This window comes from Pelobates fuscus, chromosome 12 (genome assembly GCF_036172605.1).
Source record: "Pelobates fuscus isolate aPelFus1 chromosome 12, aPelFus1.pri, whole genome shotgun sequence".
Lineage (NCBI taxonomy): Eukaryota > Metazoa > Chordata > Amphibia > Anura > Pelobatidae > Pelobates > Pelobates fuscus.
The window spans coordinates 14,807,239-14,879,327 of record NC_086328.1 but is presented as its reverse complement, the minus strand read 5'-3'; positions in this window follow the sequence as shown (position 1 = coordinate 14,879,327).

Below are 72,089 nucleotides of genomic sequence, written 5' to 3'. Positions count from 1 at the left end.
GAAAATAAATGAATACATTTAAAGTCACATCGGTGCTCTGTTCTTAGACAGTTGTACAGAAAATGCTTAATTTTATAAGAATTTCATCCCTTATCTTTTACACACGTCGTCATGTCAATCAGTGCTTACTTACATCATTACCGGTAAGAGACTAAGGCCTTTACTAAGAGACGTGCTCCGATGGAAACTAGACAGCCTTCCAACGGAATGCCGCCGATGTATAGAATTAGACGTTAATAGTGAGACATGACAATGGCGGCTGTCAGGCAATTTCTTAATTTAAGGAAGTGGCAGGTGATGTCTTACGCATAACACATACTGTCATCCACAACAAAGTGTGAAAATGTGTGGTAATGGCAAAATTATCTGTGATAATACGTCCATGGCATCTAGAGTCCTAGAGTGCTAAATAGATTGACATATACTAAAAAAACTATTACATCTGTGACATTTTAATTATAGACCTGTTAATAGCAGCCTTGATGCTGAAGGCCTCGGTACCAGCAGTCGGTACCCTCTTCCTCCCTTCCCCCATTCTACAAAAGTTAAAAATGGGATAAACCCACAGTTAGCACTTGCCAAGGCTGTCAGTTTGGCTCTATCTCCAGGCCACAAGCAATGGAACAAGGAAAAACACACAATCTGGGATGTCATTGTTATTAAGAATACCCCATCTTACGAACAAGCTCTGGGTGAGGGTTTTTTGCCTCCCAAGTGCCTCCCAAGTGTCCCTATTTAGGAGGGAAAATCTCTAATTTGTGTTCAAATCTCTCGGACCCACTTTTCTATCCTAATGTCCCTCTTTTCCAGGAGCTCCATATTGTTGGTGTGTCTGAGTGTATAACAGAGCTCCACAGCAATAATACTCCCAGTAATGTGTCTGAGTGTATAACAGAGCTCCACAGCAATAATACTCCCAGTAATGTGTCTGAGTGTATAACAGAGCTCCACAGCAATAATAATCCCAGTAATGTGTCTGAGTGTATAACAGAGCTCCACAGCAATAATACTCCCAGTAATATGTCTGAATGTATAACAGAGCTCCACAGCAATAATACTCCCAGTAATGTGTCTTTGTGTATAACAGAGCCCCACAGCTATAATACTCCTAGTAATGTGTCTGAGTGTATAACAGAGCTCCACAGCAATAATACTCCCAGTAATATGTCTGAATGTATAACAGAGCTCCACAGCAATAATACTCCCAGTAATGTGTCTGAGTGTATAACAGAGCTCTACGGCAATAATACTCCCAGTAATGTGTCTGGGTGTATAACAGAGCCCCACAGCTATAATACTCCTAGTAATGTGTCTGAGTGTATAACAGAGCCCCACAGCTATAATACTCCCAGTAATGTGTCTGAGCGTATAACAGAGCGCCACAGCAATAATACTCCCAGTAATGTGTCTGAGTGTATAACAGAGCTCCACAGCAATAATACTCCCAGTAATGTGTCTGGGTGTATAACAGAGCTCCACAGCAATAATACTCCCAGTAATGTGTATGGGTGTATAACAGAGCTCCACAGCAATAATACTCCCAGTAATGTGTCTGAGTGTATAACAGAGCTCCACAGCAATAATACTCCCAGTAATGTGTCTGAGTGTATAACAGAGCTCCACAGCAATAATACTCCCAGTAATGTGTCTGAGTGTATAACAGAGCTCTACGGCAATAATACTCCCAGTAATGTGTCTGGGTGTATAACAGAGCCCCACAGCTATAATACTCCTAGTAATGTGTCTGAGTGTATAACAGAGCCCCACAGCTATAATACTCCCAGTAATGTGTCTGAGCGTATAACAGAGCGCCACAGCAATAATACTCCCAGTAATGTGTCTGAGTGTATAACAGAGCTCCACAGCAATAATACTCCCAGTAATGTGTCTGGGTGTATAACAGAGCTCCACAGCAATAATACTCCCAGTAATGTGTATGGGTGTATAACAGAGCTCCACAGCAATAATACTCCCAGTAATGTGTCTGAGTGTATAAGAGAGCCCCACAGCAATAATACTCCCAGTAATGTGTCTGAGTGTATAACAGAGCTCCACAGCAATAATACTCCCAGTAATGTGACTTTAAACTACAATAAATGTGTTTAGAAATCAGTCTGTGTAAATAAGATACATTTTTTAAACTTACAGTTTAATTGTATAAATTGTTATTAGTAAGTAAAAAATAAAAAATTCACAGAAAGGCCCTGCCCCTGGCCATCCCCCACTCACACCCCTAAAATGAAAGTGTCCCTCTGTGACCATTTAAAATGGAGGGAAGTATGCTTTGGTCACATACAGCAGCACTGTCTGCACAGTGAAAAATACCATAGTGTAATGTAGAGTGGGGCCCAATAAAGTACTGAATAGAGGAAGGTGGTAGGTACAAGTGTAACGGCTTTTGGAGATGAGTCAAGGTAAGTCCACTAGGGAAAGTGTTGCCATATATGTAAAGGGAACAGGGGGTAAACGATCCAGGGTCAATCCAAGTGAAAAGCTACTTGTATAGTGAACAAACAATAAGATTAATTTCTTTATGGAAATTAAGAAGCGATGCAAGTACAACATAAGTGATCCGCCTGCATCGGTTTTAAATGTACACAATGGTTTCGTGAAACGTAAAATGTGTTAAATAATACTCTGTCTCTAAAACTTGTTACATTCCATATTGCATGCAGTGGACCAAAAACGATTTCTGCAAAGATTGAAATATACATATATCGAACGTTCCATTACTTCCCAAAACCAGGCTGTGGGAATGTTAATGCTGCTTTTTGTCAGAGGATAATTGTAAATGTAAAACTTTCCATTTGCAGTTTCATTTCTCTTTTTTGTTTTACAGCGACACCATGCTCAAATGTATCATGGAACCCATTTCAAAAACAGAAATAGATCACCATGGATAAGGCCAGTGAGATAGCTCAGTGGGCTAATGAATCATCTATTCAACCCCTGGTGGTCGTAGATTACATTCAGGTTAAAGGAATACCCCAAGCACCATAACCACTATAGTCCTCTGTAGTGGTAATGGTGCCAGAAATGCCTCCCAGTGTAAGTCTACTGCTGGTCTGATGGGTGCTTCCTCCTTGCAGGCTCATGGCTCTATCAGCCAGGGACCTAAGCCCCGCAGCTGGTGGAAACCATGCTATAAGAGGTTTTAAAGGAGAGCTGGGGTTGCCTTTGCAATTACAGGGCTAAAGTATACAAAACACGTCAGGATACTGCATGGTATGAAAGCCAGAATGAACCAGAAAACGCTGGAAGGGTTAATGTGCCGTAAATCATCTGCAGTAATCGTGTTCTAAGAAATGTGAGAATTACAATGTGCTTTCTTGACAATTCTTAGAATGTCAAATTCCAAATCTTGTCCCCAATCAATTCCAAATAAATGTGCACTCTGAGTAACTGCAGCACTCCCTGCACCAGGTCAGCTCCTCAGCAGCAGGATATGTTCAAATTCTGGCCTTTACCTTGCTAGGTGCAGTTAAAATAAATGGGTCGTATTACCTGACCTCCCCTGGTTCCCTAATCAGATGGTTATTTAAACCCCAGCTCATATCCGGCCTCTGACCAGAGCACTGAGATTCACTTCCTTGTTGGCCTCCAGTCCTGCTTCTGAATGGCTTCCAGAACTGGACTATAGAGTAATGGGAAAAAGGTTGCCCTGTATGATGAATCACTTATTTGTTTTTTTTAGGTTGGGTGGATGGCTGGATACATGTGTGTTATGTACCTGGGGAAGAGATGGTGGCAAAGGCCACTTTTAGCACCCTGCCACACTGCAAACATTGTTCACTGATGGTTTGAAGAACATGACAAAGAGTTTAAGGTGTTGCTTTGGCCTCAAAATTCCCCAGATCTCACTTCGATTGAGCATCCGATCAATGGAGGCCCACCTCGCAACTTGCAGGACTTAAAGCATCTGCTGATAATGTCTTGGTGCCAGAAATCACAGGACATGTTCAGAGGTATCGTGGAGTCCATGCTTTGACACAAAAGAGCTGGTTTGGCAGTACGAGGTGGTTTTAATGTTGTGGCTGATCAGTGTATATTGTCTTGACTTAGTTTCCATATCCAGTATGGTTGTGTCTTTTATCCGATTATCCTGCAGCTCTATTTGATTTGACCTGATAATATATCTTGTGTTTGCTTCCTATTCCTTAGCTCCTTCAGTACTTTATGCAGAACTCAACATTGACTCCTGCAGCACAGAGCCATCAGTGTCTAATGCCAAAATAAGACAACAACAAATGAGAAGCACAAAAGACCCAAATTTGAAAAAAACACCAACTAAAACAATCCCCCAAAACAAAGACAACAATAAAATAAGTGCAAACTTAGTCACAGAAATGAGTCTAATAAATTGATAAATGTTGTGACCTACCTGATATATTATTAAATGGACACTATTTCATCTCAATTAAGTGGTCTGGTTGCCATTCCCCTGTTAGTTTGGTTCTGTGAAGAAAACCAATGCAGTTATCGGAGAAATCAACATTTTCCCCCACAGACAGCCACTAGATGGAGCTTCCTGGGTTTTAGTGGAGGAAAACTCTGCTATCCGACGTTGGACGTCCTCACGCTTGGCATGAGGATGTGTAACGTCATCTATGTTCGATGCACTTAGCTCAATGTGAGTGTGCCTGCACTGAACTCTATTACTGCGGAAGCCCACATAGGAAACCATTGAGCTGTGCATGCACATTAGGTTCCCAACGCTTTTCTTTAAAACCTGTGATGATATTACAAGAGGAGAGTTAAGCAGTGCCAGGGGTACTCGGCACTAGAAAAAAAAAAGTTAGTAAAAAAATATTTTTTTAAACCTTAATATGCCGAATGCTATAGTGTTACATTAATTGAATGAACATCCCTGTAGCTCTCACTAATTTCGGACATGTGTGTCCTAGTTATGCCTGAGATTAGGGACCCTAAAATGCACTAAGGGGACTTCTGCATAATTCTATCATCACTGTCCGCGTAGTATGGCATTTGAAATAAAGTCAAATTATGTCATAAAGACATACACAAACGCGCACACACAATTCACAATATGTTTCCTAAAGTCATTAGCAAAGGAAAAACAGCAAATGAAATGTCAATACGAAAATAAATAAATAAAAAAGCTAGACTTGAGCAGAATCAATCTATTTTTCTGAGCCCAGAAACTTTACGAAAAAATAAATAAAAAAGGTTTATACGTTTGGACACAGAGTCACAGACACAGTGAGCAAAAAGAAAAATGGAAACCGCACGGTGAAGTTGGGATTGATTTGCTTCATTAGCTTGGATTACAAGTTTAACTTACAAACCAGAGGTCAAAATTTCTCATTAACAAGGGGGGTATGGAATGCTGCAGGGCTCAGTTCAAGAGGAGACCCACTCTTATTACTAACTACACATTTCAATCTGTCTTTGATGTTCTCCCTTTAGCTTCCTTTCTTGTATTTTTTTGGCAGAGGAGTTGATTTTAATTGTAGCTATAGAACATAGCTGGGACTGCCTCTGAGTCAAGCTCCAACATCTGCAGGGAGAGTAGTTCTAGTGATATTGGGCACAGTCCATAGCCTTGGGCTGATTTTAATGGCTCCCCTTTCTACACAAGGCTCAGATTGTGTACCACGTGAGCCTCGTTAATTTAGCTGCAGGAGAGGGCATCCGTTTTCCTATGACTTTCTGATCTATAATCTTAAACCGAGAGACCAAGAGAAATGAACAGAGGTTTGAACACTAGGTATAACCAATAAATGAGCCGTCTTTAAAATGCTAAATGAAAGAATGATGCTCAATGTCAAATTGGCTCGTTCTAAGAGAAGTTTGTCTTTATTGTTGGAGGACTTTATTTTCATTTGTCAGGCAGAGAGAGAATGCGTGTCTCAGAGCCTCTCTCCGTCTCCCTAGGCAATGCTGCGTGTTAAAAGAGAACACTACAAAGAGATATTAAACATTTACATCTTGTAGCACAAATCACTGGCTTTAACAATTGGAAAACTCACAGCAAATGTCATGGAACTAAAATGTTTACAAACACGTATTTGAGGGAGAAAATGCATGTAGCATCTGGTGATGTAAAGAGGTTAGAAATGCGAGACTGTATCTGTGTGTTGTTTTGCAAGGACTGCACACAGAAATATGTAAATATAGCAGACAGCATTTAGAACAAACAGGATAACCGCGTGAAACGCATCAGGCAAGACATAGCTAGCAAAATTAGAGAATTTAAAACTCCCATGAAATAGATAGAATTGGTTCTATGGCCCTTTGAGTTGTAGTGCCCACTATAATTGGCATATGTTACCGTCACATTAATACCAGATCCCTTGTTTGGACCACCGCACTGTACAGTCAAGACTTTTAGCCCAGGAGCAAATAAATACCAGATGAAACCCCCTCAGTGGCATTCAGAGTAGAATGCGGACATTGAGCTAAACCCTGCAGAGCAGGGATCTCAAATTCATCTTCCCTGTGGGTTAATGGCCAAGTACTTCTCTCATGGGGGGTAAAAATTCCAAATACAAACGTTTTCAAAAACGAAACTTAGCTATATACAGTACTAATGCATCAGCATCTTACTCACTAGGAACTATGGACTAAGGTCCTAATAAGGGCAGGCTCAGAAATTATTTTTGGAACTCCAAGATGTAGCTCCAAGGTGGAGCTCCAATTCCCTGACCTTCTCCTTCACTTTTCACACTCGTGGCTTAATAGCATAAATCGCATTTCCTCTCGGTCAATCTAGCTGTGCATTATATTCTGCCAAGCAACGGTCTGCTTCCACATCCACAATGCTAGATTCAATGTTTCTTAAATTGTTGCAATCATAATTATGGTAATCGAGATCACAGTCACAGCAATCATGATTGAGGCAGTTAAGGAAAAAGGGAGCCTCATTTTTTGGCATGGGCATCAAAACTAGGCAGGCCATTTCTAGCCTGAACCAGTTTCATATGGCCTACACTAGAAGACCCCTGTCCTAAAGTGATAAAAGCAACTAATGGATATGGTTATAGGGCTCCAACAATATGGAGAACATAACTTCGACTACAGTGCCCTAAGGAGTGTAGGAGAAGAATTCCTAGAATGACATGACCACTATAAGTAGCTCATACTGGGCTTCTGTGATATGTGCAATTCAATTCAGAATTTGAGTATAGATCTGTACTATCATAAAAATAGAAAACAGACAGTCCAAAGCCACAAGGCTTTTGACACTGTTGCACATAGAAGGCTTATCAATAAACTACAATCTTTGAGTTTGGATTCGAATATTGTTGAATGGGTAAGGCAGTGGCTGAGTGACAGGCAACAGAGGGTTGTAGTCAATGGAGTATATTCGAAGCTTGGGCTTGTCACCAGTGGGGTACCTCAGGGATCTGTACTTGGACCCATTCTCTTTAATATTTTTATTAGTGATATTGCAGAAGGTCTTGATGGTAAGGTGTGTCTTTTTGCGGATGATACTAAGATATGTAACAGGGTTGATGTTCCAGGAGGGATAAGCCAAATGGAAAATGATTTAGGTAAACTAGAAAAATGGTCAGAGTTGTGGCAACTGACATTTAATGTGGATAAGTGCAAGATAATGCATCTTGGACGTAAAAACCCAAGGGTAGAGTACAAAATATTTGATAGAGTCCTAACCTCAACATCTGAGGAAAGGGATTTAGGGGTGATTATTTCTGATGACTTAAAGGTAGGCAGACAATGTAATAGAGCAGCAGGAAATGCTAGCAGAATGCTTGGTTGTATAGGGAGAGGTATTAGCAGTAGAAAGAGGGAAGTGCTCATGCCATTGTACAGAACACTGGTGAGACCTCACTTGGAGTACTGTACACAGTACTGGAGACCCTATCTTCAGAAGGATATTGATACTTTACAGAGAGTTCAGAGAAGGGCTACTAAACTGGTTCATGGATTGCAGGATAAAACTTACCAGGAAAGGTTAAAGGATCTTAACATGTATAGCTTGGAGGAAAGACGAGACAGGGGGGATATGATAGGAACATTTAAATACATAAAGGGAATCAACACAGTAAAGGAGGAGACTATATTTAAAAGAAGAAAAACTACCACAACAAGAGGACATAGTCTTAAATTAGAGGGACAAAGGTTTAAAAATAATATCAGGAAGTATTACTTTACTGAGAGGGTAGTGGATGCATGGAATAGCCTTCCAGCTGAAGTGGTAGAGGTTAACACAGTAAAGGAGTTTAAGCATGCGTGGGATAGGCATAAGGCTATCCAAACTATAAGATAAGGCCAGGGACTAATGAAAGTATTTAGAAAACTGGGCAGACTAGATGGGCCGAATGGTTCTTATCTGCCGTCACATTCTATGTTTCTATGTTTCTATGTTTCTATAAAGCCTAGTGCAGCATTATAGGAAATAAGACACCAGGTGATAATTAAGTAGATGATAATATATAATTGTGTTTAGAATAAAAGTTGATACTACTCAATAAACCTCTTAAGCCCCAGCTGGAAAAGCATGTCCTGTTCTGCAGACAGCTTAGAAAAGAGAGCTGTAATAGGGATTAATATTATGGAAGAGTTAAATGGACACTACAGGCTGGAATAAAAATATAATGAAAAAAAAATATATTAAAATACTTACCTTAAAAGTTAAGCAGTTGCTGAAAATCCACAGGCAAGCAGCACAAACAGAGAGCTTTGCCTATACAGAGGGTCTTCCAATCAGGAACTTCTTACCCTGATCAGTGCGGTCTAAAGTTATCCCATTTGTAGTTACGCAAGTCCCAGCAGCAGTTCCATCCATTGGATCACATGAGTGAAACTGCTAAATGTGCCGATAGCAGCTATAACGTGGCTTATGTAAATTGCGGACAGCCCAATTCAGAGCGCTTTTGGTACAACTGAATCACAGTTAACCTTGCTAGTAAAACTAAATGTACACAAGCTCTTTCATATACAAATTATGTGGCAAAAAATAATTAAGTAAAACTGCCTCACTAAGATTGCTCCAGCCAAAGAGGTGGGCTTAAGCTGCCAGAAAATCAGCAGATTTTGTCAACAACCAGAGGAATTAAACCCATAGCCTAGTCCCCTAACTCCTGTAAAAAGGTCTAGTTGGTAAGGTGGTTGAAGTGTCCCTTTAAATTATCTTAAACATCTGGCAAAGTATGGCAACATTGACCTATATATCTTTAAATGATACAAAATGTTATTTAAAATACTCCAATTATAAACGCTAGCCTCCGCTAAATGCCCTAAGCCGTTAAACTGTAGAGATCTTCATTGATACCGCCCACAGCTTTAGAAAGCATTCTATCAGCCTTTTAACTGTCTGACAAGTTCGTAGCCAAAACAGGAATGTGTGGATTTGTGTTTGGCCTTTGACGGATCAAGAACAGTCTACTCCTATTAAACAGCGATAGCTAGAATCCATTGTTAAACATGAAATAAGAAACCTACAAAATATCTATTTCAGGTCAAATAGTACAAGACAGAGGGTGTGTAGGCATGCAACGTTACACTACACTTCATGTATTTCTTATTAATCCATCAACGGAGCTTTAATGTTTTTTTTAGAAGATTAGTGAAGATCAGGACTCTTCCCAGCCACCGTGAAGCCAAAGCTACCAGTAGACTCTTCCAAATGGACAAGAATCCTATCGTTACCTCTGGTCTCGATCCACTGATCAAATGAGAATGGTTACCTATAGCTCTTTAGATTGTACCAATATAGTAAATAAAATGACATTGCAAAATGGCATTGCCCTAGGAGAAAAGGGCAAATATAACATTTTACACTTAAGATGCTAGGTCAGAATGCAATCCTTACTGCCACGAAACTGCCAAGAAAATCAGTACCCATGTCATTCCAATGATACTTCGGATTCAGCTACAAAATGCTCTTAGCACACAGAATTCTGGGAATGAGCACTGTGCACTTTGGGATATATGTACCTCGGTCATAGAAAAGAAATGGATGGAGCCTTTAGATAAAGAATATATTGTTTAATCCACAAAACTACTGTAATTTTGGATTGTACAATGAACAGATTATACTTTATTATTTAGCTTAACATTTACCTTGGCATGAACACACTCCTGTGATGGGTATTGTATGCCAAGGCCTGGGTAAAACTGCATTTGTGTATATATATATATAATATATGTTTGGGGTTTTTTTTTCCACGCGGACTATTGACTGCGGTTTAATTTTACTTCAACCTTTTAGTCAGAGGTACGCAGTCGCCAAGTTTTTCTTGAAACACAGTTTTCATTTAATTTTATTTGCATGCCTTTGTATAAAACGGGGAGTCTACGGTATTACTTTGTTTCTTTTTTGGCATTCCAGCTAGAAGCACAATATGAGCCGTAAAATCGTCCCACACCCAGCATATTAGGTTAACTGTGGCGGTAAAAGGAGACCTGTTTTTGGAGAGAGATTGTAACTGATCAGTTCACTGTGCGTGTTTAAAGGCCGTCTTGTGTGCTTTGGGCACTGCTGCACGCACACAGATGATGTTGTGAAGTTCCTCTTAGCTGCTGGTTTCATGAAGTTTTGCCATACACAGGTCAAGTCACCGGGCATCCATCTTTAACCCATGCAAGAGCCCTCTTCTGGCTTCCTCAGTACGGGTGTGATGGTTACCTACGGGTTTAAACTGGGGGTTATATAGAAATCCCGAAATCTTTGAAAGGTCTTTAATCCAGGCGAGTTTCAAATTGGCACTGTTATGAAGGCTTGTCTTTAAAAGGGGATTCATTTAAAAGAAAGGAGAAAAAAAAATCTAAAAGAGAAAATCTGGATTTGATGTCAGTGGGAAATAGCCAGCGTGGGACTCATAATGCAGCGTTCTGCTCCTGCCGGCCAGCGCTGGGGGCTAATTTCTTCTAAGATGAAAATCCTGACAAGCCCTTCAGTTAAGCTGAAAGCAAGCAAGCAGTCCAGCTACGCCCCCTGCCCCGCAGGCATCCTGTGACCCCTTTAGAAAAGTCACATTCAGTTTGCTCTTGAGAAAGGAAAAATAACGCTACAGGCGTTTTTTTTTTTGTTTTAAACCATGTGAAATAAGGAAATGTGAGGATGTGAAAATGAAGTGAAAAAAAAAAAAGAATTAATTTCCTCCCTTTTGCAGTTGGTTTAAAAAGCTTTACAGAACACCCCCCCCCCCCCCCCCCCACCACCACAAAACGTGTTATGTTCACCAGCAGCAATGGATAGAGAATAGCTGTGGGTGAAATATGTAAATATGTCAAATAATCTGTGGAATAATCAGTATTTGGTCCAGAAAGGGTGTTTAACTGAATCATGGTCAGGAGGTTTCATCCCCCTGGAAACAGGTAGCTAGAATATAACAGTGTTTATCTCATGTACAACCCCAATAATAGTAATCCATGCAAGAGATTCTGTATGTGTAACCTGACCGATAAATAATAAAGCCTCACCTGTTGAAAACTGTGTGATAGCAGGTTTCTTGTCTGTATTAGTTTTACTTAGAACACCGCGTTAATGAAATAGAATTATATAGGTTATATAGCAGTAAAATTATAAATGTATTATTGTTTTTTTTTTCTTTTCTTTTTGTTAACCAAATTGGAACAACAACACAAACCAAAGGATTAGCATTGGATATAAACAATACAGTAAAAAAAAATCAAAAGAAAAATCAATGGAGAACAAAAAATCTGAATAAATGAATTTAGTCTTTCAATCTTCATGCATAAATGACATTGTAAAACCCAATGGTATTTAGCCAGTATAGGGATTAAAATACTACAAGCAGACACATTGCATTGGTGACTCCTCCCCTTTTACATCTTTCCATAACTTTTCAAACATAACGCCATTTGAGTACAGAGAGATTTTATCTTCCTCAGCCTTTTCTTCTGGTTTGGGCTGCCGTTACCTTAATATCTTTGTATGAATAGATCTTCATTTAGTGATGATCTACCTATCATAGTAATGCTGGCCGGGCAGAGGATTATGGGATATGATAATCAGCTACTCCTTGGTTTGGGCTGATCGCACAGGATTCTGGGGGTTTGCAGCAAACACAGGAACTAAAAATATTGTTACAATTTACTTAATATTTTTATTTTTCCCCATTTATCCTTTTTAGAGCAGAATTCTGCAATAGCGAACGCACAGAGACCATAACTGTACTAATAAACATAACGGATAACGAGGAAGTGAGCAGAGAGACAGGGAGTACATAAAACATGCACAAAAAACATTCTCTTATGTATGTTGGGGGTATATTGATGACATATGCAGGACAAGCCCTCCTCTTATAATTAATTAAAGCAAAAATAATGATTTCAGAGCAACTCTGCTCTTGCCTCTGTAGGACACTGGCTGGAACTTAAACGCTAATGAGCGGACGAGAGTTCACAGATTGGGGATTGTATTGGATTCAATGTTGATTGTAGGTTTTTATATTAAAGGATATAGCTACTATTGACTGCAATAAAGCTGGTGGCAGCTATCCAACCTAAGCTTTAACATGAAATACATAAATTGCAATTTACCCGAGTGAACTACAATTTAAAGTTGTGAGAGTAGATTATTGGACATGAAAGAAAACCAAAATGTGTCAAACACATCGAAAGTAATCCTCCTGAATGTTAAATTTATCATTAAATAAAAATATCTATCCTAAATTACATTTGGAACCTAAACATAGGATAAATGTCGTATTTCACTAAACTTTTACTTTTTAATAAAATCAATCTTAAGGGGAAATGTCACTTCGGTTTACACCGTTCAGTTTACCTTTTTTAACAAGATGCGTAATTTTTTTTAAAATGTATAAATACGTCAGAAAAACATTATAATACAATTTAGACAAGGCACGCCAAGGCAGACACAGAAAATGAAGAGAAATTTGGAAACAATGATCGACAAGGATCGACAACAATGATCGAAAAGGAGCTAAGATGGAGGCACCCACGTGCAGGATTAAAATGTTCAGATTTCTACATTTAATTTTGTTTTTCATACCTCACCAGTACCGATTTGTTAAAAGTAGAAGATAAGTAAACATAATATTAAAAATTCGGGAAAGGGACAATGTCCCTTTAAGAAGGGGTTTTAAAGATGGCTACAATCATGTTTTTATATATATATAGAGATGAGATTTTTTTTATTTGGCATGACTGAGTGAGGTTTAAGCCTTAAAGTCTCCGCCACAAAGGAGCCAGGACAATAAGTAGCAGGAATCAGGCGGAGGGGAAAAAAAAAATACATTTGTCGAGAACAAAATCATTCCAAGGTACGTGAAAAGAACAACCAAAACTGTTTGTTCTTCAGAGATTACCCAACAAGATCTTTAACGAGTGGCCAGGAACTGAAACGGAAAAAAAAATGGTTATCTGAATGTACTTCTTATTACAGGCAACCATTATTTTTATAATAATAAATAACTATTATTCCTCGCCACTTTAATGGACTTGATAAAATCAAACCATATGCCTGGGACATTATTTTAACTAGATTCCGAGCTATGTTTAAGGTTAGTTAGCAGATTTCAGGAATGTTTTTTAGCAAGCATTTATTTTTCCCCCTGCTTTCCACCCACAGATTTAAAAAAAAAATAACATTTCTTTGCAGAAAGGTTTCTGCGTTCAATTAGATAAAGCTGAAATATATCTGCAGACATGTAACTTGGAAAATAATAAGTCAGGATGAAGGGGGAAAAAATGAAGAATGAAGATACTGTGTGTGTGTGTGATTTGTGGGGGGAAATATCTATATGACAGCGAAAAGACAAGATATCTCTTCCATTTGCCAAGTCAAGTTAGGTTCTAAGAACAAGTATTTTTGGCACTGCTCCAGACTAAATGCCACTTAGGCAGGCCAGCCTACTTACCCTTTCAAGGTAGATATGAACAGTAGCAAACGCTAATCATTTACAAAGGTCATGATCGGAAGCTAGCCCGTAAGCAGTCATTTAAAATTCGATTGATCCCTATTTGTAGTCAGACAAGGAAAATGGTCATTTTCTACTGTATCGTAATTATGGCGCTCGCAGGCAATTGTAAATAGATGTGCAAATCTCGATAACGGGAATACCTTGTAGGAGGAATTATGGCTCAAACATGAACGTCTGAAAAGGTTGAAAATAAAATTAAAGAAAAAAAACTGTAAAAAAAGAAAAGAAAAAAGTTAAAAAGACATTTGTCTTTGGAGACGTGTACTAAAAGCTGCAAAAAGTTAGAGTCGGAGTTGCAGAATGGACATGGGATCCTGGTGGGAGGTTAAGTAAAGCACCTCCTGTGTGAAGTGGGACAGGAACTAAAAATATCCCCTGAGATTGATGAATATGTGACAATGTTAGTGAATTGGGTTATGACTGCATAACAATATAGAACTGATGATATTTAAAGGATTACGCTGGGCACCATAACAACTTCATCACAATTAAGTTGTTATCATGCACTGGGGGTCCCAGGCGCCAGCTTAGGGGATCACAGTCACTCGTTTACTTCTGTTCAATCTCTGAGGCGTCAAAACAGGAAGTCTCGGATTGGAAGAGCTAATAGCATGAGATTGTCAGTTGTTACGTGATTTTTATGATTCTCACAGTGTACCTTTAACTTTTAAAACTAAAATAGAATGTATCCCAAGCTCATCCAGTCCCACAGTATATGTTTTGGAATCTTCTTTTTAAAAAAGAAAAGAAAAAGATAATTTCAAATATTCTATTAACTGCTGGTTGGGCATTATCCTCAGATACATGACGGCTTTCTGGTGGCATTAACTCTATTGGCTTTCTATTGGCATTAACCCTGTCCAAATGTATTGGATTTCTGCATTGTCAAAGTTTGACACACCACGACTGGAACCAATAATAAGGGAGATAATTTGACTAATGCAAGTTCTTTGCTAAATTCCCTTAGTTGTGGTTGTAGAAGAGTCACTGTAGAGCTTACAGTTCTTGTCAACTGCAAGTAAATATGTACCAATTAAACACGTTTACACGATTTCACCTACGAACATCAAGCTCTCCCCTAGTCTTCAATCATTTAAGAAGTGCCTCAAAACCCATCTCTTTAGTAAAGCATACGGCCTCCCAGAGTAACCCCTACCTCACATACCTGTCCCTTGCTCTCTCCTAAAGGGCAGCACTCAATTCTCTCCTCCAGCTCTGCTTCACTCCCACCTTATTTGATTGCTACCACCTGTCCTGTTGTGTTGTATACCCCACCTCCTATAGACTGTAAGCTCGTTTGAGCAGGGTCCTCTTCAATCTATCGTCCCTGTAAGTTTTTGTAATGGTCTCATTTATGGTTAAAGCTCCGCCTTTGATAATATTGTAAAGCGCTACGGAATTTGCTGGCGCTATATAAATACCTGTAATAATAATAAAAATAATAATAATGCCACGGCCCAGTTCGTATCAATTCTTGTTCCAAATATGTGTCGGAAGTGGATTTGTCTAACTTTATTCAATGTTCACCAAGTTCTGATATCTGTTAGAACACACAGTCCAGTACAGTCTAGCGTGGGCTCTAACAATTTATGACACAAAGAAATCGTTCTAGCTCAGGTCTAAATTCTGTAATAAAAAATAGACTTTCAATCCATCATTAAGTTCTTTTGTGATCCGATCCACACCGTCCATCACATCCATTACAAGGGAAACAAGGGGAGAGGAACAAAAACAATTCAGGTTTAATTTTTTTTTTTAAAATTCCTTTTGATGTAAAATATTAATAATTGTATCACCATGCTAGAGCAAAAAGAAAACAAATAACGCCTTGCCAACAATGGATTTCCATAGATCTAGGTTATATTTTCTACATATGAATCTAGAAAAACTAGGACATATATTATCAAAATACTACTTTACAGAAAGGATTGTAGATATCGGGACTAGAACTTCGGTGGAAGCAGCACGGGCTAATACAGTAACAAAGTGGAAGAATGTCTGGGATAGGCATCAGCTATCCTTAAGAACAAATGAGCAAAATAAATCAAAGATTTCAAAAAGGGCTCACTGGAACCTACCTGCTGTGTTACCATTGAAAGCATCCCATAAGGAGGAATTTTTTGTGTATGGGTTGGGGGCATAATACTTCCTTTTACTGCATGATATAACAGCGGGAATGAAAATGCAGCCGTAAAACCCAGCCTTACCGGAGGTTGGAAGTGCCAGCCATGTATAAAAGCAATACCCCTCTGAATGCCTGGAGCACGAAACAGCATGTTCTGTTATTATTAGTGAGACTGCAAATCACTTTTATTTAATTTGACAACATTAATGAATGAATATACACTATGTGATGCCTCAAACCTCAATATGAACTGCAGCACTGACAACAAGCTGAAAGTCGACGCATCCAAACTGCAATGGAAACCTGCGGTCGCCTCGTGAGCTCTGGCAAAGCTGGTAAAATGGAACGATATTCAGGGAAATCCTAGCAGACGCAATGGATTCAATGTTACAGCTATGCCAAAGCTATACGAATTATTTTTATTTTAATATGATTAAATGGATACTCTAAGCACCATAACCACTATAGCTCCATGTAGTGGTTATGGTGCCAGGAGTGACCCCCTCCTGTTAGGAGCACAACTGTCATTGGCTGATAACTCTCAGAGCAAGCGGAGATTCCTGAATTTAGGTAACGCAGACTGATGAATAGCACATCTTCACTTTCAGGGATATTTATTCACTATAGAGCAAAATATCCACAATTTAACGTGAATACAACATTTTAGGGCAGAGTAGCTGAAAACATAACTGACATTTGGGGCATTTTTTTCCCCAAATTTAGCTATTTTGTCTCTTTGAATTGACTTTGGATTCCCAAATAATTCCCGTTTCACAGCTTGGCAGATTAGGGATGGGGGCTCTGTGACCTGTGAGCTTTCCCCGCCACCTGTTGCTGAGTAAAGTGCACCCCTGGTACGGCCACAGGGCAGACTTGCTAAATTTAAGAGGCCTCTCCACACACACGTGGCCCGAAGCAAGAGCCAAACCCTGTTTATGCCTGAAACCCCCTGGTGAATTGTTTCAGGACCCTCTGTAAAACAAACCTCCTGAAACAAGCATGTGGATGCCAGGATCTGGGATCAGTTAAGGACAAATACACAAGAAGGGTTTAGCTGCACAATAAGGCCTTGTTTAACACACAACAAAGTGGCTGGGACTGAGTGTGTGGGAATATGGTCCAGACAAGTCCTTAAGATATCAAGCGGTGGTTTTCCAGGCAAACAGAAGCTGCAATGCGATTGTATGACAAGTATATCATGGGCCAATTACCACCACTGCCATTAGCAACAAGTTCTCAGAGAGGCAGTATAACACGGGGATTCAATTAACCTATCAATACCTGCCCTGGACTAAAAGAGTTAAACAGCTAGCATAAATATTAAATATCAGGTGATTTATTTATTTACACTGATCAATTTCAAACAAACATTCTACCATGGTCGACAAAAGTACTACAATTAAAAAGTAATAAGAAAAATGAAAAAATATTATATTTACACTGAACAAAATTATAAATGAAACACTTCTGCTTTTGCCCCCATTTTTCATGAGCTAAACTAAAAGATCTAAGACTTTTTTCTATGTACACAAAAGGCCTATTTCTCTCAAATGTTGTTCACAAACTGTCTGAATCTGTGTTAGTGAGCACTTCTCCTTGGCCGAGATAAGCCATCCATCTCACAGGTGCGGCATATCAAAATGCTGATAAGACAGAATGATTATTCCAAAGTGTTACGTTTATAATTGTGTTCAGTGTATATACACACACACCTATGTATGTGAATTAAAAAAAAAAAAAAAAAAACACCTTTTTAAAAGAGCCATTAAACTTTCCTGACTCCTCACTACTGCCTGGTCCTCCTACTATGACATCGTCAAGCTAGAAGACTTTTGTCCAAATCAAATAAGCATTTAATTGGACAAAAGTCTTATCTTTTTTTTTTGACAATCTTTATTTAGTATCTTTTTACTTTTGAAATACAAGTAACAGTGAGAAGCAGTACAATGTGTCCGTATCAACATCAGCGACTGTACAAAGAGAAAACTGTGTCGCTAAACTGTGCACTTCTAACAGTTGGCTTTACCCAATGTACCAACCTGAGTTCAGGCCTGCAGCTGCGGCCTTGTCGGGTTGTTACCTCTGCTATTTTGGTGTTTTTGGTCGCCTCCCCACCATGTGTTCCCGTCTGCGTCCTAGCAAACCTTGTTAGGCGATAGTATGCCGGTTCTCCACTTATATGTGTGTCGTAGCCGCAAACTTAATTTTTATTGTTTAGAGCCCTTTTAATGTCTGAGTCGGGTATATTACTGTTGTGTTTACGGTGTGTAATCTACAGTCCTGGTGGACAGTTATTTCACCGTTGTGGGGCCTACGGGCTGGTGCGGTTAAGCTCTTCGGGCTCTTGTTGCTGGCAGTCAGTCTTTGAGCTGGTCCAGTCGGTCATGGAGGGTGAGTCCGGGTTTCTGTCTGTGCCACAGTCAGATGGGTAGCTGGTGTGGGAGTCTGTGCGTTTGTTTCGGGTCAGGTCAGGTTTCTGCCCCAGATGCTACTCAGTTCTACAGCTGTGTCTCTCTATCTGCTGATTATGTGGGAGTCTAGGGCTAGGTCTCTCCTTCTGGTACACTTTCCCTATTTTGGTGTTGTTGGCGTAAGCATCGTGTTTCTGTCTAGTTTTAAACAACTATTGTGTGCTTCCCGTCCTATCCAGGGACAGGTCGTGTCCATAATGTGGGCCTGTCCGCGTGATTATGTAATCTACTGTCTGTGTTGGTCGTTGGGGGAACGGTCCGAGGTCCAGTCATGAGGCAGGGTGGGTGGGTGTTGTCGACATAAGGGGAAGGGGTAGGTGGGGAGGTTAAGTATGTGTGCTCCGGGCTTCTGTGGGCCTCTGAGGGTCGCACTCGGGGTCGCTAATCTATTGGCTAGATATGCTGCCCATGGATACCAGGTCAATGCACACTGCTCCTGTCTCCCATGGAGGTCTGCTGTTAGAGTTTCCATAGAGTGTATTTCTTCCACCTTTGTCACCCATTGCTGGAGGGTGGGCGCTCCCTTCTGTTTCCACATCACAGGGATGAGGGACTTGGTTGCATTAAGCAGTGGTAGCGTTAGGGACTTCTTATATGCCTTCAGGGGTGTGGGGGTGTGGTGTAGTAGTATCGTTAGGGGGTTTAGGGGTACCCCTGAGCCAGTGATTTCGTGTATCTCCCCCCTGATCTTCTCCCAGTATGGGGCGATTACGGGGCATGTCCACCATATGTGGAAGTGTGTATCTTTTTTTTTTTATATATATATATATAATTCTTTATTTTGGTTGTGCAAAGATAAACTGAAAGTCTTGCATTGCCACAACAGCTGATGCAGTTCAGTAAACATAGTGAAACAGTGGCATAGTATACAACATTGCAAATTTTTGTGAAATAGTATAGAATATATAAGAAAAGCAATAAGCTCTCTGCGCAGTTTTACAGTAACAGCTTGCTAGTGTAACGTGACTAGGTGGTCGTTCCACAGGATATATATAAGCTTAATATCAGTGTCTAGACCTTTAAGGGCATAAGGGTAAAGCTCCGCGTTGGGTTAGATATACTCAACTAGGCAAAGAGCAGGTAGTTAACTATCAAACTGTGAAGTTTGCTAGACATGGAAGAGGCGGCATAAGAGAGAGTGTAGGTAAGTATAAGTTTAAGGTAGTGGAAGGCACAGTTATGAAATATATTTTACAAAAATGGGGCTTACCCTGTTCTGTTACAGCTAGGGCTGGTGTCTAACTTATGCTGAGAATATTAATGAGATACGTTACATTATTTGTCATGAAGGAGTGATCAAGGTAATGTTTGGTAAAGGCTTGTTGTGCTTAAGCGTGCACTTAGTGGCATTAATATTTAGAGTTGTGGTGAGGTTTGGGCTTGCGCCTCCTGTGCAAGTTTAGTAGTGGCCTCGGACTGGGCAGCGCTACTTTCCTCGGGTGGTATTTAGTTAGATCGTGTGATCCGTTCTAAGGTGGTGGAGCTGGGGTGGTTGTTGTGCGGAGGCTGGTGTCAGGGAATAGTAAGTTAAATAGTGCATAGGCTGGATGGGTGGTAGAGCCGCTTAAGGTGGTGTTGGCGTGCTATCGTCGCCTGGGTAGTATTCTGGGCTTGAGTGGTTTTACGCCCCTGTGTGTAAGTTAAGTGGCATAGGGATCTTCTAAAGGTATAGAGGGGGGGGGGGTGAGCGAGCTTGCGTTTTGGGCCATATCGACCCTTATCGGTGGCGGGAAGGCTTTGTTTGGTGTCAAATACATGGTAAGCATAAACAGGCCTTAACTAGTAAAACAAGTAATTTATCTTAAATGGTGTGCTCGCTCAGGTTGCGTCCGTGGCACGTCTGTCAGCCGGGACAAATGTGGTAACTTTCGCTATGTCCCATGCATGTGGTGGTTTCGAGGTGCCTCGCGTGTCAGGCTTGGTCAAAGTGTCCATCGGGAGGCCGAAGGTTGTTAGCAGTGCGGCCGCCTCCTCCAGATCTCGCACCTCATGAGTGACACTGTCATGAGGTGCGCCTGCATGACCTGTTATTTCCAAGGTGAACGCCATCGATAGGGAATATCTCAATTTCTTAGTGCCGCCGTGAAGGGTTGCAGGGAGTTTCTCCATTTGAGTGTTTCTCTTGAGAAATCGTTGAAAAATGTCAACAACATGGGGGGCAGGGCCGGACCGCCATGCTGACCGGTCGCATGCTGGAGAGGCTCCGGAGAAATCTGGCCTCTTAGGCAAATCCTGCAGCTATGATACCTGCAAAGAGCCAAACAGACACGCACACGGCGGTGGTCAAGGTGGCAGACTCCGAGATCGGGAGTTTTGAGAACCTGAAAGGGTTGAATAAAGCTTCGGGGACTGCGGCCTACTCGAGAGGGGAGCGGGGTGGACGGCCGCTTCCCTGTCTCCCCTCGCGGAAGCCACACGCTGATTACCTGAGATGCCTGCCGGTCCCGCTTCCCCCCCCCTATGGACCGGGGGGGATATCCCGGTCCCCACTGTGAAGAGCTCGGGAGGAGTGGAGACTGAGGGGCACGGTCCTCCCAAGACCTACCTTCCAAGATGGTGGCAGCGTGGAGACCGACACCAACAGCCCCTGCCTCATGCAGCCCCAGAGGGGAGAAGTTGCGCTGCTCACTAAACCGCACAACCGCAAAACCAGTCCAGCGGTGAGCCTGCTGTTAACACCGGATGGTGAGAGCTCAGCAAGGTAAAGCCACAAGCCTAAACAGCATAAGCAGCATAGACAGCCACCAAGGTTACAGAAATGCCTCACAACCACAAAGGGGACACAGGTGGAGCGTTTAGTTAATTCTTACCTTTTTATAGGGAGGGGGGACCATGCTGTTGCCATCCCTGGTGGTCCAGTGGTCCGCGGCAACGCTCCGACCTTGCGAGATGAACCCGGCAGAGCTGCTGTCTAGAGCTCCCTGGGTCCTTTCTTGCCTCCCTCCATGCTGCTGTGGGCCGGTGAGGGAGATCACTTATGGAGGGAGGCACATAGTGTGGGCCGCGGGGATATTAATATATATATATATATATATATATATAAAGTAAAAGCATAAATGTTGGCTGCACTCACGGTCTTCAGTAGAAAAGTTCCTTTATTCAAACATGATAATCCTTAAATCAACGTTTCAGTCCTCTCACAGACTTTCTTCAGGATCAAGATATACAATTACAAATAAAACATTGCCAGAATATACAGCAGTGTTAATTAGAAAAAGTGACTTACCCCCAGGTGAATGGTGTTGCTCTCGTAGCCCCTTTGTGCGGACTGCGCATGTTCCCGTGTGGCCTTGCGTCCATCGTGATGTCGCGGAAATCACTTGATGACATGCACTCTCCGTGGTTACCGCATTTATAATCCTTCATGTAGTGAACCACATGCAGTCCTAAAGCCGAAAGCGTGCAAAAAGTGACCAAAAATATTAACATGCAGTTAACTTTAAATGGGCTTATAGATTATAAAAGCAAGTGATAAAGTAGATTTATATTGGATTAGCAAAGTGATATGATAGCCTGTAACTAGGTACATATATATACAGTTTTGGGTGTCCATAATACCCCAGACAAAACTATTTTAAAGTCTCTTAATTGTACAGTATGAAAGTGCATATACTGCACTTGGTTATAAAGTGTATGTACTTTTAAAGTGCAATAATGTTTCAATATATATATATATATATATATATATATATATATATATATATATATATATATATATTAATATTAAAATACACTTATAATTATGTTAAGTAAAAATAAAATTATTAAACGGTTTAAATTTGTTCTAATTACATTATAAATACATATATCCCCTTAACGACTGCAGACATACTAGGTACATCTGACAAAACTCTGTCGTAAGGATCTGCGGCGATCACGGTCAGGGGGAACTGCCTGAGACTCCAGCAGTCCCCCTGTAGCAGCTCCAGCCACTCCAGTCCTCCAAGGCCATGTGATCACCATGGTCACATGGCCGCAATAGGAGTCTGTGGAGCTGCCTGCAGGGGGACTATCTGAGCTGTCAGGCAGTCCACCAGGCTGCTAAAAAGTAAAAAAAAAAATTATAAATATATATTATACATATAAATATATATTATACATATTATACATATATTATATCTGTATAATATATTATAAAATAAAGCATTTTATAATATATTATGCATATATATGATTTTATTATAAGTGTACTTTGAGATATATACACATACATCTCAAAATACACTTATAATGAAATCATATATATGCATTTTATATGTATAATATATTATAAAATGCTTTAATTTATTTTATAATATATTATACATTATAGGAAATAAAAGTATATTTAACTAAGAACTATATAATTATTTGATTTTTATTAATTATAATTTGAGGGACCTGCCTGACAACCCAGGCAGACAGTCCAGAATTTAATTGGCAAGCACTATATTTAACCCCGTAACTTTCCAAAACACCATAAAACCTTTACATGGGGAGTATTCTCGGGAAACTTCGCTGAACACCAATATAAGAGTTTTTTAAAAAGTAAAACTTATCACAACGATGATATCACTGGTAAAAGTGCAGTTTTTGTTTAAATAAATGCAAAAAACAAGTAAAAACACTAACTTTGGCCAGCGTTTGTGACTAAGTGGCTACTACAAAATACTGGAAATAGCCCATTTTGAGTACCCTGGGTTGTCTACATTTGAAAATGGTATGCCACGATAAGGTTAATTCACATTTCTGGGCTACCATATGGTCTCAAAAGACAACATAGACCCAGCAAACCAATCTGGCAAACTGAATTGGGTAAGCCCTATATGACCCTGTAACTTTCAAAAACACCATAAAACCTGTACATAGGGGATATTGTTATACTCAGGAGACTTCACTGAAAACAAATATGAGTGTTTTAAACAGTAAAACCTATTACAACGATAACATCACCAGTAAAAGTGCAGTTTTTGTGTAAAAAAAATGCAAAAAACAAATATGAACACTACCTTTGGCAAGCGTTTGTGGCTAATGGGCTACTACAAAAGACTGGACCATACCCCATTTTGAATACCCTGGGTTGTCAACCTTTTCAAATATGTTATGGTATGTTATGGTGGGGTTAATTTTCATTTCTGGGCTGCCATATGGTCTCACAGGCAACATAGGCCCAGCAAACCAATCTGGCAAATTTCAATGTGCAAACATGGAAAAGGGGAAAGCCCTAGATTTGACCCCTGTAAGTTTGCAAAAAAAACATAAAACCTGTACATTGGGGTACTGTAGTAGTCAGGAGATGTTGCTGAACACATATTGGGGTGTTCTTTGTCAGTAACACATAACAGGAACTGAGAATCCATGCCTAAAGTACAATGTGAGAGAAAAATAACACAAATAAATGACTACCCAAAAGTTTGACAAAGACTGGTGGTAGAATTAGTGCATGGAACATGTTAAAATACCACCATTTGAACCCTACCACCCTAGGGTGTCTACATTTCAAAAAGATATGATTTGATTGGGGTAAATTACATTGGCCAGCTTCAAATGTCTCAAATTGGATATGGGTGCATGGTGACTATATCTGAAAATTCCAAGTTGGAAAACTGGAATGCGCACCCCCCAAATAAGGTTTTTTAGCCCCCCAGAGAACCTGACATACCTATACATAGGGGGTCTCACTGTACTCAGATGATGTTGCTGAACACATATTGGGGTGTTCTTTGGCAATAACCCTTGAATTTCTCTGTGGTGTAAAATAAAATCACCAATTATTATTATTTTATTAATTTGGCATAGATTGGTGGTAAAATGGTTGCATGAAAAGAGTCAAAATACCCCAAGTTTAATACCTTAGGTTGTTTTCTTTTAAAAAATATATACATGTGAAGGGTTATTCAGAGATTTCTGACAGATATCAGTGTTACAATGTAACTTTCGTTAATTTTTTGGGGAAAAAAAAGGTTTGGAAATAGCAAAGTGCTACGTGTACTTATTGCCCTATAACTTCCAAAAAAAGCTAAGAACATGTTAACATTGGGTATTTCTAAACTCAGGACAACATTTTGAAACTATTTAGCACGGGTGTTATTTGGCGGTTGTAGATGCATAACAGATTTTGGGGGTCAAAGTTAGAAAAAGTGCTTATTTTTTTCTAATTTTGTCATTTTTTTTTTATATAGAATATTATATGATATGATGAAAATAATGGTATCTTTAGAAAGACCATTTAATAACAAAACAAACGGTATATAATATGTGTGGGTACAGTAAATGAGTAAGAGGACAATTACAGCCAAATACAAACACCGCAGAAATGTAAAAACAGCCCTGGTCCTTAACGGTAAGAAATCTTAAAAAACAGTCTGGTCAGTATGGGGTTAATCTAGGCTTGCTGTTCCAGCATATCTAGCTGAGCTTTATTTTGGAACCAAAAAGGTGAAAGGGAAATATGCCGTTCTGTTTCCAGTAACTGGAATCTGAAATTACTGGTTTTAAACTGGATCCAAGTCATGACAAAAATAGAACTGCGAGCAACTGCTCAAACGCAACACTCAATCAGCCAGAATGACAAAACTATATAGGCATTTCACACTCAGAAACTCGTTTCTGTGATAGTGAAAGGGGATGAAACAATCCGATTGATGGGATGCAAAGGATGAAAACACCCTACAAAGTGTCAAACTCTTGAAGGGTCACTAAAGCTGTATTCTGCTAACGCTGTATACTAATACTATACAGGTACTCCTCCTCGACCTGGTCGTAGAACGAATTGGTAAGTAAGTGATTAGTTAAGGGATTTTCCCCGAACATAGACAAACGCACCAGAGCAGGGAATCCCTCTAATCTATGTGCAGGCAAATTTCCCGAACATAGATTAGAGGGATGCCCTGCTCTGTTGCATTCGTCTATGTTCCAGGAAATGTCCCCAAACATAGATGAACACAGCAGATCAGGGAATCCCTCTATTTCCCACGACGGCTCGCACTTACCACCCCGCGCGAGAGCTGTTCGTAAGTGCGGGTCGTCGTAAAACAGGTAGGTCGCAAAATGAGGATCACCTGTAGTGTACATCTTCCCCAGCTACACACCCCCTGGCTATCAAAAATATTTATTTTTTCACGTAACTTATTCCTGTGCAGAGATCCCTCTGGGCTGGCTCCGCCTCCGACGTCATCGCGAGAGGGAACCGAATGTGCATGCGTGGGGAGCGCCGTTCACGCATTAGAATCAATGCTTTCCTATGAGGGTTTAGAAAACGCTGCACGTCCTCACATCAAGCGTTGTTTCATGGTGTTAAACTCAGTGAAACAGAATGAAGCACCTCTAGTGGCTGTGTTTTAACCCTTTAATGTAAACATTGCAGTTTCTCTAAATCGGAAACTGCGAGATTAAGGGAACAGGGACACTGTGCCCAAATCTCTTTAATGAGATTAATTATTCTCTGTGCCTTTTGTGTGCCTTTAAGAGGACACTCTAAGTACTAAAACAGCATGATCTAACTCCTAAATAGTAGAACATTGAGCAGTGAGAACGCAGGAGCATGAGCTATACACCAAAACCACTTATTTCAGCTAAAGTTGCTTTGGTGCCTATAGTATGCCTCTAACACACAAACAGGGATATTCAGGTGATAATAGTAAGGCATTTTAGGCTGACCTGGTAAAATTGTAAAGTTGGCTACATTTTCTGCTCATCTATTTTGGTAAATACAAATGTAAAAAAAAATTCCATGGTGAATCCCTCAGATTTATCGATATAGTGAAAAATGTTTAACAGTGATATACACACACGGCGTGTGACAGTGTGTGCAATGTCTCACTAAAGAAATAACTTTCTAAGTGATTTTCATGTGATCAATCTTGATTCACACAACTGCATGTAATGCCTCTTCAACAGGCATTTTAAGTCAGGGCTTGACAAATTTGTTTGGAATCTAGGGGCCAGCTAAAAACGATAGGAGCCAGTTTTTTGTTTTTTTTAAGGGACACTATAGTCACTAGAACTACTACAGATTACAGTCTCTGTAGCCTTCTCAATGTAAACGCTGCATTTTCAGAGAAAAGGCAGTGTTTACATTGCTGCCTACTAAGACCACTAGTGACAGTCACTCAGACAGCCACTAGAGAGTCCTGTGTCAGTGCTCTGCGTGGAGTCGCTGAATGTTACCCATAGAGAACATGCGTAATACCCTCCCAATGCTTATGCCTATGGGAAAGCATTGGCTTGGCTGAGATCATTAAGATCTTAGCTATAGAGGCGGGACAAGCCACGGCGAAAACAGCACGGCATGGGGAAAAAAGGTGAGCAAAAACACCAATCATGTGAACGGAGAGGGAGGCAGGTACCTAAACAGACACAGACATACACATATATACACACACACACAGACATGTACACACACACACACAGACACACTTTCTCTAACACTCACACATTTATATTTTTAATTCTAATCCACCCAATCTCCCTACCTTTGGGAGAGCTGAGTGGACTTCGCCTGGGGTCTGGGTTGGCTGCTATTCTTGTGTGCGAGGGAGCAGTGATCTTCCTGCAGCTCCTCTCTGCTCCCCACACTGTCTGCAGTGATGCCGGGGGCGGAATGACATCATATTCCTTCTCCCGGCATTATTACACAGCGCGAGGGAGAAGAGAGGAGCTGCAGGAAGATCACTGCTCCCTAGCACGTTGCCCCTGTCTGCCTCTTCCATTCTCACCTCAATGACCCCTGAGCTGACCGCCTCCATACAGCCCAGCGCGGCCAGCTACATGCTCCCTGAGCTGGCCGCCTCCATACAGCCCAGGGCGACCAGCTACATGCTCCCTGGGCCGTCCGCCTCCATACAGCCCAGGGCGGCCGGCTACATGCTCCCTGAGCCGGCCGCCTCCATACAGCCCAGGGCGGCCAGCTACATGCTCCCTGGGCCGGCTGCCTCCATACAGCCCAGGGCGGCCTGCAACATGCTCTTTGAGCCGGCCGCCTCCATACAGCCCAGGGCGGCTGGCTACAAAGCTCCCTGAGCTGGCCGCCTCCATACCTCCCATGGTGGGCGGCAACAAAGCTCCCTGAGCTGGCCCACTCCATACAGTCCAGGGTGGCCGGCTAAAACGCTCCCTGAGCTGGCTGCTTCCATGCTCCTGCGGGCCGGCAGCCAGCCTCCTTGTTTGCCCAGCCGGACACTTTAGGTAAAAGGCTGACAAATCCCAGGTGCCAGTGAAAAATTTCTAGTCGCCATGGCGACCTGGGATTTGTCGAGCCCTGTTTTAAGTCACAACTCTACATGATATTTTTAATGACTAGCAGACATACTATACATCATGTAGGTGAAAGCATTGCCTGTTAAAAAAAAATCAATCTATACAGCTACAAAGAGAGGAACAAATGTTAAATTAGACCCAAGTGCACTCAAAGCTGGCTATGAGTGATGGGAGTAAGTCATCTATGATGGGACTGTCCACATATTGTGTTTTCCTAAAGAATACAATTTTTTACATTCCAAATAAATATATATGCTCTCTTTAAGAGCCCCACTGTTTTATATCCTCACTACAGTAAGATTTCAAGAATGCCCAGTCATTTCCCCCCAAATCCAAAGCCTTATATTCAGCCTTCCCTAACATACAGTTTTCAGCCTCTCCCATTTAATTCCAGTCTTTCATCCTTAAGTTCCAAATGTCTTGCATAGCAGACACCTCATTCCTGGTGGTCAATGATGAGGCCTTATTTGCTCTGAGCCTCTTATGCTATGATTTTGCGATGGAAAGTTATCATTACTGCTGTGATCATAGTAGGAATTGCAAACACAAGCAAGGGAGCACACACTGCACATGTGTCTGCAAAAGAGACAAAGATGGGATGCCCCTTCACCAGGCACAAAGTCGGTCTGTCCAAGGGAGACTTTGTAATCTCCCCAAGACCACAGATTCACTAGTGAAGGCAAGGAGCTTTCTTTGAACAACAGGATTAGCCACAAAGTCTTCAAACTTTGGCCGATGGTGGCTTATATGGCAACGTTTCAAACGACACACAAACCGTTTGTTTTCGTTCTAGCACTACACCGCCACATTTGAACCCTCCAGGATCAACTCAACCCTGTTCCAATGCATTTTATTTGCTCAACTATTCTGAAGTCACGGTGTGAGATTTCCATTTGATTGCACTCATGCGCACACAGCTCATAACCTCGAAAAGGTGCCACAGTGGGCATATTAAGGCCCACTGATCGGATATCTTCACAATACATTGGACTGCAAGAGGCTAGCCTCAAATGATATATATTGTGAGCTATGCATAATTTCTACTGTACAGACTAACTATAGAAAAATAAAAAACACTCATGCAATTTCAGTTGTTAAAAGTAAAGCTATAAAATAATTGGATCCATTTTTTAAGATAGTTTGAATTGAAGCATCAGATACAACTTAACATTAAAAAAAAAATAAGACTCCGTTTAAAAAGCGGATTTAAGTAATGGCAGAAACGCGGCTTTTCCCATTTAGATCAAGGGCATCAAACACTAGACTGGGGACGAAATATTTCAAGTCATTTTCTGGATTTCATTATTTTATTTCACTCCCTCACAAGCAGTAAATTAGGGCGTCTTGTAAGCACAATGCTGCAGTCGGCCCATTCTATTGATCACATATAATTTACATCTTACAAAGATGTGAATACTTGCATTCTCACTCCACAAGGAAAATCTCAATGATTTATTCATTTCAAATAAAAAAAATAGAAGGTAGATGAGAAGGATTACTTCACAGACTGCAGCTTACTCAGGGCAGTAGTGCTAGGCTGTTCCTTCGTTCTCCCCGAAGGGGTTTTGTGTGCAAGTCCCTCTAATTAACAAGGTGAACCGTGCAGTACAGCTCTAATTAGTGAACATGACAAGCCATTGGAAAATAGCAGACAGTCCTGGTGTACCGATTTTGGTCAACAACAAAAAAATTAAATATATATATATAAAAAAAAAAGACCGCAACATACTGTTGTGTTTTTGTATTAAAAAAAGTGCAGATCTAAAAAGAAAAAAAAACATGTTGAGTCCACCCCCCCCCCCACACACACACAACTCATTTACTGAAAGCGATAACTAGATACACTGTTAATGTAACACTCAATCGCTCAAAGAATAGCCCGCAGCGCATTTATGACTAATCGCAATAATTCCATCCTGCTAAAAAGGAACGCCCCATTGTAAGACGTTTAAATAATTAAAACTGGGTTCTATAGAACATGGCCACAATGGAGATTATTAAACGTGGAGAAATATGAAATGGCTTGGAAATGTAGATATGATTGGGATTGTAGATATATAAATCCTGTGTTGGCCTCGAACGTTATACCTTGCGGCGTATCATATATTATGTTAAATAGATAAATACAAAAAAAAGCAGATATAGAATAATGCAGCATTGTTCCTCGGCAGCAGCGTCTACTTATTTTAGACTTCCCGGCAATGCCTAAAGGCCAATATAATGTTACTCATTTCCTTTTATACGATGTCTATGGCATTTCGATCCAATTTAGAGCAGCTTTGTTTTATTTCTTTTGGGAAGGGTGAGAGTAAGGATCCTCTCTCTGTAGTCAGCAAGATTAAATATTTCAACACCTCAAAAACAAACAACCAGAAATTACTATAGAAATGTATGTTTGTTCCAACATGGTGTATTCCCAAATCATGAAAGGGACACTAAGTATATGTGTTAATACGGGGCAAGATGCAGCTTTTTAAAAAAAAATATATTCTACAAGTCTTCTACCTGCCTCTATCACATTACTCCAGTATAGCTCGAAATAGGCTGGTCCATAGGGGCAGAAGGTGCAGCGCTCCTTAAATCTTTTGGCATTGTAAGGGCTAGTGTGTGTTAGAGAAAACATGTATCTGTCATGATTAGATCTGCAGTTTCTATTCTCCTCTATAGAGATGACTGGAGATGCAGCGTCACCAGCCGCAACTGGTATAGCTATACCTTCACCACTCCAGGTGCCTGGTGTTTTATCTCAGAAATAAATGGAAGCCCCTTGTGCAAGGATTCTTCCTTTGGCAGCAATTGGAGAGCTGTGATCGGCTACCATAACCACCACATAGTTTAACAGTATGTGATAGGAGGAGAATCAGAGACCAAGTAATGTAGATGCATGGCATACCTTCATTCTGATTAGATCAGGGAAAGGTTTTCTTTGCTCCAATCCCAATTATTTCAATTCCAACAGATTCAGCAATAAGTTCCTTCGGCGGCGGCCTCATGGCCTGCACTCTATTTTACGGTTTACTGATAATGTCCGTCTATGTGACCACATAACCAAATCCAGATCATTCCTTAAACACAAATCTAGAATATCCTGACTTTAGAGAAGCTCCAGTTATATACAATATTACAACCCAGATTAGACTACAAACAGACTCAGATTAGACTCAACAGACTACAAACAGTTCTGATGTATTACTGTAAATTGTTACTTCATTTCCCCCTCACTGTCTCCATATAATCGTGCCCTATAGCATGCAGCACAGTAAGGGGAGCATTGTGTCCCCCATAATGTTATCCTATAACATACAGCACAGTAAGGGGAGCATTGTGTCCCCCATAATGTTATTCTATAGCATACAGCACAGTAAGGGGAGCATTGTGTCCCCCATAATGTTATTCTATAGCATACAGCACAGTAAGGGGGAGCATTGTGTCCCCCCATAATGTTATTCTATAGCATACAGCAAAGTAAGGGGGAGCATTGTGTCCCCCATAATGTTATTCTATAGCATACAGCACAGTAAGGGGAGCATTGTGTCCCCCCATAATGTTATTCTATAGCATACAGCACAGTAAGGGGAGCATTGTGTCCCCCCATAATGTTATCCTATAGCATACAGCACAGTAAGGGGAGCATTGTGTCCCCCATAATGTTATTCTATAGCATACAGCACAGTAAGGGGAGCATTGTGTCCCCCGTAATGTTATCCTATAACATACAGCACAGTAAGGGGAGCATTGTGTCCCCCGTAATGTTATTCTATAGCATACAGCACAGTAAGGGGAGCATTGTGTCCCCCGTAATGTTATCCTATAGCATACAGCACAGTAAGGGGAGCATTGTATCCCCCATAATGTTATCCTATAACATACAGCACAGTAAGGGGAGCATTGTGTCCCCCCATAATGTTATTCTATAGCATACAGCACAGTAAGGGGAGCATTGTGTCCCCCATAATGTTATCCTATAGCATACAGCACAGTAAGGGGAGCATTGTGTCCCCCATAATGTTATCCTATAACATACAGCACAGTAAGGGGAGCATTGTGTCCCCCATAATGTTATCCTATAACATACAGCACAGTAAGGGGAGCATTGTGTCCCCCGTAATGTTATTCTATAGCATACAGCACAGTAAGGGGAGCATTGTGTCCCCCGTAATGTTATCCTATAGCATACAGCACAGTAAGGGGAGCATTGTGTCCCCCATAATGTTATCCTATAACATACAGCACAGTAAGGGGAGCATTGTGTCCCCCATAATGTTATTCTATAGCATACAGCACAGTAAGGGGAGCATTGTTTGGGCTACCTTGGATGTAACCTCTCTCTACAAAGTGATCGATCACGATCTCGGTGTGGAGGCGGTTAGAAATAATCTAGAACGGGATGTTAATCTAACACCTGCCTTTCGATTTTTTTTGGAGGATGCTATTCGGTTCATTTTAACCCATAATTTTTTTAGTTTCAACAAGGAATTTTTTCTTCAATTAAAGGGCACGGCGATGGGCACCAAGTTTGCACCAAGTTATGCTAATGTGTTTATGGACCACTGGGAAAGATCGTCTATCTGGTCCAACAACCCATATGGTGCAAACTTGGTGCTCTGGAGGCGTTACATAGATGACGTCCTGGTGATCTGGCGCGGTCCTTTGGTTGAATTAGAAAGGTTCTTTCTGTACGTTAATCAGAACTCTCTTTCTTTGGTTTTTACACCTAAGATAGGTATTTCTAGTATAGATTTCCTCGATTTATCCATCTTCATTGAGGGTGGAGCAATCAAGACAAAAACATTTTTTAAGGCCACTGATTCAAACAGTTTTATTGACACTGCAAGCGGACACCATCCAAACTGGCTCAAGGGGGTTCCTAAGAGCCAGTTTATTAGGATGCGTAGGAACTGCAGTGATCTGGATCTGTTTTATTCGCAAGCAGATGTTTTGAAAAATCGTTTTCTAGAAAAGGGATACAGTTTGGAACTTCTGGATGCAGAAATTGAAAGAGTGGGAAACATAAATAGAAACGACCTTCTAGTGAATAAAAGAAAGACGGACATTAGAAATCCTATGTTCGATTTCTCTTTTAATACACAATATAGCTCAAAGGCCTTTGATGTACAGAGAATCATTAAGAAGCACTGGGGTCTATTAATTGAAGACGACTATTTAAATATGCAGTTCCCCCAAATTCCGAAAATTATTTTTAGGAAGGGAACAAATTTTAAACAAATCTTGGCACCTAGCACTTTCCGATTGGAGAATAAAAAGGTTATGAACAAAATAGGTTTCCATACATGTGGCAACTGTATTAGTTGCAACCATCAACATAAAGTTGTTTCGAGTTTCAGCAGTTTCCAAACTAAAAAGAAGTTTAAAATCAAAAGTCTGGTGTCCTGTTCCTCAACACATGTCGTATACCTGATCACATGTGGATGTGGGTTGCAATATGTGGGGAGGACAGGGAGGAAGGCTAAAATTAGATTCCAAGAGCAGAGAAACAATATTAAAAAGAAAATGGTAACACACTCAGTGCCAGTGCACTGTAATAAATGCCCTTCCTTCAATTTCAGTACCCTCCAATGTACTGTTATTGAACAAGTGTCGTTGGACGAAAGGGGCGGTGACCTTGGATTACTATTGAGGAAAAGAGAGGGATACTGGATATACACCTTGCAAACTATGCAACCAAGGGGGCTGAATGTAGAGTTTGATTTGGTTTGTTTTCTTTAAATACATGATTTTTTGATAAATTTGTCTCTTTAAGATATATATACATTTTAAGCTGTTTTACTTTTTGATGGGTTGTTCCTTTAAGACCCTATGTATATGTCTTAAGCTGTTTTTTTATTCATTCTTATATTTTTATTTTTATATATATTTTTTTATTTTTATTTTTATTTATTTTTCCTTTATTTTTCCTTTATGCATTTAGTAATTTTTTATAGAGGAAGGTTTGTTTATTGTTTATTGATATCCTGGTGACTTATGGGATATGAGATCGATTTTTGATTTGGTAACTATTGTTTTTTCATATTATGGTCCTTTTCCGCCCCTTTGACGAGTGGTGGAACGCAAAATTGCCGAATGGAACGCATCATCATTTCCGGTTTAGTCTAAGAATGAAACCGGAGTCGCATTTCCGGTGACGTCATTGGAACGCACCCGGAAGTATAGAAAATGCCGAACCCGGAAGTATGGTGTGGATAGGCTGAGACTTACTGCGCGCCAAACTCAGATGAGTTTAAAAGAAGATCGGGACTTGAAGGACGTTGCATGCAGACTAGGAGATTCACTTTCCCCTGAGGAAGTTCAGGTTACTGAACAAAACGCGTAGGGCTTTCTATTTTAGTGCAGAATTTCTGACTTTGGTTTTATTTTGTATTTTATTTTCACATCTTTTTTCTGGACATTGGTCATTTTGATGTTCCTGATTCCAGGGATCCCGAGATTGGATTTATTGATGTGCCTGTTTTCCACTTCAATTTTGTAAGTGTGTTTGTATATTAAAGTGTTCATTTTTATCAAATATACTCTGCACTATTATTTTTATATATTTTTTCTCCTTTATATCTGCCATGATGCTTCGCAAGTCCTGAGGTTTATGATAACGCCTACAATCAATTTTTGTTTGTGAGTGTGACTATTTTGCATTTACTCACCATTTTAAAGTGTTATAGCATTATTGCACTATGTTTTTCTGTTGTTATTGTATTGTAGATTTTCTATTTTCCAACATACAGCACAGTAAGGGGAGCATTGTGTCCCCCATAATGTTATCCTATAGCATGCAGCACAGTAAGGGGGAGCATTGTGTCCCCCATAATGTTATCCTATAGCATACAGCACAGTAAGGGGAGCATTGTGTCCCCCATAATGTTATTCTATAGCATACAGCACAGTAAGGTGAGCATTGTGTCCCCCATAATGTTATCCTATAACATACAGCACAGTAAGGGGAGCATTGTGTCCCCCATAATGTTATCCTATAACATACAGCACAGTAAGGGGAGCATTGTGTCCCCCATAATGTTATCCTATAACATACAGCACAGTAAGGGGAGCATTGTGTCCCCCATAATGTTATTCTATAGCATACAGCACAGTAAGGGGAGCATTGTGTCCCCCATAATGTTATTCTATAGCATACAGCACAGTAAGGTGAGCATTGTGTCCCCCATAATGTTATCCTATAACATACAGCACAGTAAGGGGAGCATTGTGTCCCCCATAATGTTATCCTATAACATACAGCACAGTAAGGAGAGCATTGTGTCCCCCATAATGTTATTCTATAGCATACAGCACAGTAAGGGGAGCATTGTATCCCCCCATAATGTTATTCTATAGCATACAGCACAGTAGGGGGAGCATTGTGTCCCCCATAATGTTATCCTATAGCATACAGCATGTAGCGGAATGCAGTAAGCCTGTCCTGCAAAATGCCTGTGTGACTGTATTCGTTATAATTTTGCCTGTGTTGAAATTGCTATTCGTATAGTATTATGTGAATTGTATGTTATTCGGTAGTTTCCATCCGTACCATATGCTTATGGAAACTACCGAACGGAGGGACCACCCCAGAGAGAAGTGTGCCAGCAATTAAAGTTCACATTCTTTCCAAACCGCAAGTTAACCGGCTCATTAACATTGTATCTGGGTGGCCGCCATTCGGCATGCGTACACGTGGCGGCGGCCATCTTACGCATGAAAATCTCAGCGGTGTTTGGTCGTCGAGTGTCTGGAACTCAAATCGGACGCTCAAACAACCGAACACCGCTGAGACCTCCAGAGCTCCGTAACTGCCGAACGGAGAGTCCTAACGAATCCCCATTCGGTAGAAACAAAGTATCGAATGAGGGAATTAACATCTATGTGAATTTAAGTGTGGATGGCAATTATAAATATATGTTTTAACTGCCGAACGGAGACCGACCGCAGGGCCCAATCTTATGGAACCCTTTTCGGATACCAACTCGTGTGCGGTCGGTCAAACTTTACCTCCCCGTAACTACCGAACCACTGGTCCGATCTGGGTGAATTTTGGATATTATAGTCACCCAGATCAGGGCTACTAATATTAATGTTAGGTGATGGTTTAGGGGTACATCCAGGTTTGGGGTAAATTGCTGTGCAAGTTAAGGGGATTATGACTCACTCTGAGGGGAGGAGATGTGTGGGAGGTAACAAACACTGTATTGGTTACTGTCCTAATTACTGTAAATCCCTCCCTTGCATGGGAGCAGGCTTTATAAGAAACCTTGGAATAAACGATTGTCAGTTCTACTCCTGAAACTGTGTGTCGTCCAGTTATTGGGAGTGCTGTGGGGATATTGCTGTACCTTTTTACCTGCTGGAAACTCTGCTGTGGATTTACTAATGACTTGTTCATGAGCCTCCCTAGGATCCAAAGTGGAGAATAGCTGTGAGAAATCAGCACTCCGCTACATTGGTTGGCAGCGCTGGGATCCAGACTCACAGAGGAACAAGGATTAATGGAGATTGACCTTTCTACGCTAAAGAGAACCACATTGAAAGACCTTCTGGAAGCGAAAGGTGTTTCTGCCAGCAGCAAATCCAAAGCAACGCTTATCACCGAAGTAATGGCAGAATACAGAGCAGAGGAGGTCCAGGCCACGGAACAAAGACCTGAAACAGAACAGGAGGAGTTCCAAAGGCATTTACAATTCAGACTGGCCTTTTATGGGGAAAACCCACCAACAGAGATCATCTCTAAAACCATGACAGAGGTGCAGGAGTTTGTGATGAGCACAAGGAGACCACAAACACCGGAAAGAAGTGCAGCAGGAGCTGTGACACAAGAGGGTAAGCCCAAAATTCCCTATCAAGCTTTTAAAACGTATGTGGAAGCAGAGGAGGATATAGATGCCTTCCTCCAAGACTTTGAGAGACTATGTACGCTGCATAACATACCAAGGGAAGAGTGGGTACCCATATTAGCAGGACGGCTGTCAGGAAGGGCAGCTGAAGCCTACCGCACTGTACCAGATGTTGAAATTAGGAACTATAGCCGGGTAAAAGAGATTATCCTGGCCCGGTATGCAATAACACCAGAGGCATACCGGAGGCGCTTCAGGGAACTGAAAAAGGCTGACAAAGATTCGCACGCAGAGTGGGCTTGCCGACTAGAAAGGGCAGCTCTTGGGTGGATGCAGTCAAGTAAAGCGCGGTCCATGGAGGACTTGTTACAAATGCTGCTATTGGAACAGTTTTATGAGGGGATATCCACAGAACTGCAGGAATGGGTGAGGGATCGTAACCCCACCACCCTCACCGAGGCTGCCAAAAAGGCAGATGATTTTATGGATGCCCGCAGACAAACCAAGGCAGTGAGTACTAAACCTGCCATGCGGCCACTAGGGGGAAATTCCTTCTCGCCTAACCCTCAACCCCCACCAAGACAACTCCCTCCACCAGCACCAGCAGCAGCGCAGCCGAGATACCGCACACCTGCTTCTGTGCAATGCCACCGGTGCCAGAAGTGGGGACATTTCCAGAGAGATTGTCCACAGTCTAGAGACCGCACCACCTGGATCCGACCAGGGCCTCCACCACCACCACCGAGAGCAGCAGCGCACCACTACCAGGACGAGGTACCACTTCCCTACAGCTCTGCAGTTCCAGTCACGACTGTGGAACAGTGGGAAGTGCTGCATGAGGCCAACCCCTTACAGGCACAGGCGGACAATCGACAGCACCATAGGCAGACCGTGTATCTGGAAGGGAAGCCTATGCAGGGGCTCAGAGACTCGGGAGCCACCATCACCTTGGTTCAAAGTCATTTGGTTTCTGACAAGGCCAAACTTAATAAGACTGTGGCTGTCAGGGTTGCAGGGGGAGCCGTGTATTGGCTAGACACAGCCAGGGTACACTTACATTGGGGTGCGGGGTTCGGGAATGTAGAAGTGGGACTAATGCCGCAATTACCTGCTGAGGTGGTTCTGGGGAATGATCTGGGCAAACTCACCTCCGCATTTGAGCCCCAAACTACTGAGGAAGCACACCCAGTAGTCACCAGGCAACAGGCCCGCACCCAGCACAACAACGCACTGCCGGAGGTCCAGGTAAGAGATTCCTCCCCTTCCCTAGACTGTATCCCTTGGGCCCCTCCTGACGAGTTTGTAGCCGAGGTGATCACTGACCCTACCTTACAAGTATACCGAGACAAGGTCACCTCTATCCAACCGGGGGCGGAGGGGGAAAGATTTGTGTGGGACAGACAGTTATTGTACCGAGAGACGAGTAAACAGATAGCTGGGTCAGACCCCATTGCTGCAAGACAGCTGGTGGTACCTCAGAGGTACCGAACCAAATTACTCCGGATAGCGCACGATATTCCGCTATCCGGACATTTGGGGGTCAGCCGTACCAGATATCGGCTGACCCAAAGTTTCTTCTGGCCAGGGATTAGCCAGGAGGTGCGCAGATATTGTAATACCTGCGATACGTGCCAGAGGGTAGGAAAGAGGGGGGATAAGCGTAAGGCGAAGCTGCACCCACTACCCATAATTGAGGAACCCTTTCATAGGGTTGCCGTAGATATTGTAGGCCCCTTCCGGAAGCCTAGCCCATCGGGCAAACGGTACATCTTGACCGTAGTGGACTACGCCACTCCCTACCCCGAGGCGGTAGCCTTAACTAATATACATGCAGAGACGGTGGCTGAGGCGCTGATGCAGATTTTCTCCCGGATGGGGTTACCCAGGGAGATCATCTCGGATCAGGGCACTCAGTTCACGGCAGAGGTCACCCAACAGCTCTGGAAGTTCTGTAAAGTTAAGCCCATAATTAGTGCTCCATACCACCCCCAGACTAATGGGCTCTGCGAACGGTTCAATGGCACCTTAAAACAGATGCTCTGAACCTTCGCAGAGACTCACCGAGACTGGGAAAAATTCCTGCCGCACTTACTGTTTGCTTACAGGGAGGTGCCGCAGGAATCTACGGGATTTTCCACCTTTGAACTGCTATTCGGGAGGAGAGTAAGGGGACCCCTAAACTTGATTAGAGAACACTGGGAGGGAGACCGTAGCGCCGACGGCACCCCTATTGTACCATATGTGTTGGCCCTCGGAGATCGCCTGGAAGCACTCACAAAGACGGTAAAGGAAAACCTACAGGCAGCTCAGACGCGTCAGCGCACCTGGTACGATAAGGGCGCCAGGGACCGCAGCTTTCAGGTCGGACAGAAAGTTTTAATTTTAAAACCTGTCCGACACGATAAGCTACAGGCCGCCTGGCAAGGCCCTTATAAAGTGGTAGAACAACGATGTGACACCACTTATATAATTGGCCACTGCACAGGGAATGGGGGGCGACGCATGATCCATGTGAACATGCTGAAGCCTTACCAGGAACGTTCAGAGGAGGTGACAGCTATCTGCGCCCCCACCTCTGAAGAAGGCGACAGCCTACCCCTCCCCGATCTGTTAGAGGACGGACAGCTGGCTGGGGATTTAGGAGCAGTTGTATTGGGGGATCGGTTGAGCATACAGGAGCGTATCGAGGTACAACAACTACTGCAAGAAAAGCAGGAGACCTTTTCTAATGTACCTGGATACACCCCTCTGGCTACCCACCGAGTAGAAACCCCAGGTCAACTTCCCATGCGCCAGACCCCGTACCGCATCCTTGAAGCGGTACGGGAGAATATGCGCAAAGAGATTGAGGAGATGATACAGTTAGGAGTGATTGAGCCCTCGGATAGCCCCTGGGCCTCTCCAGTGGTCCTCGTACCAAAGCGGGACGGCACGACCCGCTTTTGCGTGGACTACAGGAGATTGAATGAGAAGACAGTATCCGACGCATACCCGATGCCTAGGATAGATGAGTTACTGGACCGGATGGCCAGGGGTCAATACCTTACCACTATTGATTTGTGTAAAGGGTATTGGCAGATTCCCTTGGCCCCGGACGCCATCCCTAAGTCCGCCTTTGTCACCCCATTCGGCCTGTACCAATTTAAGGTCATGCCGTTTGGGATGAAAAACGCGCCGGCTACCTTCCAGCGGATGGTGGACCGCCTCCTAGATGGGTTCCAAGGCTATACCTGCGCATATCTCGATGATATTGCCATATTTAGCGATACCTGGCAGGAGCACTTGGCCCATGTAGGAGCGGTTCTAGACAGGATCAGGGAGCCTGGTTTGACCCTAAAACCAGCTAAATGTAGCATTGGGATGGCCGAGGTACAGTACCTGGGCCACAGAGTGGGCTGTGGTAAACAAAAGCCGGAACCAGCCAAAGTAGAGGCGGTATCACAGTGGCCTACCCCGAAAACTAAAACCCAGGTGTTAGCCTTCCTAGGGACAGCAGGGTATTACCGGAAGTTTGTCCCCAATTATAGTGCCCTGGCCAAACCCCTCACTGACCTGACACGTAAAAACCTTCCCCACCAAGTAACCTGGACCCCGGAGTGTGAGCAGGCATTCCAACACTTGAAAGATGCACTTGTTAATGTCCCTGTCTTGGCCGCTCCCAATCCAACTAAACGTTTTCTTGTTCACACAGACGCTTCTATGTTTGGATTGGGGGCAGTACTGAGCCAAGTCGGAGCCGATGGCGGAGAACATCCCGTGGCTTACATCAGTCGCAAACTTTTACCCCGGGAAGTAAGCTACGCCGCCATCGAGAAGGAATGCCTGGCTGTGGTGTGGGCCTTGAAGAAATTGCAACCCTATTTGTATGGACAGGCTTTTTCTCTGCTCACGGATCACAACCCGTTAGTCTGGCTGAACCGGGTGGCTGGGGACAATGCCAGGTTGCTGCGCTGGAGTTTGGCGCTGCAGCCCTTTGACTTTAACATTCAGTACCGCCCGGGTAAGCAAAATGGAAACGCCGACGGGTTGTCACGACAAACTGATCTGGAGAAATGATCCGTGAGCACCCCGGTCATCCCCAAGCCGATCCGTGTGGGATCAGACTGTGTATGCCGGCTTGTGGGCAAGGGGGAGCAGTGTAGCGGAATGCAGTAAGCCTGTCCTGCAAAATGCCTGTGTGACTGTATTCGTTATAATTTTGCCTGTGTTGAAATTGCTATTCGTATAGTATTATGTGAATTGTATGTTATTCGGTAGTTTCCATCCGTACCATATGCTTATGGAAACTACCGAACGGAGGGACCACCCCAGAGAGAAGTGTGCCAGCAATTAAAGTTCACATTCTTTCCAAACCGCAAGTTAACCGGCTCATTAACATTGTATCTGGGTGGCCGCCATTCGGCATGCGTACACGTGGCGGCGGCCATCTTACGCATGAAAATCTCAGCGGTGTTTGGTCGTCGAGTGTCTGGAACTCAAATCGGACACTCAAACAAACGAACACCGCTGAGACCTCCAGAGCTCCGTAACTGCCGAACGGAGAGTCCTAACGAATCCCCATTCGGTAGAAACAAAGTATCGAATGAGGGAATTAACATCTATGTGAATTTAAGTGTGGATGGCAATTATAAATATATGTTTTAACTGCCGAACGGAGACCGACCGCAGGGCCCAATCTTATGGAACCCTTTTCGGATACCAACTCGTGTGCGGTCGGTCAAACTTTACCTCCCCGTAACTACCGAACCACTGGTCCGATCTGGGTGAATTTTGGATATTATAGTCACCCAGATCAGGGCTACCTAGCGGTACCCTAATATTAATGTTAGGTGATGGTTTAGGGGTACATCCAGGTTTGGGGTAAATTGCTGTGCAAGTTAAGGGGATTATGACTCACTCTGAGGGGAGGAGATGTGTGGGAGGTAACAAACACTGTATTGGTTACTGTCCTAATTACTGTAAATCCCTCCCTTGCATGGGAGCAGGCTTTATAAGAAACCTTGGAATAAACGATTGTCAGTTCTACTCCTGAAACTGTGTGTCGTCCAGTTATTGGGAGTGCTGTGGGGATATTGCTGTACCTTTTTACCTGCTGGAAACTCTGCTGTGGATTTACTAATGACTTGTTCCTGAGCCTCCCTAGGATCCAAAGTGGGGAATAGCTGTGAGAAATCAGCACTCCGCTACACAGCACAGTAAGGGGAGCATTAAGTCCCCCATAATGTTATCCTATAGCATGCAGCACAGTAAGGGGGAGCATTGTGTCCCCCATAATGTTATTCTATAGCATACAGCACAGTAAGGTGAGCATTGTGTCCCCCATAATGTTATTCTATAGCATACAGCACAGTAAGGGGAGCATTGTGTCCCCCATAATGTTATCCTATAGCATACAGCACAGTAAGGGGAGCATTGTGTCCCCCATAATGTTATTCTATAGCATACAGCACAGTAAGGGGAGCATTGTGTCCCCCATAATGTTATCCTATAACATACAGCACAGTAAGGGGAGCATTGTGTCCCCCATAATGTTATCCTATAACATACAGCACAGTAAGGGGAGCATTGTGTCCCCCATAATGTTATCCTATAGCAGGGGTAGGCAACCTTTTAGCAGCACTGTGCCGATATAGGATTGTGATGTCCCGTAGCGTGCCGGTCCTATTTTTTTTTTTTATCGAGGTGTGTATGCTGCCGTATTCTGCTTGTGTTATTTTTTCTGTAATTGCTTTGTGTCGTTGTATTTGTGCATATATGCAGGGCCGTCTTTAATAGTGACTGGACCCTGGGCAAAGCATTTGCTTGGGGCCCCCTGGACCCTGTCCCCCCTCCCCAGGCATGCAATCACGTCCTCCACCTCAACGCAGTGGCGGACCTAAAGTAGAGAGGTGCAAGAGTTTTTGGGGGTCTCCCTGTTGCACGGGTGATTAAAAGGTAGATCCCCATCTGTCGTGCAACTCCAGAATGCATTGACAGCTGGGGCTCTACCATTTACCCATGTTTGCAGGTCTGTATTTAGCACTAAGCAGTTTTTGTGTGGAATATGTTTGTTTGTGGTGTTGGCGTGATTGCAAGCATGTATTTGAGTAGTGTTGTTTTTTTAATGCAGGGGTGTATTTACATATACTTTGGTGTGTAACACAGACATGTGTTTGTACATAGTGTTGAAATTTGAATGCAGGGGTGTATTTGTGTGTAGTGTTAGTGTGTGAATGTTGAGATGTATGCACATACACACACACACACAGATATACACACTGAAATGCGTGCACACACACACACACAGATACACACACAGACATACTGACGCGCACACACACAGATATACTGACACACATACAGACATGCTGACATACAAACATACTGACACACACACAGATATACTGACACACACACAGATATACTGATACACACAGACATACTGATACACATACTGACACACACAAAGACATATTGACACATACTGACACACAGACACACACACACAGATATACTGACACACAAACATGACACTCACACACACTGACAGATATACTGACACAGACATACACTTTAAAACCAACCCTCCAGTTTCCTACCTTTCCTACTGGTGGCTGAAAGGTGTTGGGAGTTGGGGTCTAGCGCTCGCGGCCAGCCCCCCTCCAATCTGCCTACTCTGCTTTCCCGCGCGCTCCTCTCTTTGTGGGAGGAAGTGGTGCACGGCCGTCACTTCCTCCCAGCCGCTGCCGAAAAGCAAGGGGCCCGCTCCCGCTGTTAAAGCGCCTCAGCGTGCGACCGGGCCCCTGCTGACAGAAGCCCACCAGGTGGTCCTTTGTGCATGGGCCACCCGGTGGGCCTCCTTAGTGTGCGGATTACTGGACAGAGGGTTAGAAATTGTTGAGGCCAGCAGGGCTCACGGTGCAGCTGGCCAGTTTGCCCTGCATTAAAGACGGCCCTGCGTATATGAGCTATTATATTGTATATGTTCATGAGTAGTTTATGGTATTGTGTATGATACATATGAATGTGGGCTGTGTATCAGGGCTGCTTGTGGAATTGTGTGTGTGTGTGTGTGTGTGTGGATGGATATGTCACAGTGTGTGTGTTTGGTAGTGTGTGGGGGCTGTTTGAGGTATTGCATGTGGGGTTGTGTGTATGCATGTGGATTGTCAGTGGTGTTTCATTTGTGCGGATTGTGTGTATGTTTGTGTCTGGGCTGTCCGTATTATTTGTATCAGGGGATGGTTATTCTGCATTTCTGTGTATATCTAGCAGTGTGGGTGCCTTCCAGTGGGGACTAGGCCGGCCAGGTACATGTCAAGGACAGGAGCTGCAACAGCAACTGCGAGCTGCTCTATTACAGTGTGGATTCCTATTCACAGGTGCTGGGTGGAACTGATCTGAGATCACTACCTCTACGTGCTGCATTGCATAAATTGAGGATTGTCCTTCACCACCTTTTCAGATTAGCAGATATCTGAAGTTTTACTGGGACTCCTGATAGGCCAGATCCTGTTCGGCTCTAGCAGCCTTGAGTGCCGTGCAAAGACACCTCGAGTGCCGTGCATGGCACTAGTGCCGTAGGTTGCCTACCCCTGTCCTATAGCATACAGCACAGTAAGGGGAGCATTGTGTCCCCCATAATGTTATTCTATAGCATACAGCACAGTAAGGGGAGCATTGTGTCCCCCATAATGTTATCCTATAACATACAGCACAGTAAGGGGAGCATTGTGACCCCCATAATGTTATTCTATAGCATACAGCACAGTAAGGGGAGCATTGTGTCCCCCCATAATGTTATTCTATAGCATACAGCACAGTAAGGGGAGCATTGTGTCCCCCATAATGTTATCCTATAGCATGCAGCACAGTAAGGGGGAGCATTGTGTCCCCCATAATGTTATCCTATAACATACAGCACAGTAAGGGGAGCATTGTGACCCCCATAATGTTATTCTATAGCATACAGCACAGTAAGGGGAGCATTGTGTCCCCCCCATAATGTTATTCTATAGCATACAGCACAGTAAGGGGAGCATTGTGTCCCCCATAATGTTATCCTATAGCATGCAGCACAGTAAGGGGGAGCATTGTGTCCCCCATAATGTTATCCTATAACATACAGCACAGTAAGGGGAGCATTGTGTCCCCCATAATGTTATTCTATAGCATACAGCACAGTAAGGGGAGCATTGTGTCCCCCATAATGTTATCCTATAGCATACAGCACAGTAAGGGGAGCATTGTGTCCCCCATAATGTTATCCTATAGCATACAGCACAGTAAGGGGAGCATTGTGTCCCCCATAATGTTATTCTATAGCATACAGCACAGTAAGGGGAGCATTGTGTCCCCCATAATGTTATTCTACAGCATACAGCACAGTAAGGGGAGCATTGTGTCCCCCATAATGTTATTCTATAGCATACAGCACAGTAAGGGGAGCATTGTGTCCCCCCATAATGTTATTCTATAGCATACAGCACAGTAAGGGGAGCATTGTGTCCCCCCATAATGTTATTCTATAGCATACAGCACAGTAAGGGGAGCATTGTTTCCCCCATAATGTTATTCTATAGCATACAGCACAGTAAGGGGAGCATTGTGCCCCCCATAATGTTATTCTATAGCATACAGCACAGTAAGGGGAGCATTGTGTCCCCCATAATGTTATTCTATAGCATACAGCACAGTAAGGGGAGCATTGTGTCCCCCATAATGTTATTCTATAGCATACAGCACAGTAAGGGGAGCATTGTGTCCCCCATAATGTTATTCTATAGCATACAGCACAGTAAGGGGAGCATTGTGTCCCCCATAATGTTATTCTATAGCATACAGCACAGTAAGGGGAGCATTGTGTCCCCCATAATGTTATCCTATAGCATACAGCACAGTAAGGGGAGCATTGTGTCCCCCCATAATGTTATTCTATAGCATACAGCACAGTAAGGGGAGCATTGTGTCCCCCATAATGTTATTCTATAGCATACAGCACAGTAAGGGGAGCATTGTGTCCCCCCATAATGTTATTCTATAGCATACAGCACAGTAAGGGGATCATTGTGTCCCCCCATAATGTTATTCTATAGCATACAGCACAGTAAGGTGAGCATTGTGTCCCCCCATAATGTTATTCTATAGCATACAGCACAGTAAGGTGAGCATTGTGTCCCCCATAATGTTATTCTATAGCATACAGCACAGTAAGGGGAGCACTGTGTCCCCCGTAATGTTATTCTATAGCATACAGCACAGTAAGGGGGAGCATTGTGTCCCCCCCATAATGTTATTCTATAGCATACAGCACAGTAAGGGGAGCATTGTGTCCCCCATAATGTTATTCTATAGCATACAGCACAGTAAGGGGAGCATTGTGTCCCCCCATAATGTTATTCTATAGCATACAGCACAGTAAGGGGAGCATTGTGTCCCCCATAATGTTATTCTATAGCATACAAGTACCCCCTGCAATCTCATTCTATTGCATACAGCAGAGAAGAAAAATAATTGGTCTACCCCATGATCATATTTTATACCAGGGGTCAGCAACCTATGCACAGCACTCATGGCTACCAGAGCCAAACAGACTCTGTCTTATCTGGAGTCCCAGTGGGACGTCAAAATTCTGTTAGTGAAAACTGAGCAGTGATTGCAGGTAGTAAAGGACAATTCTTTATTTTTGCATTACAGCACTCACAGGTAGTGATCTCAAATCACTTCCTCCCAGCACTTGTGAACGTGAATCCGCACTGGAGTAGAGCAGCCCGCAGAAGCTATCACGACTTTGACCTGCACCAGGCCAGCTCGGTACCCAGGGAAGAAACCCACACTATTAGATTCATACAAAGCTACAGAATAAGTCTCCCCCTCACACAAATAATACAAACAGCACATGCACAAACAAAGTAACACTGATAATCCACATACACGAACACAACCCCACAAGCAGCCTCTCACATGCAATACCCCAAGCAGCCACACACGTACACACACCATCAAACACGCAATGTGAAATATCCACACACACAATTCCTCAAGTAGCCCCCATACACAGCCTACATTCCTAGGTATGATACACAATACCACAAACTACTTGTGAATGGATACAATATAACAGCTCACATATGTACACATACAACACTCAAAGCATCTGCAGCACCCATAAATCAGAATTCGGCAACGTATAAAATCAGTTGAAAAAATAGGACGGGGACTTTAAAATCTTGTTTTGGCACAGTACTACTAAAATGTTGCCTGCCCCTGCCTGTAATCTTGTCCTATAGCATTGGTCTCCTCTCTAATAATATCATAGCATACAGCAAAGTGGGTCAAGCATTGGTCCAGAAATCCTAATTATTGCCTTTGACAGATATGACTACAACACACACACAATGCACACTCCGTCTTACCTCGTCAGTAAGAGTGTCTCAGAAATGTTCACCCAGCACGTAAAGTTCCCCAAACATCTTTACTGACACATCGCTACATGATGTTGTATGTTTTGCCTTGTTTTCTTTATACAACAGATGTTGTAGATGTTTCGCTGGGAGTTCACTGGGATATTCGCACTGGGATTTCTCTATGTGACGAAGGAGCAAAGGTGAATAAATATTTACACATCTCCTTTTAAAGATATTTAGGCAGGTTCCACGCCTGATAATTTGAACTCTGCAGCCAATAGAGTAGAATTTAAAGAGAAAATAAAAACGCATTAATAAGGCCATGCAGTGGTTATGGGAGGAGGGGTTAATCGGCCCTAAACAAACAGCATTGAATATGAAATTTTTTTGCACTGTTATAGGGAAGGTCAAGTTTTAGGGCTATGTCACATTCTTTTTGAAGTTGGTCTTCAACTCTCTATTTAGTGAGTAAGCCCCTAAGAGAGACTGCTTTCTCAGCTTGTCTCGGTGTTACCCAGAATCCTTTACAGGGTCGGCATTGGCAACAGTGGGGAAAAAAAAGAAAGAATTAAACAATATTGGGACATTTGTAGCCAGTTTGCGAAGTCCATGTTTACCCTCTATCAATGATACTTTATCTCTGTTTACTACTCGCCATGATGTGTCTGTGTTTCTGCTATGTTACCCAATCATTTAAAGGCAGAATAAACAAATGTGTACATACATGAATGGTGACACAACATGCCACATGTATAACAAAGGACTAAATGGTTCAAAGGATAAGGTAAAGGGGGCATTTAGTAATGTATTCGAATAATACGCACACTGCTTGCAACATAAATGAATGAATAAATAAATAAAAGTATTTTTGGCTGGCTGAACATTGTGAGAATGAAGTTTACTACAGCATTGGTGCCAGACGGTTGCCATCATGTCAATGCCCCCGTCTGTCTGACATGCATTATTTGCTAACGGCACCCTCCACGCGGCAGAACTCCACTCCCATAGATACCTACACACCTTGCTAAACACAAAAGCAAGACAGGTATAGTAGGATGTATTTGCAGTCCTTACAGTGGCTGGTTTACAAAGGGACACTCTAAGCACAGGGATAGGTGCAAAAGGCTGATTTTGAAGGACCCAAGACAATTTCAGGGGATGCAAAAAATGAAGATATCAAAATCCTTAACTAAAAGTAGAACATATAAAGTCTGCAGAGATGAAACACACATTTGTAAAAATGTTCCTCCTTAGGTAAAACCAGTGTGGAATATATGAAACACCTATAATCTAACAGTAGTATGCAAGGAAATAAAATACATATATACGCATATTAATCAAACAAGTGTTATAAACCCAGTAGGCGATGGTAAGTTATACCTAAGCTTACATCAAAGTCCGACATGCACACAATGTACTTGCTAAAGAATGCGCGGTGATCCCAATGTCCAAAGCTGATTACTGGATTGGTATTCGCCATGGGAGTATAGCATCTATAGCCTGTATATAAAACTCTCACATATATGTTGCTCCCTTTGTATTATTTTAGTTTTTTGTTGCTTTATAAGACACCAAAACTCCTGTGGTAGCTGCAGTATTACTATTATAATTGATTAGGTAAGGGTATATTAACTAGGTTGTTTTGGTATATTATTTATATGAGACTTTTTCAACCAATATAACAGTTTATAAAAAAACAAACAAATCTCACTGTGTTTTTTTTTTTTTTATGCTGTAAGCGAGTGAAGGGTTGTTAGCTTGCGTGGCACAGATAATGTTAAGATACAGGTGGGAAGGAGAGGCCGACAGCCGGCGAGTTTGTGGGTTAATTCTGTTTGTATAAATTCACAGCGTGTTTCAGCTGCTACCCTAAACACTTTTTGTGTATCGTCATCTGAAAGTCAGATGTCTAACTGTTACTGCAGAGTCAGTAACAAGAATTACAGTTTGAGAATCAGGAATTGTCAAAATAATAGCTGTGGAAAAAAAACAAGGAAATAAAATGTGCCACGTTCTCTCCGCCCCTAGCGACTTAATGTGAAAAGCACATGTGTTTTGTCTCTTTTTTTTAACTGGCCAGTAAAGGAATGGTGGTAACATCTTCATAGAAGAAATCTAAATGTAATGTAAAACACGTCACTCAATGCTCTTCTAAATTTCTGATAATGTGAAAGCGGACATTTTAGGAATAAAATCGGTATTAAATTAAGAAATCTAAACAATTGTCATAAGAGCCACATTCAGAAACCGTGATTGGCAGCGGGGTTCACCATGACTGATCTGACTAGCATCACAGCGAGGACATTACTGTACAGGTACAATACCTGTCCATGGCAAGCTGGGGACGGAGGAGGGCATGGCTGAATGAGTGATTGTGAAAGCGAACATGGCTGCAGGGCATATAGATGAGTAGGAAGGGGCACGTGCTTGCAGGGAGCATGACTGTCTGGTAGAAGGGAACAAGTCCCTAGGCAATCTGGATGGCCGAAGAGGAGAGGAACATAGTTACTGGGGATACGGATGGCTAAGAAGGGGAACATTCCTGTCTGGAACCCAATTCTACAAATATATGTTAATACCTGTGGTAAAGCAAAGTTTTCATTATAAAGCCACCATGGGTCATTCATTTTGACATTAAACCACCATTTGTCCCCTGGTTTGTGGCTTCTTGTGATCTTTTGCTGTACAGTAGGCTTGTAGAGTTCCATACACAGGGTATTCAGAGCACCATGCAGATCTGCACTATATAATATGAGAGTTAAAGTATTCTATATATTGTCATTGAGGTGAGGTGCAACAAGGCCAGCTCGGCAGGGAGGTGTTGTGGTTCACAGAGGACGTCTGTCAGTGTGTCTCGTATCATGTCCCAGAAAGGGGTGATCTTGGGGCAACTCCACCAGATATGTTTGATCGTCCCCTCTCCTAGGCCGCACCTCCAGCAGAGGGGGGATGCCTCCAGAAATATCCTATGAAGGAGGGTAGGGGTGCGATACCAGCAGGACATTTAGCTTGTAATTGATTTCTTCATGTCTGGAGCTGATGGAGCTGTTATGGTTCAGGATAAGAACCTTGTCCCACTGTGAATCCGTGAACGTTGTGCCCAGCACCTCCTCCCATCACCTCTTGAAGGTTGTTTTTATCCCCCATCAGTAGGTGTTGGTAAAAGAGCAAGATAGTCTTCTCCAGCGGTGTGCCCTTCTAACATGTGCCTTCGAACCATGTCAGGTCGCGGTGTAACCGTGTTCTGTCGTGCATCTGTCTCAAGTAGTTCTGTAGTTGAGTGTGGCAGAATTTATGAAGGGGCGTCGGGACCGTCTCCCCCATAATGTCTTGTAGGCTCTTCATGTCTGTATTGCCTAAGGCCTTTCTTATGGGGGTATAAGGTCCGCTATCTATGAAGGCCCAAGTGTTAAGCGGCAAGCCTCCCCCAGGGAACTGTTCTATTGTAGTGGTATCAGTGTATTCGGGACGGGGGAGATATGTTGTGCTCCACGTATGGATCTCCAAGTCCTTAGGGTATGCGCGACAGGCGAAGTAGCTGTGGTCTTGTCCAGGATCTCAGGCTTCCCCAACCATACGGCTGCATGGATGGATGCATCTGTTCCTCCCCAATCCAGGGCTGGTCATTGATGCAGAGTCGTAGCTTGATGGTATTTTCTAAAATCTGGCAAGCCAGTCATATCGGAGGCGTGATTGTTCTCATCTCCAGACGTATCCAGTCAAATGCCTTCTCGGCGTTTGTGGAGAGCAACAACGTGGGTTTGTGTTCCTTGAGTGCGAGATGTTGCAACGCAAAGAGGCGAAGGCGAAGTTTGCATCCATTGTCGTTCTACGTGTGCACCGGAAATTCCGCTTGTTGTGGTAGCTAGGCAACCCAACGTGTTTCGTCTCACCTACGAAACATTCTCAATGTCTTAATGTCCATGTTTGCCAAGAGCCCGTTCTAAAAGTGAGATCACAGAGGGGTGTTTGGCTCTGTACCACTTGAAATCCAATTTCCTTGTAATTTAGTGAATGAAATAATGAATAAATGTGCTGCCATGCCTGATTTACACAGTGTATCAATGTGAGGGAGTTACAATCTCCTTTGCAACAGCATTTGCTGATGGTGCCCCCACCCCCAAAAGCATCACAAAATAAAAGCCCATTAAATACATTACTGTCCCTCCTAAATAGGCACACTCGGGATGTATGTTACTAAGTCTATGATTTGTCTAATTTATTTAGCCCTCCACAATGACTCTCTCCACTTACTTTAATATGCAGTGTCACAACATGCCTTGCGTTAAGCACTAAAACAGCTGATTAGTTTCTTTCAAACACTGTACAGAATAGTGAAGGCAAAAACTTGTCACTGAGTGTTGTGGACTACAGCTCCCATCATGCTAAGCCACTGAATCTAACAAATAACACATCAACCCTCCAAAACCGAGAAATTCATTACACGTGGCAGACAGAGAATGTGATTAAAAAATAAAACAAAGCTGTGAATAACAGAAATTGCTTACCTTTAAAACACATTTACTGGATTATTTAACCCCTTCATTGCATACCAACACTGTCGTGATATAATGGAATTTTTGTACTGGGTTAATACATTGTATTGTAGTGAACTGAAAGCCAAAGCAAAATCCAGGCTAAAAGTGTTATCACCTTGTGACACATATCCAGTTAACATTCAACCTGAATCCTCAAAAAAAAAAAAAAAAAAAAGATTTATGTATATCTCTAGAACGCAATATTCACGGCTTCCTAGCAGAATCAATTAGATCTTCAGGGTTTTACAAATTTTTGTTTTTAGATCAGCTGATTATTTAATTATTGTCACAGTCAACTCCATCACTGTTGCAGCGTGATACATGTATCGTATATACCGCCTAACACTAATAACTGGAAGAATTCAGGGGGGGGAAAAAGGTGAAGCCGCATTCTTATTTCGTTTGTATGATTTTACGCTAAAACAGCTCAGTTAGGGTTTTTTTTTTGTATACCTGAATACAATTAACACCTGATTGCTGTTCAGTCTAATTTCCCACTTTGTATGTTTTGACACCTTTAGAGAGCCTACTTGACTTGTCTGACACATTCTCTTGATATTGAGAACACCTTTCTCAAGATGGATATGTCTAATCTATTACACCCCTTGTAGCGTTCATACAGTTTGACATGTGAATCCAACCTTTGGCCAGAGTGGAAGAAGGGAAACTAAATTATACAAGAAGATTTCAGACACGCATATCGAGGAATGGCTGTCAGAATACTGCACAGCTTTCTGGACAGATGAATAAAAAGAAAAAAACAACAAGTAAAGGTCTCATTCCAGGGACAAAGACAACTTCTATAGTTATTTAAAGTGACACTAACACTTAACAATGAAAGAAGGCTTGTCTGTAGTGAAATACAGAGTGGGCTCTTGTACAGGAAAATACAAAATCAAGATGAAATGTGATCCAAGGTGAAAACGTCCCTTCACCGGAATGAAACACATACATCACCTGAGGAATTTCACACAATACATTTCTTTTGGATCAATTTATTAAAATGTTAATTGTGGAGGACTGACGAGAATAGCTGGAGCTGAGCTAGGTGATATTTTTAGTTTGCAGATTTTTGTCTATAATTTGAATGTTCCTTTTCAAGTCTCCAACATTCCCAAATCGAGTGATTAAGCATCTCTTTCAATCAAACTACCTGCATGTTTTTATTCAATGGAAACTGCCCCTTTTTTCCTGAAGTTGTGAAGTAGGAACGACTGTATGTTAAAGGATTAGTCTATTTATAAAATGACCTGATATTTGTAATGTATTATCCAGATGATGCATTAATAATGCTGAAAACTAAATTCAAAAAACCTTGAATACTTTTAAGGCGGCTCTTTACCTAAAAAAAAAAAAAAAAAAATTGCATTTCATAAACATTAAATATCTGTATGAAATTCTTGTAAGATTGAAATTCCAACCCAGATAAAAGATAAAGGGACTCATTTTTCTTATGTATATTTGATATTCTTGACATAAGGCGGAGTTAGTGAAGGCTGAGGGAAAAAATGATCTTTTTATGGAGAATCCCATTCTCTAGCATGAGTTGTATTCTCGCGCATGCATGTTCAGCGCTGACATCAGCTCTTGGCAGATGAAGCACTAGGAGCTGAAGAGGAGCTCATGAAAGAAGGTGGTGCACGTGAGAGACAGACTCATGTAAGTAAAAAAAAAAAAAAAAAGTACCTGCACCCCACGGCCACCAGAACACAAGCAAAGCAGTCACCATCTGTTTTTTTTTATTTTTTTTTTAATAATGCTTTTGTTCATTGGACGTATATCTAAAAACAGCTTGCAAAAGCTGCAGATTTCTTGTCTGCAGTCTTTGCAAGCCCTCCCCTTCTAATCCCGCCGAGACCTTCTGTGGCTGTCCAATCACAGACTTCCAAATGCAGCTCAATGAGAAGTCTTTGCAAGGCAGATGCTCTGGGCAATTTCTGCCTCTTTAATTCAGCTCCACTGGGCTAACCAAACCAAAAAGTAACAGGACCAGTTGTCTGATTGAAAGCTAAGGGGGGGAGGTGTAACCAGGTTAATTTATAAAAGTGACAGTTTCTTCTGAAAAAAAAAAAAGAGGACAAACTCTTCACACATAAAACACTTCAGCAATCTAAATGCTTATGGGGTCCATAGTGACCCTTTAAGTACTGCTATTAAATGAGTATAAAAAGGCACAGGCTATCGAAGAGGTCATATTTATAGCCAGTCGTTTAACATTGGAAGCAACTGACACACTTCCTAATAATCTCCATTGCTTAAAGGACCACTCTAGGCACCCAGACCACTTCAGCTTAATGAAGTGGTCTGGGTGCCAGGTCCAGCTAGGGTTAACTAATTTTTTTATAAACATAGCAGTTTCAGAGAAACTGCTATGTTTATCAATTAGTTAAGCCTTCCCCTATTTCCTCTAGTGGCTGTCTCACTGACAGCCGCTAGAGGCGCTTGCGTGATTCTCACTGTGAAAATCACAGTGAGAGCACGCAAGCGTCCATAGGAAAGCATTATGAATGCTTTCCTGTGTGACTGGCTGAATGCGCGCGCAGCTCTTGCCGCGCGTGCGCATTCAGCCGACGGGGAGGAACGGAGGCGGAGAGGAGGAGGAGAGCTCCCCGCCCAGTGCTGGAAAAAGGTAAGTTTTAACCCTTTTCCCCTTTCCAGAGCCGGGCGGGAGGGGGTCCCTGAGGGTGGGGGCACCCTCAGGGCACTCTAGTGCCAGGAAAACGAGTATGCTTTCCTGGCACTAGAGTGGTCCTTTAATATCTGCAAATACAACATAGGCATCAGCAATCCTTGGTAAATATGGCAAATGTATCTGGCACTTGGAATAAATAAAACCCCACACTTGCCAGGTCCACTTTAATACAGATGTCAGTATCAAAGTGCCCACAATGATACGGAAATGTCCCTTTGGCAGAGGCGATGTTAAAGTCTGACGAAAATAAAAGTAAAACCGCAGGTTTAACTCTGACAAAAGCACTGTCCTACTTTTTGCAGACAGATATTCTGTATTTATCTGGCAATGTCTGCTTGTAATTTTCAATGCATTAGCAGTTTTCTATACAGACGTTTTAGTTTAGCAGACAATGATGAAAGGAGCACTCCATTTTATTTAGTGTAAACAAGCGGGGTTTTTTGCAGTTGGTTCTTTTTTTTTTTTTTTTTTTTTTAAACAAAACATTTTCATTATGAGAGGTCAGGATTTGTGTGTGTGTGTTAATACTTTTAAAGAAAAAAAGAAGGGATGGGAAGGGGACAGAGAAGAAAAATGTTTGTTAGTGTTTTCTTCCAATGGTCTCTGCCAGCCAAGAATTCTGGGAAATGTAGTGCAAAAATAGTTTGAAATTTCAATCAGTAGGGTCAACCCGGCTACATAGGATCCCATAGTTTGTAAGTCTGTAGATTGGGGTAAACAAAAGGATGCCTGAAAAAAAAACCATTACAAACAAGATAAGATTTTAACATGCTTGAGTTCAGGTGACCTCACCTGTTCTCACTTCCCATCACATTGGTCTGCTTACCTGTGCTTAACCCCTTAAGGACAGATGACGGAAATATTCCGTCATGATTCCCTTTTATTCCAGAAGTTGTGTCCTTAAAGGACCACTCTAGTGCCAGGAAAACATACTCGTTTTCCTGGCACTAGAGTGCCCTGAGGGTGCCCCCACCCTCATGGCCCCCCTCCCACCCGGCTCTGGAAAGGGGAAAGGGGTTAAATCTTACCTTTTTAGAGGCGCTGGGCGAAGAGCTCTCCTCCTCCGATCCGCCTCTTCTCCTCCCCGTCGGCTGAATGCGCACGCGCGGCAAGAGCTGCGCGCGCATTCAGCCGGTCACATAGGAAAGCATTCATAATGCTTTCCTATGGACGCTGGCGTGCTCTCACTGTGAAAATCACAGTGAGAAGCACGCAAGCGCCTCTAGCGGCTGTCAATGAGACAGCCACTAGAGGACATAGGGGGAAGGCTTAACCCATTCATAAACATAGCAGTTTCTCTGAAACTGCTATGTTTATGAAAAATGGGTTAACCCTAGAAGGACCTGGCACCCAGACCACCTCATTAAGCTGAAGTGGTCTGGGTGCCTAGAGTGGTCCTTTAAGGGGTTTTAAGCAAGGATTTTAGTTAATAGAATGGATAGCGCCAAGGCTATTATGTTACAGAACACAAACACACTGTCAATTTAAAGTGGATAATGACAGAGAGTACGTAAAAGCCTTACTCAGTATGCATGCTGGTTACCAGATAGCTCAATCCATAGACTGTATTCAAAACGGATTTAACAGATCATCTGGTTCAGTGACAAACCTACAGATATTTTATGATAATGTAAAAAAAATATGCATATTATTCTTTCCATGTACCGTAAGTAAAATTCATTATCTGAAACACAAATGTGAGATTATATTCCAAACATTGCAAGAAGGGCGTGCAAACACGAGGTCTACTGGTAATCGATCATAATCTTGGAAGTCCACAATACACACACACACACACACACAAAAAGGTTTGCAGCTGAAAAGATATAGTTGAAAATGTGGTTGCAAAAGGCTGGCTTTCGAGCAACAAATTCCAAAAATCATATGCTGGACTTGCTTTGTTTTAGAAGTCCTCAATTTCTATAAATCTATCTTTCTATCTGAGAATCGCTCACTGACTAATCTGTCCAACGCGTTTTACATCCTGTAAACATCTTTTGAGCTATAGATTTTTTTTTAAATAGTTTACTACGGGAAGGGGGAACCACTATAACCCCTATTTTTCTAGCTCATACTGCCGGAAAGGGGGAACAGATTTCAATTATAACCTCTCTTTTACACGGAATGCAAAGTCCCTAAAATAAAGTTAAAATAGCCTGTATTAATATAGCAAGAGTGTACAATTATACTAGGAGCTGGAAGCTGAAATAGAACGTATAGGAAAGGGCTGGAGAAATTGAGAATCTCATTCATTTTAATGCTTTTTTTTCCTCCTCTTTCTTTTTAAAGCATAGATAGAATTACCACCAGAGGCAATCTCTGAAAAACAGAAGAAACCACTTGATTCACACTTGCTAAGGAGAAAATGAGAAGATTTTCTGGTTAAACACATTTTTGCTTACCAATGTTTAAAAAAAGGAGGAATATTTTGCAGGGCAATTCATTTTGTCTGAATATCCAAAGATCCGTACACTTTGGTAAGCAGCGCACTGAACCTCTGCATGATTAAATAAGATTCTCAGATTCATGATTTAAAGCACTGTGCTATATGTTGGCGATTTATAAATAATTATTATTGTCTACGGTGATGGTACATCATATCAAGTCCGTATTGGTTACATTTTAAAAAGAGGAAATACAGTAGGTGTGAAAAAAGATTGGACATCATGTTAAAAGAGAATCCCTTACTAGTAATGACTGTCTAGAGGTGTGCGCTAGTTTCTGTAATTATATGCACTTCTAATAAATGAAAAAATGGACTGTGTCAAATCCCCTACCTGCATTATTTATCAAAGCCAGAAGAGTTATATCATGAATGGTAAAAACTCCACAAATGATTATGTTAATCGGATTATTTTCATTAAACTTTGTGTTTGTAGTTTTCCAGGAAGCCAAGTTGTCTCGGACACTGTGCAGTCTTTAGATCACTGCTTATTCCATTACATTCTAGATACGGAATTAGTAGGGGGTTCATTAAAAAAAAATTCCATGGAAATGAACAGAACATTCCTGCTGCGATTTCTACTTTTAGAACATATCCCCAGAATTGACCTTTAAAACGTACCCTCTTATAGTTAAGGCTGTGTTTACCAATGCAATATGTCTACGGACAGTTGGATCACTCAAAGATTAGCCCATTTTGGTGAAAAGCAAAACAAATATAGAATAACGCGGTTCTACACCTTGAACTGACCTACTGGTACAGTGACTTGTGCTCGGGACAGGACATTAGACTCATGTTTATTGGGGAGTTCAAAGACCTGGAATTATTAACTTATTGTCTCTGGCCCTGCAACAGTTTTGACCTCGTGGTCCATCTCAAGCCTTGAGGAAGGCTGCAGGGTCAAAACCGTTACTGGGTCCTCATTGATTGAATTAAACAACCAAACACTATGGGGTTGTAGAGTTAATTTGTCCTTCATAGAATATGTTTTACAGGCCTGGGGTGGGGACATTCAAACAATGCACCCAGATCTATTATAATCATTATGTGAGCCAGTTCTAATAGTGTCTGAGCATGTTACGCTTATTACGTTATGCTTATTACTAACAGCTTACGCCTCTTTGTGTCCCAACCACAAATATATATACATATGTCTGCTTTTAAATGTGCCCCAGGATTCTGTAATGATGGACAGTGATTAGTTAATCAGTGGTCGTCCCCCCCTCCCACCCACATCATACATGGGGTATAAACGAATAAACTAGACAAGTTACACAAGTATTTTCTTTTAAGGCAGAGAAACTTAGTTACAGTACTCCCCCCACTCCCCTCTGTTTAAAGTATCAAACAGTGTACCTTACACTGTAACGTGTGACTGCGACTTTGCATTTGATTAGCAATGTAGATGACTGTGAACTGATGTTTAATGCATATCAACGTGAAGCATACCGGTTAATTTTAATTAATCAAATGCAAAATAAATAGATAGAATTCTGGATGCCGAGTATTCCTAAAAATAGCTAGCAATGCACAAACAGCAAAAAAGGAAAATAAAATTAATTTCACTGCAATCATTTGCAGAGAGGGAGTTAATCTAAAACAATAGGGGACTGCGATTTAAAAAAAAAAAAAAATCCTTCTCTCTGTAAAAATTCCTTAACATAATGCCAAGACTAAAAATCCTCAATTAATAGAAATATTATAGAAGTCATTCGGTAATTAGTTGTTCGTGCACGTTTACGTTTGCAGTTTGAGGGTCTGGTTGAAATGTTTAAAACTGGATTTTTTTTAATGAAAAAAAAAATACACATTTAGTATGATTTGTCAGACATTTGTGCAGAGGAGCGAAGAGGTTCTGTCCAGCCTGTGCAGCTGAGGGCCAGTGAAAAGTGGGGGTATATGTCACCCATTGTTTAACAAAAGTTCAGCCTGTTTAACGTTCGTTCTGAACAATAACATGCTTTTTGGGCCGACTGCCACAAACCGAGAACCAGAAAAGGTATTAATATGTGCCCTTCTTAAATAAACATAAATAAACAAACAAATAAAAAAACACACAAGAAAAAAGCCTAAAGGAGATGCATATTCTCCACACACACAAACAACTAATGCAAGAACAAACAGACCAGAAGTGACCAAGCAGTTTACATTACGAATGGAAATATGCAGGTTGTTTGCGCACAAAAAAAATATATAACTGGAGGGGCAAAAGTACTTTTCTCAAGCGCAATAGCTCATTATTTAATTAGATAACGTCCCTGTAAGATCTGCAAGGAAAAATATACCAGTCTAATGGAATAAATACGGGAGGACGAATTAAAACTGGTTCATGTTTTATCTTAACTGCACAAATTGTGCTCGGACTGAGACCGTTTGCTGTTGCTGACTCAAGGAAACAAAACATTTATCAAGAACACTTGGGTTAATCAAACGATAGTTTTCCGCGGTGATCATTCAAATGTGGAGCCAGGAAAAAAAAAAATATATATATATACACAGAAATTGGGGGGGGGGGGGGGGGGAGAGGGAGACAAAGTATACATTTCTGTATGTGCTATGAATTATACAATGCTGTATGAGGGCTTATGCCAAGACGAGAGAATCTGTAAGTACAGCAGAGAATCAGGAAGCAAATGCCCCAGGTAAACAAAACATCAGCACCAAAGTTTCTTCTATTTCGTAAGTGACAGAAGTTGGCGCTTACAGCGATAGACGAGAACAAAGGGAATTTCAGGATAAACTAGAGAAAAGCTTCTCTCTACAAAAAAAAAAAAGAAAGTTAAAAGGACATTGAGAATAATGGATCATATTGAATACACAGGTCTAGCAGCACTAAGACAGGGCTGGTCATGTAGCAAGTCTTTGTTCTACGGGAAGGTGCTAAGTATCCCAGCAGCCATGGAATATTTAGATTGTCTCTACACATGTATTGCGATTGCGAACTATAAAATAAGTTTTGGCCAGCTGACAGCCGTTTCAGAAATTGTAGGGAAGAATAGCTAAGCCTGTGTTTTGGCTGTAACTCACGAATCTCTTGTCAAGTTTTAGTTTAGTGAATTAAGCACATATACTGGATCACAAGGATTGATTTTTTTTTTGAGCGTTCCTTCAATATTTATTACGAAAATAAATGCAGCATCTGTACCTTCGAGGCCATTAACACCACCAACCAGTCTATTTTCTCTGGGTATTACACATGCTTTTTGCTTAGCTTTTGCATCTTGGGCTAATTGCTAATTAGTATTCTGCTCCTTATTTAAGCAAACTATCTCATGCTATGCAGGTTATTCAATGAAGCACCAAAACAACTTTAACTTAATGAAGTAGTATTGTTGTATAGATCAAGTCCCTGCAATGTTACTGCTTAGTTTTCTGCCATCTAGGAGTTAAAGGGACATCCGTGGCACCAGAACCACTAAAGTTTAATGTTCTGGGGCAAATAGCCTGTCCCTGCAGTGTCAGCACTGTAAATACTCTGCGTGGAGACGCCAAAAGCTCCCTATAGAGATGCATTGAATCAATAAATCTTTACAAGGAGATGCTGGTTGGTGCAGAGCGGCAATTGCCATGCATGTGCACTACCCTTGCATTGCTTCCCAATAGGAAAGCATTGGATTGGCTGAGATTATCGGATTGATGATCTCAGCCAGCAGAGGAGAGGAGGCTGCGGCAAGACTTGAAATAACGTTAGTGTGTTCCTTTAAATCACATTGTTAATGCAGACCCAGTCTCCCACAGCCTTCCTACACACTTCCAGAAAGAGAGACTAAAGCTTTAGCTTTCCTCATTGTGCAGTGTGTGTTTCATTTAGCTCTTATCACCTGCTGTTAATTGCCTGTTACAGTTTATAGCAGCCTTCTGTGTGCAACTGAAGTTCTTTTGTTAGCACAGGAGATAAGACCTTCTGAAAGTTTGAAATATAAAACCTTTTTATCATGGAGGCTCAAAACACAAGCAAACCAGCTCATTGTAGTAGTTACGATGTCGGTGCGTATAGTCTTATTATTATTATTTTATTATTGATATAGGGCCAGCTTGATGTCAAACAGTTTTAGTGGTCGGAACCTGCGCCTACTGTCCATCCATTCTCGTCTAATGTGGAAGTGAACTTCTGATTTAACCTGTTCAATGATAACCCAGCTTCCTCAGTCAATCACTACTGTTTAAAGTTGAGTGGCCACATTCACATTAGTTATGACACAGCAGAAGACTGTTTATTTGTCAAATAACAAAAAAATGGTTTGACCTAAACAGGGTTGATGGTGCCAACAAACACTTTACCTGATGACCTCCATAACAAATGTCTTTTTTTAGAGCCCCAATACCCAAGTTAAACCATCCGGGGGGACATGCGATTGTCACAAGCTGGTATAATAACACAAATATTGCTTACTAACATAGGAATACAATATAAATAATTCGTTTTTACAGAACAGAATATCTGAGCGATTTAAAAAAAAAACAACCAAATGTCATTACGATTCGGAAACCTAATGATGATAATTTTCACTTTTACTGCCCCAGATGTTGCGCTGTTAATTGACAGAGCATATTTATTCATAAATAAATTTATTCACAGCAAAAAAATAAATATGGGTAATCAAATCTGATGTGAACTGCTGTCTAAACATTTTTAATTCTTCAATCATACAGAAACGTTCGTCAGCGTAAATACTATTTGCCGACTGAGAATTACATCCTAATTGACGTTACATGTGTATGATATGCGTCTCTCCCCTTATAACATTTGATAGATTGATGACACGGAAGTGTGATAGGTGTCAATATAAACTCTACCAAACGCGTTGTGTATAACTGGCACCCTTGTACACAACATGTTACATTGCAGGTACATTTGCCTAACAAATCTGGTTTATTCACGTTTACAGTTTACACACAAATATTTCCCTAACCCGTCATGGATTTATGCTTATATAAACAACAACTGCAAACTCTTTCAAATTAGCATAAACTTCGGCGTACGGAGCGTGGAATAAGCAACTGAAAAATAGGGCCGTGTGCCAACTGTCCCAGATCCAGTACCTTTGTTATAATGTCCTGTGTTATTATTCCAGTATCTTGCCTTCTAGGGGCCGGATAAAATAAATAAAATATACCAGAAAGCCAATGAATGCCAGTGAAAGCTATTGAGAACATCTTAGGCATTTTGAGAACTCTTTGCCAGGGTCAAGCCAGCACACATTTCCATATTCTGGATACATAACCAACATCCCAATTAAACAAGAGACGGTTGTCACAGTACTTTCCGACACACCTCCTTATCGCCATGTCTTAGCAGTCAAAAGGAAGGCAAGCGCAACATCAAAGAGTCTTTTATTAATGCAGACCCATTGCCCTCTACTTTGTCAAAATTCAATCAAATCTCAACATCAGCACATGTCTGCATTCTGGTGGCACACGAGGTCATGCGTTTAGACTGGAAGAAAGGAGATTTAGTCTAAGGCAAAGGAAAGCTGTTTTTTTTTTTTTTTACAGTGAGAACAATAAGGATGTGGAACTCTCAGTCTGAGGAAATGGTTTTATCGTGTGTTTAAACAGCAGCTGGATGCATACTTGCAAAAACATAATATTCAGGGATAAAAAATTTCATTTGTGGGGTCCTTGATCCAAGGATAAATCAGACTGCCATTCTGGGGTCAAGAAGGATTTTTGTCCTAGGGAAAAAACAGTAAGTAACTATGTAATACTATGGAGTTGCGGGTTTGTCTCAAGTTTATAATGTAATTTCTGTGACATTTTTAAACATATTCTGCCACATTCTCAACACCAAATTAGCTATTAACAAGACAGGGTTGTATAAACAGTACAATTCAGATCACTTTAGCACAATGAAACATTGGGGTGAAACAATTGTCTTAAGGACAAAGCTCGTTTGTGTTATGATCCGTAACATCTTTGGGCATCCCGCAAACGCCACGCTTGCCGTTTTTGACTTTTTCTCCCCAGTCATATCTGCGCCAGCCGTTATTATGATTTCTGATATTCAAGCATTTTGAGTATAATTTATAGGTGGAGAGAGGAACGGATTTGAAATACCTGGACCTGACAGTGAATTTCTACATAGCTGTAGGGGTTTGCTGCGTTATTGCAAGCGTAAAGAAACGTCCTCGGCTTAGACTTCCAATTTAAAATCATCAGATCTTGGCTGGGGTGAGAAGGGGAGAGAAAAAAAAATACCACTACAAAACTGACAGGATGTGCCACCAATATATATTTTCTAAAAATTAATACGAATTTAGTAAATGTTAATTAAAAATGTAGTGTACCGGAATCTCGAGGTAAAACAAATAACCTTTTTACTTTTAAATGCTAAAGCATCCGTCCTGGAGCTAGGTGACTGCTTCGATTTGCTTTGACACATCATGATGTTGCACATACAAACACTACATGTAGACATGAAAGGGGTTTATTCACTAAACCAAGAATTAAAAAGAAGTGACAAGGGAGTCAAAAATCCACACAAACACAGCAGAATCTCAAATCTTCTCTAGCTCATCTTCTTTTGCATATTTAAGTATACAATTTGGAATTTCCTGGTCAATTATCAATTTAGAGAGTAAACCGCCCAAGTCCCTGTTAAAGATCACTTCGGGCCTTTACCAACTGGATTGCTTGTTTGTTTTAAACTAAATGTTTTTCAGTAAACTCCTGCGTAGTATAATAATGTGCAAATCACAGTGAATGCCAGATAGTTAATAAAGATACTGTTTTTATAAACCCCTGTTGTCCTGTCCCTTACAGTAGCAACAAAGCACTTGCAAGAGATATTCCTGACTTGCAGTGTAGTAAGCATTGCATCACAATATATTTCAAACTGGAAGAACCCTTTTATATTGTGGTTCTGTTTGTCAATTACTTGTCTTAATCCCCTTAGTATTATTGTTAGCTGAATTTATATAAACAAGTACCGGTAAGTATGTTTGTAATTCAATTACACTCACATATAATTTTTTTATAGTAATGTTCCTTATAGTAATGCCCATTTATTAACAGGGTGGGGATCTGGGAAAGGGAACATGTAAACAGGTTGTTCCAGTCCAAAGTATATAATTTGGGTGCACTCTGTGTTTGGATGTGAAAACAGATTTCTGTATGCTTACACAATTTGTCCACGAAAACTGTAAAGAACTCTAGCGTCAAACGTAGGGTTTGGAGATGAAGGAGTGAAATCTCTGAGCGAGACATGTAGAGGGGTGTAAATACGCCATTCCCAGGGATCAGATATACACGTGACGGTTATTATACATGGTCATGTTGGTAAACAGAATGTATGCTGAACACAAGAGTGGAAATTTTTTTTTTATGGATTTAGTTATTTTAAGAGAAAATCCTGAACACCATAACAACCTCTTTTCAATGAAGTGGTTATAGTTCCTATAGCCCCCTGATGCCGTCTTACCCTCCAGCTATAAAGGTAGTTTCCCCAGGCACCGTCACGCATCCTCTCCTCTGGTGCTCTGGCTAATATGGAAGCCTTTGTTGTCATAAGTAATTTGGAGACGTAATCCTCGCACCATAACTTGCAAAAGGAGCATGAGATGATATGGTGCTTGAAGAGTCCCTGCTGAGCACATAAAAGTGACATGTTGTGCCAACATCAGGAACAGACAAAGAGACAGAATTATGAATCAATACAATCTTGTACATTACAGAAACTGCCTCATCCCTTTACATAGTAACAGTTAGTGAAAAAAAAGTTTAAATTTTATTTTTATAGCTAATGTAATCTTAGCTTGAATAAATCCAACGATGCATATCGAGGCATTCTATCTACCTATATTTCCATGCACATAATGAGCAAAGTACTGACTGACACAGCAGATTCAGGAAAATAAAGAGCTATTTACTAACAGGGACCCAAGATATCTCCCTGTAAAGTGTATGAATAGAATAAGGAAACCACGCTTATAGAGTGTGACATATGGGAATCGTCTGCCAACGTTTAATACAGAGAACAGAAGTAATAATCTTTAATAGAGTTGTGCATCTAGCATTATGAATGTTTTCTGTAATACGGCACCTTTTTGCCATATATATATATATATATATTTTTTTTTATTGTTTTCTCATTACGGGCAGTTATCACTGAGCTGATATAAAGATTATTTAAAGAGATAGCCAAATAGATGGGCAGACACACGGATTGATGGCTAGATAGTGAGATTGATTGATGGCGGCTAGATAGATTGCTAGATAGTTAAGTTGACTGCTAGGTAGATACAAAGCAAGCATGTTCGATGTATCACCTTCATACAAGGCTTATACTCTGATAGGGTTACATATACTCCAAAGGCAAACTGCACATTCAAACATTTAAAGACACAATTACTGTCTGTCTCCTGGGCTTGTGATTCAAAGCATTTGTTTACCCACGGTAGCAATGGGAAGCACTTTTTGTGAATGGCCTGTGACTGAGTGTGCAGAGGATCTTTACAGCAACCACAACCTGTTTGTATCCCAAACACAGTATTGTGTAATGTGTGTTAGAGAACTTTTCATCTTAGCTATTTCTGTACTTGATTGCTCACAACGGCTGCATAGTGGAGAAAATGCATAAACAATGGTTAAATCTTATAAAATTCCTTTTCTTCACTCTTTAATAACAGCAACGTCTTTATAGACATTTAAAGGGGTACAGTCACTTTTTTATTTTTTTATTTTTTTTTATTAATCCTTTTTTTGTCCATTTTTTTGCCCTGGTTTTATTTGTTTGAAATTCACCTTTTGTGTTACACATAACAAACTCGTTTTTATGAAGACCATGAATTTAAGGGAACAAACGGACAGAACTCAAGTAAATTTCTGTTTGTTTTCAGACTAATTCACCCACAACCCATCAGTCACAAGTGTCTGATTGATCAATTTACGAACTAGTGTCCTGGCGGTCTTTTTACAAGTTTTGATTTTTCAGACTCAGACCATCTGTGCGCATGTGCAAAGTTTAAAACACGTTCCACAGAGAAGTCACCGAGCACACATCACCAACAAGAAATAATGGCAGGACCTGCACAAAAAGATCCAGAACAGAGTAGAAAAAAAAATATATATATATATATATATATAAAAAGGTAGCTGGCAAGAGGAAGCATAATGCTTAATATACTAGGGAAATAAGAAAGAGAAGAAGAAAAATAAAATAAAAAGACAGTGCCTCTTTAAACGAACATCTTGGCATCAATAGGGGAAATACAAACCACGACAGACCTATTCCTAACAAGATCAGCTTAAAAGTTTAAACACATTTCCACCCGTTAAGCAACGACCGGTCGATTTTCTGAACAAGCTTCAAGCAGCACCAGGGCAGACATGGCTGGGATACGATGAAAAGATTTGTTTTCCTCAATTATTCACAATTCATTTCACCTTGGCTACTTCATTTCATTATAAAAACATTACATCCAAAAAGGTTATTAATTAGCAGACAAGCTTCGCTCGGTGCCGTGGAACTCAAGTTCTACACATCTCACCAGCCGGGGCTATTTGATAGGAGACCTTATTTACAGACAGATAACACACTTACGGCTTTAACCAATAATTCTAAATCAGGAATTGAGCAGAACCAACAAGGTTGCTGCATATTTAAGAACAAAATAGACTAGCAGGAAATATAGCAGAGTTGGACAATTTTTCCAATTAGGATATCTAGGCCATGTTCATATTCCTTAGTGAATTCTCAACAAATACCTGTTTATGGACCAGACCCACCATCTATTAAAATGCTCTCCAAAAATGTCCTAATTGCAGACAGTACTGATCCCATAAACATTACATGGTTTGTCTGTGGATCACCTATATATCAGTTTGTGATAACCTTTGGCATTGTCGTTCCTGTGAACTACATTTACATTTAGTCTACAACAGCAGGAGTGCCAAAGGTTTTACAGCGCTGATTTATATACTGTACAGAGGAATAACTGGGAATAAGTGGGCACCAGGGGTGAATATTTAATCTCCTCCGAATCAAATGGTGTGCTTGTCTACCATGACATTATACTTGGCAGATGAGATTAAATTAAAAAATAAATAAATACTTTTACACTTACTAAACAGAAAATCGTAGAAAAGAAAAAAACAAAACAGTTTGTCTCCCATAGAAACAGGTGCAAGTATCAAATAAAGCTTTTATTTGCCAAACTTCATAGTCCTGACTCTTACAAACATGAAAAACACTGAATATAACATCAATGTCCACGGACAACCTTGTACATATTTTTTTTGTTGGCATCTACATTGAAAAATGAAACACTCTGTAGTCTATTGAAACATTCTAAAATGGAGCACCGTGCACAGCATAGAAACATTCTAAAATGGAGCACCGTGCACAGCATCGAAACATTCTAAAATGGAGCACCGTGCACAGCATAGAAACATTCTAAAATGGAGCACCGTGCACAGCATCAAAACATTCTAAAATGGAGCACCGTGCACAGCATCAAAACATTCTAAAATGGAGCACCGTGCACAGCATCAAAACATTCTAAAATGGAGCACCGTGCACAGCATCAAAACATTCTAAAATGGAGCACCGTGCACAGCATAGAAACATTCTAAAATGGAGCACCGTGCACAGCATCAAAACATTCTAAAATGGAGCACCGTGCACAGCATCAAAACATTCTAAAATGGAGCACCGTGCACAGCATCAAAACATTCTAAAATGGAGCACCGTGCACAGCATAGAAACATTCTAAAATGGAGCACCGTGCACAGCATCAAAACATTCTAAAATGGAGCACCGTGCACAGCATCAAAACATTCTAAAATGGAGCACCGTGCACAGCATAGAAACATTCTAAAATGGAGCACCGTGCACAGCATCAAAACATTCTTAAATGGAGCACCGTGCACAGCATCAAAACATTCTTAAATGAAGCACCGTGCACAGCATCAAAACATTCTTAAATGAAGCACCGTGCGCAGCATCAAAATATTCTTAAATGGAGCACTGTGCACAGCATCAAAACATTCTTAAATGAAGCACCGTGCACAGCATCAAAACATTCTTAAATGAAGCACCGTGCACAGCATCAAAACATTCTAAAATGGAGCACCGTGCACAGCATAGAAACATTCTAAAATGGAGCACCGTGCACAGCATCAAAACATTCTAAAATGGAGCACCGTGCACAGCATCAAAACATTCTAAAATGGAGCACCGTGCACAGCATCAAAACATTCTAAAATGGAGCACCGTGCACAGCATAGAAACATTCTAAAATGGAGCACCGTGCACAGCATCAAAACATTCTAAAATGGAGCACCGTGCACAGCATCAAAACATTCTAAAATGGAGCACCGTGCACAGCATCAAAACATTCTAAAATGGAGCACCGTGCACAGCATCAAAACATTCTAAAATGGAGCACCGTGCACAGCATCAAAACATTCTAAAATGGAGCACCGTGCACAGCATAGAAACATTCTAAAATGGAGCACCGTGCACAGCATCAAAACATTCTTAAATGGAGCACCGTGCACAGCATCAAAACATTCTAAAATGGAGCACCGTGCACAGCATAGAAACATTCTAAAATGGAGCACCGTGCACAGCATAGAAACATTCTAAAATGGAGCACCGTGCACAGCATCAAAACATTCTAAAATGGAGCACCGTGCACAGCATAGAAACATTCTAAAATGGAGCACTGTGCACAGCATCAAAACATTCTTAAATGGAGCACCGTGCACAGCATCAAAACATTCTTAAATGAAGCACCGTGCACAGCATCAAAACATTCTTAAATGAAGCACCGTGCGCAGCATCAAAATATTCTTAAATGGAGCACTGTGCACAGCATCAAAACATTCTTAAATGAAGCACCGTGCACAGCATCAAAACATTCTTAAATGAAGCACTGTGCACAGCATCAAAACATTCTAAAATGGAGCACCGTGCACAGCATAGAAACATTCTAAAATGGAGCACCGTGCACAGCATCAAAACATTCTAAAATGGAGCACCGTGCACAGCATCAAAACATTCTAAAATGGAGCACCGTGCACAGCATCAAAACATTCTAAAATGGAGCACCGTGCACAGCATAGAAACATTCTAAAATGGAGCACCGTGCACAGCATCAAAACATTCTAAAATGGAGCACCGTGCACAGCATCAAAACATTCTAAAATGGAGCACCGTGCACAGCATCAAAACATTCTAAAATGGAGCACCGTGCACAGCATCAAAACATTCTAAAATGGAGCACCGTGCACAGCATCAAAACATTCTAAAATGGAGCACCGTGCACAGCATAGAAACATTCTAAAATGGAGCACCGTGCACAGCATCAAAACATTCTTAAATGGAGCACCGTGCACAGCATCAAAACATTCTAAAATGGAGCACCGTGCACAGCATAGAAACATTCTAAAATGGAGCACCGTGCACAGCATAGAAACATTCTAAAATGGAGCACCGTGCACAGCATCAAAACATTCTTAAATGGAGCACTGTGCACAGCATCGAAACATTCTAAAATGGAGCACTGTGCACAGCATCAAAACATTCTTAAATGGAGCACCGTGCACAGCATAGAAACATTCTTAAATGAAGCACCGTGCACAGCATAGAAACATTCTTAAATGAAGCACCGTGCACAGCATAGAAACATTCTAAAATGGAGCACTGTGCACAGCATCAAAACATTCTTAAATGGAGCACCGTGCACAGCATCAAAACATTCTTAAATGAAGCACCGTGCACAGCATCAAAACATTCTTAAATGAAGCACCGTGCGCAGCATCAAAATATTCTTAAATGGAGCACTGTGCACAGCATCAAAACATTCTAAAATGGAGCACCGTGCACAGCATAGAAACATTCTAAAATGGAGCACTGTGCACAGCATCAAAACATTCTAAAATGGAGCACCGTGCACAGCATAGAAACATTCTAAAATGGAGCACCGTGCACAGCATCAAAACATTCTTAAATGGAGCACCGTGCACAGCATAGAAACATTCTAAAATGGAGCACCGTGCACAGCATCAAAACATTCTAAAATGGAGCACCGTGCACAGCATCAAAACATTCTAAAATGGAGCACCGTGCACAGCATCAAAACATTCTTAAGTGGAGCACCGTGCACAGCATAGAAACATTCTAAAATGGAGCACCGTGCACAGCATCAAAACATTCTAAAATGGAGCACCGTGCACAGCATCAAAATATTCTAAAAATGGAGCACCGTGCACAGCATAGAAACATTCTAAAATGGAGCACCGTGCACAGCATCAAAACATTCTAAAATGGAGCACTGTGCACAGCATCAAAACATTCTAAAATGGAGCACCGTGCACAGCATCAAAACATTCTAAAATGGAGCACCGTGCACAGCATCAAAACATTCTTAAATGGAGCACTGTGCACAGCATAGAAACATTCTAAAATGGAGCACCGTGCACAGCATCAAAACATTCTAAAATGGAGCACCGTGCACAGCATCAAAACATTCTTAAATGGAGCACCGTGCACAGCATATAAACATTCTAAAATGGAGCACCGTGCACAGCATCAAAACATTCTAAAATGGAGCACCGTGCACAGCATCAAAATATTCTAAAAATGGAGCACCGTGCACAGCATAGAAACATTCTAAAATGGAGCACCGTGCACAGCATCAAAACATTCTTAAATGGAGCACCGTGCACAGCATATAAACATTCTAAAATGGAGCACCGTGCACAGCATCAAAACATTCTAAAATGGAGCACCGTGCACAGCATCAAAATATTCTAAAAATGGAGCACCGTGCACAGCATAGAAACATTCTAAAATGGAGCACCGTGCACAGCATAGAAACATTCTAAAATGGAGCACCGTGCAACACATCAAAAAATTCTAAAATGGAGCACCGTGCACAGCATCAAAACATTCTAAAATGGAGCACCGTGCACAGCATAAAAACATTCTTAAATGGAGCACCGTGCACAGCATAGAAACATTCTAAAATGGAGCACCATGCAACACATCAAAAAATTCTAAAATGGAGCACCGTGCACAGCATCGAAACATTCTAAAATGGAACACTGTGCAACACATCAAAACATTCTAAAATGGAACACTGTGCACAGCATCGAAACATTCTAAAATGGAACACTGTGCAACACATCAAAACATTCTAAAATGGAACACTGGTCAGCCAATTGAAAAAAAGAAAACTTTGAGAAAGATCTTTTTTTTTTTTTTTTTTATGTATTTGGGCTAATAAATACTTTAGCCATTGCTGCCACCCAAGAGTAGTGTTTGAGTGCAGATATTAATTTTGTGTGTTTGAACTTGCTTCTGTCTTACACAGCCAGGCACCCACCAACCTCACATGTATCCTATTAATAAGTGTGTAGGGGTCAGAAGAATACCCTTTTGGTCGTATTAGAGTTTTTCTCTTTTAGCTTAAAGGAGCAAGGTGAATTGTAAGTGTAGAACTCACCTAAGAAGTTTGCCTTGACATGGCAGGTAAGCTGACACTTTAATGGTCATTGGAGCGGTACCAAAACCCTCCTGTTATTTTAATGTACACAGGGATTTGGGATTATGCGCAGATAACCTTTTCCATATGCTTTGGATTCCACATACTTAGTCATGTCTTCCATAACTGGAGACACTAAATGCAGTTCTTTTTTCAGAGTTCACTTACATTACGTACATGTCTTTAGACGGACCCTCTTGCATATTACCTTGTCAGAGGTTAAAGCACGCGGGCACGGTTCTCTCTACCTTTTGCATCAGTGTGCCTACAGATTTGGTTGTATAATTACCAATGTCATTTTTACCTAAATCATAGTGTAATCTGGATAAGAGCAATGTATAAGAATTGTTAAACAAACTAAATAAATGAGAGTGGTGAACCATTATTCAACTGTAATGTCATATATTACAAAATGGACTAAGACAAACACCTTCATTGGACTCTTTCCAGTGTCAGTGGGGTCTTCTGTACACTACACGGGTAAACAAGTTACTGATAGAAATTGTCTGGAGCCTAATAAGTCTGATGTCCTGTTCTAACAATTGCACTTCCAATTTCGGTTCCTGGCCCAGTGACTATGAAACACTGTATTACACTATTGGAGCTCTCGAATAAATACTTTCTTACATTTACCATAGCAGTGCCATCTTACTTTCCATCCTACTGGAAGATCACCCACACAGTACATTTTCAAAACCAATCCAACCACAGTCCTTGGTAGCATCATGGGGATGTCAAACACCAAAACGTACCAAGCTGCAGCAAGTTCAAGGGTGGGGTTCAGGCAGCCGTTTGGCTGAAAAATGATGCTGTGACTTAACTGTCTCAGTATTGGGAGAGGGAGCAACACACTGCAAAGCAAAACCAAAAACAGCTGTACCCTGCATAGCACACTCCTCTGCCCCTGAAAATGAAACAGTTACACGGTGTCTATTGTTTTATATGAATGGCAAAATAAATAGCAATGGCATACAAAACCC